The 63492-nt window shown below is 33.9% G+C and overlaps 7 protein-coding genes and 1 long non-coding RNA gene across 11 annotated transcripts; 3 read left to right on the forward strand and 5 right to left on the reverse strand.

Annotated features, from left to right (window-relative positions):
• The first annotated feature begins 1474 nt into the window (after window positions 1-1474).
• On the forward strand, window positions 1475-8243 carry LOC133669946 (sucrose nonfermenting 4-like protein). Its single transcript, XM_062090275.1, has 13 exons — window positions 1475-2422; window positions 2627-2714; window positions 3653-3823; window positions 4533-4640; window positions 4746-4805; window positions 5042-5131; window positions 5980-6114; window positions 6574-6718; window positions 6786-6959; window positions 7073-7136; window positions 7244-7313; window positions 7581-7698; window positions 7812-8243. The coding sequence occupies exons 1-13, from the start codon at window positions 2313-2315 to the stop codon at window positions 7907-7909; spliced, it is 1431 nt and encodes a 476-aa protein (XP_061946259.1). The 5' UTR covers window positions 1475-2312; the 3' UTR covers window positions 7910-8243.
• A 4661-nt stretch (window positions 8244-12904) lies between these two features.
• On the reverse strand, window positions 12905-24674 carry LOC133670128 (protein ALWAYS EARLY 2-like). The gene is made up of 18 exons (XM_062090600.1): window positions 24511-24674; window positions 23590-23709; window positions 23155-23253; window positions 22930-22992; window positions 22439-22516; window positions 21934-22102; window positions 20679-20938; window positions 20229-20589; window positions 18957-19016; window positions 17963-18240; window positions 17313-17621; window positions 17042-17220; window positions 16675-16957; window positions 15553-15735; window positions 15313-15471; window positions 14303-14515; window positions 13483-13770; window positions 12905-13378 (listed from the first exon to the last, which is right to left on the reverse strand). The coding sequence occupies exons 2-18, from the start codon at window positions 23692-23694 to the stop codon at window positions 13214-13216; spliced, it is 3252 nt and encodes a 1083-aa protein (XP_061946584.1). The 5' UTR covers window positions 23695-23709; window positions 24511-24674; the 3' UTR covers window positions 12905-13213.
• Window positions 24675-31458: 6784 nt separating this feature from the next.
• Window positions 31459-35990, reverse strand: LOC133669272 (kinesin-like protein KIN-14S). Its single transcript, XM_062089340.1, has 13 exons — window positions 35853-35990; window positions 35670-35759; window positions 35498-35530; window positions 35004-35122; window positions 34718-34814; window positions 34371-34634; window positions 34004-34283; window positions 33561-33722; window positions 33168-33383; window positions 33025-33062; window positions 32772-32935; window positions 32563-32676; window positions 31459-32400 (listed from the first exon to the last, which is right to left on the reverse strand). The coding sequence occupies exons 1-13, from the start codon at window positions 35857-35859 to the stop codon at window positions 31645-31647; spliced, it is 2340 nt and encodes a 779-aa protein (XP_061945324.1). The 5' UTR covers window positions 35860-35990; the 3' UTR covers window positions 31459-31644.
• Window positions 35991-37317: 1327 nt separating this feature from the next.
• LOC133669447 (uncharacterized) lies at window positions 37318-40662 on the forward strand. The gene is made up of 9 exons (XM_062089588.1): window positions 37318-37741; window positions 38353-38440; window positions 38985-39098; window positions 39303-39385; window positions 39621-39735; window positions 39844-39935; window positions 40015-40080; window positions 40233-40326; window positions 40433-40662. The coding sequence occupies exons 1-9, from the start codon at window positions 37482-37484 to the stop codon at window positions 40541-40543; spliced, it is 1023 nt and encodes a 340-aa protein (XP_061945572.1). The 5' UTR covers window positions 37318-37481; the 3' UTR covers window positions 40544-40662.
• Window positions 40663-40887: 225 nt separating this feature from the next.
• LOC133669446 (putative receptor-like protein kinase At3g47110) lies at window positions 40888-45120 on the reverse strand. The gene is made up of 3 exons (XM_062089587.1): window positions 44985-45120; window positions 41661-44724; window positions 40888-41490 (listed from the first exon to the last, which is right to left on the reverse strand). The coding sequence occupies exons 2-3, from the start codon at window positions 44389-44391 to the stop codon at window positions 41129-41131; spliced, it is 3093 nt and encodes a 1030-aa protein (XP_061945571.1). The 5' UTR covers window positions 44392-44724; window positions 44985-45120; the 3' UTR covers window positions 40888-41128.
• Window positions 44852-51450, reverse strand: LOC133669448 (pentatricopeptide repeat-containing protein At3g05340-like). The gene is made up of 8 exons (XM_062089590.1): window positions 49403-51450; window positions 46816-47026; window positions 46573-46653; window positions 46455-46492; window positions 46290-46369; window positions 46025-46108; window positions 45684-45792; window positions 44852-45529 (listed from the first exon to the last, which is right to left on the reverse strand). Exons 1-8 carry the CDS (start codon window positions 51355-51357, stop codon window positions 45388-45390), a joined length of 2700 nt encoding a protein of 899 aa, XP_061945574.1. The 5' UTR covers window positions 51358-51450; the 3' UTR covers window positions 44852-45387.
• Window positions 47724-49065, forward strand: LOC133669449 (uncharacterized). The gene is made up of 2 exons (XR_009833896.1): window positions 47724-48237; window positions 48639-49065. It is a non-coding gene; the product is annotated as an uncharacterized LOC133669449 (long non-coding RNA).
• A 456-nt stretch (window positions 51451-51906) lies between the features above and the next one.
• On the reverse strand, window positions 51907-58716 carry LOC133669615 (mannosylglycoprotein endo-beta-mannosidase). Of its 4 annotated transcripts, none has more exons than XM_062089818.1 (12): window positions 58339-58716; window positions 57487-57625; window positions 56926-57153; window positions 56678-56736; window positions 56317-56365; window positions 55935-56165; window positions 54901-55070; window positions 54604-54808; window positions 53647-54315; window positions 53223-53450; window positions 52254-53056; window positions 51907-52142 (listed from the first exon to the last, which is right to left on the reverse strand). In XM_062089818.1, exons 1-11 carry the CDS (start codon window positions 58482-58484, stop codon window positions 52259-52261), a joined length of 2922 nt encoding a protein of 973 aa, XP_061945802.1. In that variant the 5' UTR covers window positions 58485-58716; the 3' UTR covers window positions 51907-52142; window positions 52254-52258. The 4 variants fall into 4 exon arrangements, with proteins under 4 accessions (XP_061945802.1, XP_061945801.1, XP_061945800.1 ...); XM_062089817.1 differs by having other exon boundaries at window positions 51907-52147; XM_062089816.1 differs by having other exon boundaries at window positions 51907-53056; window positions 58339-58715.
• Window positions 58717-63492: the final 4776 nt, after the last annotated feature.

The following is a 63492-nucleotide window of genomic DNA, read 5'->3' on the forward strand; positions in this document are numbered from 1 at the left end:
AATTGCAAGTTTATAATTTAAATAAACTCAATAAACTTTTTATATATATAGAGTTAACAATCAATAAACTAAACCTTCCATTAATATACTATCTATTTTTTTAAATTATTTGGAAAGTTGTTGTAAATTTAACCATGATTTTGTGATTTGAATAAACAATTAATATACCTTCGATTTTTCTTTGAGTCTAAATTATCAATTTCCTCCTTAGTGATTAATTACCAACCAACATACTTTTTTAGGGAAAAAAAATTCAACTACCGCCTGTTAATACTATTGTTAATTATTGTAAAAAATATTAATATTATTGTTATATTTGAAAAGTCGTTATAAATGATTTGGCATGCAATCTACCTCTTAATTCTAAATCCATCACTCAAATAAATATTTAATAAACCTAAACTTATATTATTACACTGTTTAATGCTATTATCAATTACTTTATAGTTGTTATAAAATGACTAGGCGGGCCAAAATGTAGATTAACTACTAGTTTGAGTAATACTAATCTCATATAATATTATTATAGATTAATTTACCAAAAATACTTATAGTTTATAAGTGAAATCCACTTATTTAATAAATGGGATGTATGTCCAATCTTTCATATTTTTAATTGAGATACTAGAATATCATGTAAGTTTGGTTACACTCATGAATCATTTTTAAAACTTGTGAAAATATTTATTTTTATGAATTTTTTTCTTAGTATTTTTTATAGTTCTAATATGATAATATAAAAAATAAAAAATAATTTTAATATATTTTCAAGCGGAAAAATATTTTTAAAAAATATTTTGTACCAACCCACTAAATTAAAAATTAATAATATAATCTTAGCTTGGATTTAATTCTTTTCTTTTTAATCCTGAAATTAGTTTTTCTCTTAATTATTTTATATGTCTACCATGTCATCATTTAAATTTGAATTCAAAGAGTGAAGGCAAAAGAAAAAATCGTGACGAGGATGCTCCATCCAAAAGAAGAAGACCAAGAAAGTATTTAGATCCGAAGTGTTTTCCTGTACCTGAAAACATATCCGAGAACACGGTGAGAATTTTTTTCGTATTACTGTTAAACTTTTTATAATTTAAACATCATGATTAATGTTATTAATCAATGAAAATATTATTTAATATTAAATTTAAGTAACAACTAAAAATATATTAGTCAGTCATGGTTATTAATTTATTGATGTTATTATATATATATATATATACACACACACGCTTCTTCAAAGAACTTGAATTTTTTTCAAATTATTTTTTTTTTAAATTGTTTAGATAGTTGTTGAAAAGTAAATTTTAAAAGATAAAAAATATATTTTTAAATAAAAAATATTTTAAAAAACAGTAATTACCGATAGCGAACTCCACCGTAACATCACAAAAAGATGACGTGATTTTCTGACCATTCACTGGTCATAGATTTTACCACAATCATTAAATATTATTACAGCAACTCTAGGACTCACCGTTCTCTCTCTTTCCTCGTGTCTTGTTTTGTTTTTGTTTGTGTAAGAGCTTATGTCCTGTTCTTCAATCACCAGATAGATTCTCTCTTCATTTCCAAAATTTAACCACAAAAAAAAAAGGTTAAGAAAAGAAAAATCCATCTTTTTTATTTTAGATCCAACAATGCTAATTTTTCTTTATCAAAGTTAGGGTTTTTTTTTCACCATCTTTCTTTCTCTAACCCTTCAATCCAATCCTTAAATTAACCACAATAACCTTATTTTATCGTCCAATTCTCCAGCTGGGTTTTCTTGTTTTAGTCTCCTGAATCCGATTTAGCTAAAAAGTTCAAGTCCTTACACCAGATCAGAGGTTGAAACTGTGTGTGTGATTTTGCTGGTTTTGGTGGGGGGGATTTGTGGCCGTTTGATTTGTTGACTTTTTGGGTTTGAATTGATGATCGAAAGAGGATAAGATTGGTTGGTGGAATTTTGATTTGGTTAGCGTTCCATGCTTGCATGCAGAGAATTGTGGAGTTTTGGTGCTCAAAGTTTAATCATTTTTGTTGATTATCATTAAGGGCTTTTGGGGTTTTTAATTTACGGGGTTGGTTTTTTTTGTTTATTTGTAGAATTTTGCATGTATAAGCATTAAGGGGTCCTCTGCTAAATTGTAGAGGATCCCTATTCAACGGTGTTGGTTAGTTTTTATAGTTTTTGCTGTGAATTGGGGAGATGAAACATATAGATATTTGAATTGTGGTTTCTTTTGGAGGGATTATTCTAGAATTGGCATTTTATTGGTTGGTGGTGTGCTAAGTATTGAGTGTATTTATATAAATTTTTTTCTGGACGGAAGATGTTTGGTTCTGGTTCCAGTACTGGCCATGATAATAGTGGTGTAAGTCCAGTGCGCTTCGTGTGGCCTTATGGAGGTGGAGAAGTGTCCATCTTCGGTACCTTTACCAGGTGAGTTGCTAAATTGATCAGAATTTTTTAATTATCACCAACTATTATTATTATTATTATTATTATTATTATACGGCGGTGAATGTATTGATGGGTTTTTAGTTATGTTATTGAATATGCATTCTATTCTAGTAACTTTTAGGATTTTTTGGTTTGTGGATTAGGTGTCATGTGTGTATCTAATTGAGTTGTAATTTGGGGCAGGTGGACTGATCTTATACCCATGTCCCCGATGGAGGGGTGCCCTAATGTATATCAAGTTGTTGTTAGCTTAGTTCCTGGATTGCATCAGGTTTGTTAAACCAACTCAGCTTGTAAAGCATATTTAACAGCTGTGCATGTGATGATATGTTAACTGGTTCTTGTTCCATTATATAACTATTTAAGTGACTTTTTCAGGCTTGAAAGGAAAGTAACTCAAATTTATGTTAATCTTTAATCAATTTGGCTATGCTATACAAAGATAACCCACGACTTTGTTAGTTATCCATGAGAATTCATGGACCTTTTGCTGTCTAAAGTTGTCAAAATGGAGAGCACAGAAATGAAAGGCAATAGATTCTTTTTAATATGTAACAAAGGAACATGGTAATGAAAGCTATAGTGAAGCTGGTCTTATGCAATTACTAAAAAAGGAGGCCATCTTTGAAGAGCATCATCCCAATGGAACATAAATGATTCAGGATTATGGTGTTTTCAAAATGTTTCCCTTCACAAGGTTAAGCTTCTGGGACGTAATCCATTGCCTTTTCCATTGAGGTCAAGATTCCTGTCATATTAGTAAAATGAGTTTGTTTAAGTTTTTATGTTTGTTAACGTATGCATTCTGCATTAGCATGTGGTTTTCAACAGGTTATATCTGTTGCTTTCTCAGAATGTTTTTAGGTCTGATTTGATTAACATACAACATATTCAATTTTCTCTCAATTTTAGAAGTCAGTTGAATTAATAATGTTATTGTTTTAGTCTCTAAGAAATTGAATGTGTGGTAGGCCAAGCTATATGAGGAACCATAGGAACTGCTGGTTGCTGTAACACTTGCAGGGTCTTCATTTTTCTTTTTAACATGTTAATGGTTGTAGGGAAGGAATAGGATGTTAAAGTGTTCTTGGTCTGGTGTAACTATGTTTGCTATTTTCCTAATTAACATTCTCATCAACACCCATGTTAAGAGATTTGTATTTCTAACATCTCTGCTACCGTCAAAATTGTTGTCATTTTCGCATGCAGTTCAAGTTCTATGTAGATGGACAATGGAGGGTTGATGAGCAGCTATCCTTCGTTAGTGGGCCATATGGGCTGGTAAATACTGTTGTCTTAACTAAGGATCCTCCACAAATCATTGATTCTGAGACACCTGGGAGATCCAACATGGAGCTGGATGATGTTTCTGTTTGCCCGGTAAGATGCATTTCAGCTTTTACATAAATATTGACTTTCAGACCAGTTGTCAAGCCCTGATACTTAGCTGTATTTCATAGTATGTGTTATTATGTTCCAAGCACTGCTTTGTTTCTCATCCTTGCAGCAATGATTGGGAGAAGCCATTTCTTCTTGTACTTTTCTGCAGTTATTGCTCTTTCTCAATCTAGACCTCTGTTTATGTGCGTCCATGTTGTGTTTCATCTGTACTGTTGCATCTCTTGTTTGTTCTTTGTAGACAAGATTTGATTCAGAAGTGCCTGTGTGCCATATTTGGGTGTTGCCTTGGGGGAATGTAAACGTATCAGTAGGAAGGCCCAAAAGGAGAGAACAGATGAATCATCTTAAATAAAAAAAACTATTTCCCTCCCTGCCATTTTTTGCCTGAAAAGGCTCCTCTAAATTTCGTTTTCTGGGGTTATTACAAGAGAGAAATAGGGTTGGAGCTGGCAATGAGGTAGAAATGCAAATTAGTAATTGAGGATCTCTTCACCTGTGGAAAACAGCCAAAATGACTAATTTGGAAATGGATATGTTATTGAGCTGTTTAAGTTTCTTCAGCTCTTGAAACTATGAAACAGAAAAGGCAAGGAGTCTTGTTGAGATTTTAATTTTTTTACATTTGATACATCCCGAGTATTTTTTCAATGGGGCAGAATTGGTCACTCTGTTGGTTGGTACTTTTCAGGAAGTAATCCAAGGGTTGTCAGCAGCTGACTTGGAGGTTTCTCGTCATCGTATTTCTGCATTCTTGTCCACACATACTGCATATGAGTTGCTTCCAGAGTCAGGCAAGGTTTGAATGCTTTACCTTCTTCAGGAGCTAACTGAATGCTCATTTGCTATGTTTTCAACTACAACTGAGATGCTCAAATCTTGCTTGTTGTGTCTTCCTTTTCAGGTTATTGCCCTGGATGTTACTCTACCTGTGAAGCGAGCCTTTCATATTCTCTATGAACAGGTGAATCTCTACTATGCACGCAAACACGGACAAACATAAGTTGAAAACATTCAGCGAGTTAATGTTCTTGCCATCAAACATGAAACTAATCCAAAGTGCCTTGACATTTTGTATAATTTAGTTTCCATGTTTGGAACTATTGGTCTTATGGGCTTTTCTGTCTTTTTAAATGTCTCTGCTACATTTATAGTTGTTTATTAGCTCAGATTTCTCTTGCTGATTTAAGCTACTTTTAGGGCATCCCTACGGCTCCTCTCTGGGATTTTTGTAAGGGCCAGTTTGTTGGTGTGCTTGCTGCATTGGACTTCATCTTGATTCTGAGGGAGGTGTGTATTTTGGCACTCTTGGCGATGCTAATATGATTTATGATGATTTTAAGGGAAACTGTAATATACTATAAAGAGAAAAACATGCTGTATCTTGATAAAGTACTAGACTGGTAACTTTATTTAATCTGCATTCCTTCTAGGGGCTATAGTTATATAAATGCCAAAAGTAAATGCTTAGGATCGAGAAGATAAAATTCACAGCAAAAAACAACAATTAGTAATCCTATTTCCTTCTATAGTTACATTATGTGTTTTAGTGCTAATTAGATTTGTCATGAGTTTTGGCGAATCAAGTGCTGTACATTTTTTTTGGTCAACTACTAGAAAGTTAACTATTTTCATTTTGCCGAGGAGAATTAACTGGAGAATGAATTTTAAATCTTGGCCCATGACTGCAAAAACTACACAAAAGGTTGAGTCACTTGCATAACAACCCCACACTTCTAAGTGGCCATAACATAAGCTTAAAAGAAAGTGGTTGCATTTACATGCTTATTAGTTTTATGATGTCTTCATTTCATTCATGATTACTCAAGTTTGGCTTGTTTTTTCAATTGCATGTTTTCAAGGTATCAGAAAACATGTGCATTCGTGCGGTTGTGCACGCACACAAACACAAGCATTTTAAATTCAAGGCCATCTCATCATAAGCTTAAAAGAAAGTGGTTACATTTACATGCTTATTGGTTTTCAGATATCTTCATTTCATAAGCACCATTAATGTACTTGTTTTTTACATTTGTCATTGTAAGAAAGTTTCTAGAGTGTATGTAGCTGTTATGGTGTTGTACATGTTTGGCATTTGTCTCTTGATGGTTTAACATTTATGAAGGTCACTATTTCAGCTTGGAACTCATGGATCTAATCTGACGGAGGAAGAATTAGAGACACATACTATATCTGCTTGGAAGGAAGGGAAAATGCATCTCAGCAGACAAATTGATGGCAGTGGGAGAGCATATTCTAAACATCTGATCCATGTAATGCTTCTTCTGATGCCATGCTAAGATTCTTTAGCATGCAAAATAATCTCCCAGCTGTTATTTGTCGTTTATTTGAGCATCCTACATGTTGGGGTTTTCATGTTAATTGTATATCTTGCTCCTATGCATGCAATCATCTATAAACTTTGGATTCTATGAGTGGCAAATACACTTGGAGAAATGGTTGCAAGAAAAATAATCTTTCTATTCAATGTTGATTCTTTTAGCACCTTACGTGGTTTGGATATGGTTTGCAAGGGGCATATGGGTTGAAATGCTCTTTTAGATAGCGGAATACTGCTGGAAGTCAACTGTGTATAAGTTTGTGAATCAGATGGTGCGAATGAGCTACTTGAGATCTAGAAGCCTAGATTTCTCTAGTTTAGGGATTCCTTATTCTGATGTTGCAATCTGCTGTGTCACTAATTATTTATCCACCACTCCTTCAATATACAGGCAGGGCCATATGACTCACTGAAAGATGTTGCTTCAAAAATTTTGCAAAACAGCATATCAACAGTTCCCATCCTTCATTCTTCTGCTCAGGATGGTTCATTTCCCCAGCTACTACATCTTGCTTCCTTGTCTGGAATACTAAAATGTAAGCTTTCTTGGTTTGATACCTGGGGGTGTATAAATTGTTACTAACTCGTGCACCTAATTGTCAGGTATATGCAGGTATTTCAGACATTCTGCTGGCTCCTTACCCATTCTTCAACAGTCAATTTGTTCAATTCCTTTGGGTACATGGGTTCCAAAAATTGGGGAACCAAACAGACGACCATTTGCTATGTTGAAACCAAATGCTTCTCTCGGTGCTGCCCTCTCTTTGTTGGTTCAAGGTAATTCCCATTTCAAAGGAATACTCGCTCTGTTATCTGTTTCTGTTTGTGTATTGCTGATTGATCTTCTTCAACCTCCCCTAACCTTGTGCTACAATACCTTCCTGATACAGCCAATGTCAGTTCAATACCAATCGTAAATGATAATGATTCACTGCTGGATGTGTATTCTCGAAGGTAACTTGTGCATCTGTGAGTGCATGTGCATGCATGTTTTGGATCTGTGTTATTGTCGAGTTGCAGGTTAATTCAACTTTGACTTAAGTATGTTGTTTTCTTGACAGTGATATCACTGCCTTGGCAAAAGATAAAGCCTATGCACAAATTCATCTTGATGAAATAAGCATTCACCAGGTAAGTAGAGCTGATCACTTTGTAACTACCTTATAGAACTCTAGTACCATACAATTGTATGCACATTCTTGCTAATGGCCTGAACCAATCAACTGCCGCAGCATGCACACAAATCTCCATGTTTTAAACAATTAGAACACGCAGTTAATTAAATCAGGAAAAGATACATGACTGTGGAAGTGATAAAATAAATTGCCATTTTGGATAAAAATGCATGACATGAACCTTGCCATATTAATCTGCTTTTTTTTTTTAATGTTTGTGTAGGCACTGCAGTTGGGTCAGGATGCAAATTCTTCGTATGGATTCTTCAATGGACAGAGATGTCAGATGTGTTTACGGACTGATTCTCTACACAAAGTGATGGAGCGATTGGCAAATCCTGGTACTTCCATGTCAATATGATTTTTTTCATTATCAAAGCTTGAATATAGGTAGTTCTGAGATTGTGGTTTGAACTTATGCTTGCTAATTGCCTCACTTGCATGATCCCTTCAGGGGTTAGGAGACTTTTGATCGTGGAAGCTGGCAGCAAGCGTGTAGAAGGGGTTATCTCACTGAGTGATGTCTTCAGGTTTCTGTTGGGGGTAGCTTAGATGTTGGGGTTGCTGTGGTGACATTGGAGAGGACCGCAGTCATTACTCATTATTTTCTTTCCTAGGATAGAAAATTCAAAGAGCAAAAAAGAATTTGTAAATTGTGAGTCTTCAATTTTCCCCCATATAACCTAATGGTTATAAAGTCAAATCATGCTGCTGGAGAAACTGCCATGTTTAGTGCTAACAGAGAATGGGGTTCAAAGTGCATTAAGTTGCTCATGGCAAAGTTGGCAACCCCTGCTGTTGGCAGTATGTACTTACAAATATGGGTGGTTGATTCAATTTCAGTTTCTGATCTCAGCTTATTAATTCTAGCTTAGTATTGCTCTCATGCTTTGGCTTGTCTTGTTCTCTTGTTAGACGATAAAGTTCCTGTATTTTGTTTCCAGTTTTGCCAAACTTCATTCAAGCAAAATTGTCAACGTAAAAAATGAATCCCTAACTCGGCTTGATGGTTTTGGCCCAGGCGAGGTCAGTTGAAAAACTTGTTCTTGTTTTATTAAAATAATGTTGTTTTGGATTTATTTGTTTTATTAAAATAGTGTTGATTTGGGTTAATTTAAAATTAATTTTTTTGACTTGCAACCAAGATAAAGAGGATTTTGAGTTCTGAGTCCCTAGTAAAGTTATAACATCATATTAACCCTAAAACAAAGTATTAGGCTAATATGATTAGACTTGGCATAAAATAATAAATTGTTTTTTTATTTTTATTTTGCAGGAAGACAAGAAGGGTTTAAGAAAACCCTAAAAGATTGTTGATATTTTCACACAAGAAGATTAAATGTTTGAATAAGTTTTCTAGAAATAACATAATAAATAGGTATAAAGTTGAATTAATTTGAAAAGAAAAGAAAAATCCTAAAATAACAAGTAAAGTAAGAAAAGAATCTTAAAATATCAAGGAAAATAAAGAAAATTCTAAAATACTTTTTATATCTAATTTGGACATGTTCTTAACTTCGGCTAGTGTTAGTGGGTTTAACCCTTTCAGAAAACAGGACATTTAAAATATTTTGGTCAAATTTTAACCGAATCCAATAATTGGATAAAAAATCATGTATGCATTTGTCAAAAAGCTTGTTTAACGTATCCAAACTTTTTCTTAGATTTGGTCTTGTACACCCAATCCATATACATATCTGCTAGACATTTCATGTAGTCTAACACCATTAATTTTGTATCTAACAGCTCAGCTCCTCTAAAATCTCTTATATCACAATGTTTAAAATTAAAAATGTGTTTACACCAATAATTTACAATAAATTTCAGTCTGATCCAATGATCAGATAAAAAATTATGTATGTTTTTATAGAAAGCTCATTTAACATGTTCAAACTTCTTCTTGGATTTGATCTTATCCTCTTTTTTATAAGAGTAATTGTATTAAAAGGAAGAATACAGAGTATGAGGGGCATAACCCAAGAAATACAAAAGCTTGTTACCCTGATTTAACTCCTTATCTACCCAACAATAGATTATAAGGCCTTTAACAAAGCACAGTGAGTAATGACATTATGCTAGCACCGCCAGTGATAACAAAACCTTGGGTTTTGTGAATCCTTTTTAAAAATACCTTTTAAACCTTCTATAACCAGAATAAACAAATAAAAGGACAAATGATCACCTTGCCGAATACCCCTTGAAGATGAGAAGAAACCATGACTCTATCCATTCATAGCCACAGAGAAATGAATCGTATATATGCACATCTCAATCTATCTAACCATGATACTAGGTACTCCAATAGCTTTTAAACCTGTAAGGATAAAATCTCAACTAACCGTATGAAAAGCTTTCTTGCTGTGAATCTCAAAGCACATCTAGGCATAGAACTAACTAAGTGATAGTTATGCATTAACTCCTGAGTCAACAAGATATCATCATATATTTGCCTTCCCAGAACAAAAATAGTCCAAGCAGGTCTAATAACCTCTAAAAAAATCCCTTTCAGTTTGTTCACAATGACTTTAGATATACATTTGTACATCACATTACAACATGAGAGGTTTAAAGTCATTCATAGTGGTTAGAGTTTCAACCTTCGGAACAAGACAATCCTAGTAGCATTAACATATCCAGGCAAAATAGAGGAATAAAAGAATACCTCACAGCAGTAGTGAAGTCTTCACCAATAATGTTCGAAATTCTCTTAAAGAATAAGGAGGTATAACCATCTAGTCCAGGAGCTTTATCATTCGGTATGAAAAATAAAGATCAATTGATCTTATCATCAGTGATGCGTGACTCCAAAAGAGAAACACTATCATGAGCAATCCTGCTAGAGAAAGTATTTGAAGGCATCCTCTGTAGTGATTGTCGAGTGTGCAGAAAGTAACCTCTAGAAGTAGTGGACTGCCAATTAACCAAGACTCTGTTGATCCTGAACCCGAGATCCTATCTCATTAGTTAACCAATGGATCATATTCCTCACATATCTATGTAGAAAAGATTTAGTGTTCATGTCTCCTAAGTTTAGCCACCGAATTTGAGACCTATGCTTGTAAAATGCTTTCTGATCCTTACTCAACTGAAAAAACTCATTTGCAAGCTCTCTCTCTGCCCACTGATACTCATCAGTCTGAGGAGAACCATCAAGTATAGACTATGTTGTAGTCCATCTAGTCTTTGCCTCAATCACATAACTAGTTATATGGCTAATGTGTTGGTGGTGCAAAGACTATAACTTAGACTTTAGCAGACCAAGTCTCTTGGTAAACCTGTACATAGGGTTACCATCTATAGGAAGTTGTCGTGTATCCACAACTAAACCCAAGAAGTCATCCTTGTCATCCCATAGATTTGAGAACTTAAAAGATGTTTTAACCTTAGATAGAGGATTAATGAATTGAACAACCATATCATCGTGATCTGAGTAGTCTCTAAGAAGGAATTCAGAACAAGTAGCTAGTCAAAGTAGATAACCAGCATGTGTTATAAAAAATTCAATCAACCTTCTTAAGAATAGTACCTTTGTCATGTTAACTATTGTGCCAAATGTATTTCAAGCCTGAATAAGGAACTCCAACCAGTTCCGCAGCTCGGACGCAATTGCTAAAATCATCAAGATGGCTATGCCAAGTGAGATCACCCCTTCATTTATCAGAAGAGCTCATCATAGCATTAAAATATCTCAAAATTAGCCACTGTGTAGATTGAAAGTCAATAGCACGCAAACTTAAGTAATCCCATAGGTCCTGAAACCTCGAAGGTGAATTAAAGTCATAAACAAAGGTGACCACAAATGAGCACTGATTAACCAAACTTGTTACCTCACAGGTTAACCACTCATAAGTTGAATGCGAACAAATAACACTATATACTTTTGGATCTCATCCAACTAGAATACGAAAATTAGAAATAATTGAGACATTAGAAGAATGCTTGCTCAACTGAGATTATATGATTTAATCCAAGTCTTTACAACTTTATGTTTTGGTGGGCTATTAAGACCCTTAATATTCTAATTTCGTATATTAAAATGGGCATAGAAAAAGGAAATCGCAACAAAGAAAAAATATTAGAGGGTCTTAAGATATTTTTACACTTTTTCCTTATTTTGTCTAGTTTCAAGACTAGGAGGATCAGGCTTACTTGTTTCACTTGGCGGATGAGGTGTCGATGTAGAGACTGCAAAACCTTTTATTGGTGAAGTTAACAAGTGTTGGTCCCTCTCTAGAGGCAACATGTCATGATCCGAGTCAACTTTTAACCCCTTATCATCAGTAATCCTTGCTCTCTCAGCATCAAAAGGTTCGATTGTTTCTGTAGTAGCCTGTAGTTTTAACCGGGCGATCAATTCTTTTGGAATTTGTAGTGGTCGACTATTTTCAAAGACAATAACTCCCTAAACCTCTTTTGTGTTTAACCAGTTCTTTAATTAATGGGGTGGCTGAACCGATCAATTGGTTCCACCTAATCTATTTGTCTAGGTTACTGATTTTGCCATAACATTAGCAATAGTAGGAGATGTAGCCCCTTCAGTCATAATAACTAGTGAGCTACAAGCATGAATAACATCCTTTCCATTTTTTATCTTGAACATGTTTTCCACCGACACGATTAGGGCCTCAAACGATGCCTTGCATAAGTGGACAAAGACTTTACAAAATTTCACAGGCTGTTGTGATGGAGTCTATAGATAACGTACACCGAAGCTGAAAAACATGAATTATCTGCAGTGAAGCATCCAATTCCACACAAACTCTTGCATAATCAAGTTGAGTGCCACTAAGAGTGTGTTCATCACAAGCCAAAGATCTTCCTACTATACTCGTGGTCATGCCTAGACCGGTCTTATTCTAAAAGAGAAAAGATAATCCCTAAAGGCAAACTCATACCGGCATTTTTGTAATTTTATTTTTGTCAAGAACAAAGTGTAGATGCCACAGTTAAAAAATAATAGATTTCCCTCCAAACATCCATGGTGCTGTTCCATAACTAAATTAGCATCATCCTCGCTTTTAAAACAAAAGATCAAGAAACCTTGTTTTATCTTCATCATACTCTGAGAGCCATAATTCTTTCATACTCGAATGCAATAGAACTAAATGTATGATAGGACATCTTATAAGCTGGGACGAATATCTGGCATTCTTACTTCAATACGGTATGCAGTTTCAGGGATCAGAACCCTTTTAATAGGCTTGCCTGATGTTCAGCTAAATAACAAGGCTAATTATTTTGGACATTGTCTAGCTATTTCTACCTTGTAAAACCCAAGTCCAAAAACAATACTGCTACCCTTAAATTGTAAAGCTGGCCATGCATAGAACACTTTCTTGCTGCAAGCCCTTGGAGACTAAAGCTATGTTAGTCTATGCCTGTTTAGCTTGAAAAAACATTAAAAAATAATACTTTTACAAGCCAAACATTTTGAAACGAGACATTAACATGTAAACAAACGGGTGCAAACTGATGCTTGCCCTTGATCAGAGTCGGATGCGTTGTAAAAGTAGATAAAGAAAAGGGGGACAGCTCTCTAAAAAGCAATTCTCTAGAAACCATTTCTTCCCTTTATTCAAATGAAACAAAAACTACAAAAAAAAATATAGAAAAGGAGCAAAATTTTCTCGCTGAAGATAACAGCATTCTAGTTAGAGGGAGAATTAGATAGATAAATGAAGGGGAGAGAGAACTACTCTACCTTGTAGGGATATTATTAACTCTATGATTGATAATCCTCATTAGCAATTACCTAAAAGGGGGGGGGGGGTGTTTGGAGATGCTGGGAACTGAAGCTGAAACCAAGATTCCATATATACAAGGGTTGATGGCAGGGGACAACAGAAGACAGCAGATTCATGTTGGTATTAGAGCTAGTATTTGAGTCTTGATTCTTCCCATGCACATTTGTATCTCTCTATATATTGGCAGATTTTGCGGACAGCAAGGTTGCAAGCTAGTAACAGCAGAATCGATTATCTGAGCCACATCAGATGGAGGATACTGTCGTTCAGAGCATGTCTGCATATTATTAAAAATTATTAAGCATAATATGAGAGGAAATTGATGTGAATAAACATTTTCCATCCAAGAAAGAGCACGGCAGTACAAAATGTCCAAGTTACCTGTATCATGAGCAAAGCAGCCACACATGATGATATAAGCTCTGAAGGAATTACTGTCTCTGTTTTGTCAGAATCATTTGATTGGGGCCTAGATGCATTACTGTTAACCTGAGGCTCTGACGTGCTGGGAATCAACTGGTTTTGAAGACGTAAACCACCACTAGCCCCCTCTGGGGCCCTGATCATTTGTACCCTATATTCTGATCCCAAATGCCTTCTATCCATAGAATCTAAAGCCTCACCAATTCTCACAAAGGTATCTTCGCCTTCTTTCATGGATGAAATTGCCTGCAATAAATATTGCCTCACTAAGTAATTACTAGATAAATGGATATATGCTTCTGGTTATACTGTAATGAACACAACATCAAGCTAGACATATTACTCGAAACCAGCAGATATAGGACAATGAACCTCTAGAGAAGTATCTTAGAGGACTTGCGCATGAGTGAGTTTCAAAATATTTCAAAAAGAAAAAATAAATAAAAAAATCCCACAAGCCCAACTTAGGAATTGCTGAATTCCATCTAACAGGTTGTGTGACAGGCTCACTCTGCAGCACCAATCATCAATGTTGTACATTATGCATTGCCAGAAAAATGGCAGTGCCATCAATCATATATTCATATTAAAGTATGAGAAGAAGCACAAAAGAGATTGTTTTTCAAGGTTAAATGAATGGTCATGATCAAGGGCTTGTAGAACCACTTTCATCATTAATTGCTGAATTGAAAAATGATTTCAATTCAGAATTGCTGTCGAACACATTTAAAATCTGTCTGCAGGTACAGAAGAATGGGGAGAGCAAGACCGTGAATACCTGGACAGCAACATCTACCATATTATGTGCCTTTAATCTCGAGCCTCTGACAATCTCAAGTACAGCAGATCCTGATTCTTGAGAAACAAAAGAACTAGTATGAGGTCTTGGCATACCAGAGAAACAGGAATTGGCTGGGGGTTTCAGCCAACCAGGCAGGTTGTTTATGGGGTAAGTATTATGTTGCCTCAGATGGAGTAAAGCAGAAGATGCCTGTCAGACATACAAAGTGGATCAGAGGTTGAGGCAAGATCAAAACACACGAATCTGAAAGCAAACATGCAAATCAAATAAAGCATGTGCAAATTTAAGCACAGGCGCATCAACCACGCTTCCTATAATTAAGAAAGGGTAAAATATAGTCACAAACTTAATGCAAATCCTAGAGTGACTACATTTGTATACATGATAGTAAAAAAGTATGATTATGAATCAAGGCAAGGAGTAAGGGTAAGAATGCTAAAACTGCAAAAACCAGGAGACCAAAATGGTGAGTAAAAGTTATGATTTTATGTTGTGCTCTTCTACAGGAAATTCCTGACCAGTTGGATCAGTGGCATATAATTTCCAAAGCAAATCCCAAAAGACAATTAATCTGGATAATCTGAAAATGGAAGGAACATTGCACCAAAGCTGGAAGAGTTGTAGAATAAAATCATGGGCAAACCTCAAAAATACCACCCGACTATTTAATAGACTCAATGTTACCATCAAACAATTTTACAATTTTTGGTATCAATTTTACCCTTAAACTTTTAGAAATTTTTTTGTTAAGTATTCTAATAGAAGTCCTTAACTGAGAAATCACAAAAGTTTAGTGGTAAAATTGGTAATACCCCAATAGTTTGGTGGAATATTTGATGTTTGCCACAAAATCATATACCAAAGAAAAGCAAACCCTCCCTATACTATGGAAGATAGTGTCAAACATCTGTTCCATAATAGAGCATCACAAGTGTTACAGGTTATTCTACTGAGTATACGAGGTTGTGTATAGCTTCATCTTATACCTTTCTATCAAGAGCGCGATTCAGTTCAGATAGAGCTTGTATGTTAGATTCCTTTGGTTGGATCTGAGCTACCATAGAAGGTTGACTACAGACTCCTTGTACATTAACAATGTCAGTAGATACTCCCTTGGCAAGCGGGATGGCACAGTTTACCTCGACCTGAATAAATAGTGATATTGCTTGAAAATAAAAAATATTGTAATACCTTTATTCTGAAGTTCAATGGATAGCTATTCTTACCTGTGCCTGCTTTACCAAAGCATTCTTGGGACTCAGTGCATTCCTCAGATGTTCACTTGCAGTGAACACTCCCGCGTTTGACTTTCCATTCACTAGCAGTTCCCTGGGCAGAACAGAAATTCTCTGTCTCCTAAGAGCTTCTGGCATGTTATCCAGTGGATTTGAAGGCATGCAATCTATATCCTACATTAAAATATTTATTGTCATTGTTCCCGAAGGAGAGATGACTGCTAATTTTATATATAAAAAAAATAGATGAAGGATATGGCTATTCCTCAGATAAATATTGTAGTTTCTAGCTTTTGCAAATTTACTTTCTTCTCAAGATGGCTTATGAACAAAATGGACAAATCATCAGGGATTAAATCATGAGAAGAAATGTAGCAGAAACACAAAAGAGTAGGAAACAAACCAATTATGGTTGAAGTGTAAATTCAAATAAATTCATAAGAAGCAGTTTACTTATCTAAACAAGACTGTTTGAAGACTAATCATTAACAATTTGGACATGAAATTTGCTAAATTACTACTTCCAGGAAAATAAAAGAAAGCAATTCAATAGGCCAAACTACCTAACAATTACAAATAGCCTGTAGAGGCAGCGCAGCTCAAATATCAGGAGGATTAAAGACCAAAAAGATTTATTAATCCCAGCCGGTAAGCACTGACCAGAAATTGTGGTAACCAGAGGAACCAGTACAACCCATGTTATGGGCTGCAACCACTCATCTTTGTAGTCCACAAAATTTCAATTGGCATTACAACAAACTTCTACGGGAATTGATGATTGTTCACTTCATAAACTAGGATGTCATAAGGTTGCTGAACAATTCATAGAGGGCAACCAAATTGATGACTGCTTGTTATTTTACAAACCAATGAACCATTAGCAGAACATTTGAAGCCAATTTCTGTATCAGCGTAGAACAAGCAAATTCTACCAAAACTACATAGAATATCTGTCTCTCATGTCACTCCAACTTCCAAAAGATCTTTTCAAATGCAAACTACTTTGTGCCGCATAAAAAAAAAAAGCAAAACAGAAATAGCAAAATCAAAGTACTGTAAACACTATGAAAGTAAGAAAAATAAGAAGACATTTAAATTAGAAAACGCAACTACCTTAACAAATTCAACTCCTAACTCAGCACGATCAAACTGAACCCTGCACTGGTCATGATCCACAGTGAGTACACCTCCATCATGAAGTTCTCTTGTTTTGGGATGAATAGCAATTACTCGCTGTCCAACTGATAAGGGTCTTGCTAAATCTGTTGGAAGTCCTTCCCTTAAACCCATTCGGAGCTCCATATAATGTTTTCTCACAGATTCTCTATACTGCTGGAGTTTTTCTCTTTCTTCATGTATAAAACGTTCAGAAAACCTTCGAGGTCTGCCAAGAGAACTGTATAAAGAAGAAAGTTTCTTTAGTTTACACTCCATAAATGTAGCTATAATATGCTTAACAGGATTTGAAAACAAAACATACCTTCTTATGACTCCCCATTCTACACGAGTCAGCCTTGGAATGTGCCCAAGACCAACATGATTTAAATATTCCACAAACTCCCTTTTAGCAAACCAAGGGTAGTCAACTGCACTGTAAAACCATTCAAATGCACACCATCTGCGAACCATAGGAGATGATAGACCACAAGAAAGCTTGTCCTGTAATTCCAGAAAACAATAAGAACATTTGTAAATGAGCCCCTAAGAATCTGAAAACTAGGATAAAAAGAAATAAACATGGAGTATTTCACCTTTAGGTGGATTGCTCCATCTTGCCTATTAATTTGATTTGTCCGAATGTTTACAGAAGATTTCCCCACTTTTGGGATCATTGCTCTCTTTAAATCCATCTTGCGTCTGCTTCCCTTTCTGGTTGGTAAGATAACTTGGCTTGCAACAGGAACTTGTGCAGTTGCTAGATCATTTGGTACATTTTTCTGATCACCACTGAAAGAAGAACCCTCTGGCAATTCTAATGAATTTAATTGTTTTGAAGGAGAAGAAATTTGACCACTGTGTCTGCCTTTAACCACAGGTGTAATCTCCTCATCATCCAGAACCTGTACCAGGTTCATATGGAATGGAGACAAACACCAATTATGACCAAAGAGTGAAAGAAAGAGAAAAGAATAAAATGTGGTACCAGTACCTAACGAATTTCAAACATACTTATGCCTTGAAGGATTCACATGTATTAGCATTTACATAGAGGGAAAAAACAAAACTTAAATTCCATTCAAAGTGTACCATAAGTCTCGTCTCAGGCAAGCTACTAAGTGTATCAAAATTGCAGCAATCAATAACAATTGTGTATCCAATGGAAATCAACCAATTAATCAAATGGCATGCCATGAGGTATTAATGAATGAATGAAAAAGACAAATGAAAAAAATGTGTGTACCTTTGATACCAAAGCCTCGCGTTTTCTTTTCAGAGTACCATTGCTGATGGACTGAGGCTGTTTATTTGCTTCAGAGACAGGTTTAGTAGAAATTAGTGGGTATCTTCCAAGCTTAGATTTTCTTGAGGTTATACCGTCAACTCCACTTATTGCCTTTTCTTTCTGCCTGGAGAGTTTAGTTCTTCCTCTATGATGACTATTTGATGCAGATTCAGGTACACTGCACTTGTCGTCCTCAGTTTGGGCAGTTCTTTCTTCATCCAACTGGGCAGATGATTCTAAAACAAACATTCAAAGAGAAAAAAAGGACTTACATTTTGAGCACATTTGAAAAGGAATAGCACCACAGCTACCAACAAACCAAGACCCACATGCAGGAATAGGCCCAAGCATAAAGTATGTCAAAATAGATTTTATTCCTTTTACATGAATAAGAGAAAATAATCAGTTTGCCCATGTCTGCTTATAATCATTTAGAAAGAAAAGAATCAATCAAGAGAGCAGTTGACATCTACCAAATATGTAACAGAAAAATACCAGCTGCATGAAGTATACATCAGAGTTCGCTTGATAACAAAATCTGTTTTTTTATCTTCTCTTACTCACCCTCCTCATCCCTTTTACTCGTGTGTGTGTGTGTGTGTGTGGGGGGGGTAGGAAGTGAAAGAAGAAAGAAGGTAAATAAGCTATTGACTACACTTTCCATGAAGGGAAAATGGTATTCTGATGGAATAAAAATAGTGCTACGTTGTTTAAGCTGAAATTGAAGAATTTTCAACATTAGGATTTGAGCATAAAAGTCTTCTGGGAATGATTTCAGCACTGAGTGTTCTTGAAATTATCACCCCTAGCAAATCAATATTGTTCTGTCATTCAGCACACAATTGTTTGACAAGCCATGCAATGTTAATAAATTAATTACTCGTTGCCCTTCAATATATTTATGTCATTTCATGCAAGCATGTATAAAACTAGGCATGCATTTAATATTTACCAAATTCCATTGCAGAAACAAGAGCCAATGTTTGAAGACCGATGAAGTCATCATGTTTATCTGCAAATAAAAAAAGAAATATAATGTAAAAAGTCAGCAATGGGATAAGTTAAGCAACATTGACACATCATAAACATTCTAATAACCAAACAGGATTACAGATAGGAGAAGCAAGTTAATTCACAAGTTAAAAATGGTAACATGTATTTCTCTCTATTATTTTTTTCCAACAGTAGGCTTCCCAATGATAATCACACTACTTCACCATCCCATACATAACCCCATGCATTGGTGAAGTTGGTGTCGATCCTAAGTCTCTGGTAGAACTCCTAGAGGTTTACCAGCTAAGCTAGTTGGTATTATATGCTTGAATGGCTTGATCATTCAAACATGCCAAATGACATGATGTGAAAAGGAGGGGAGGGAAAAAAGTACATCCTAAGACAGCAGTTTACATCACACCCATCTGGTGATAGGAGATCAGTTCACATAACCAGGAACCCTCCCCAATATCTTGGGTACTCTGGGTCGGCAATAAAAAAGGTTATCCAGGTTCTCGATGTTCAGAATATAAACAAGTTGGCAATCAGGTCTGGTCACATCTTTCAAAAGGTTGCTTCTTCAAAGAAGAAATCCAAATAATAGGAAATTAGAAACCTAAACCCAAACCCGTTAGAAGTCTGTCTAGGAAATTCCTGCATGATAAACCTCCAATAGACTCCAAATACTCAAGACATGGTCCAAGCATTTACTATAAATAGAACCATGTTACAGGAAACAACTTTCCTGAATTTCCCACAAGACAGTTTTTATTATTTGTTCTTTTTTAGAAAGAAACTCCATAGTCTCCACTATAAGCATCATCCTCTTTGTGTATTAATTTGTCATCTGAGAATTGAATTCAAGAGCCATATGCTCGCATCATCTTAGGGTAGACTTCCCGTATCGAACCCTATATTCTAATAAAACTCCTAACTAGATAACTTCACATCCACAAATGTCAGCAGAGAAAGAAAAACAAATACAGGAGCCATTGCAAGATATACAATTCTCAGGAGATATGGAACAAAGTTTGCTCCAATATAAGGGCAAAATATTTCCAACTTCACAACTTAAGAAAAAAACAAAAGTGCAAGAGTCTTTTCAGCAAATAAATGGTGATCTAATGATGAAAACATGCACTTCACATAACTCTCCTCACCCATGAAAAGGAAAGATGATTTGATGATCTATGTGTAACACTCAGGATCAAGTATGAAAAAACAAAATTACCATCTGAGAAAAGTTTCTTGCTTCTCTTCCTTTGGCCCCGGCAAGAAGTCTCATCAATTTTTGCATTAGACATCTCAATTTTAACTTTTCCCTTCAAAGTTCTGACCTTTTGTTCTTCTTCAGTGCCACTACATGCTTCTCCACCACCATCAGACTGACTATTTCCGATCTTCTCAACTCTTACCTTCTTTCCATAAAACTTGCCTTTTCGGTGAACTGCTACAGTACCTATACCTTCCATTTCTCCCAAGGAGCTTGCATCCCTCACATAGGCAAGATCAGGCCCCCCACGTCCTGTGCCACTTTCAGACCAGTGTTCATATATGGAAGCATCACAAAGATTTTCTGGAGATGATTCTGGCTGAAGAAACCAATTGAGTAGAAAGAAAGTTGTAATATTGCATAACCAAAGTAACAGTAACAATGGAAAACGGGTCTGCAGTAAAATACCATCTTATCCCAGCTTTGAACAGGTGATGATTTCATATGTTCTGTTCTTCTATGGGGTGTTTGAGGCACTTGGGCAGAGTCTCCTCTCTGCAATGTCTCAGTTAATGTCAGTGCAGCAACATGTTCATCATCATTATCATCCGCATTGATCTCTGACTTTCTGCGCTTCTTCTTTGGTGAAACATAATTTTCATCTTTCTTGTGCTGATGAGAGACAGGGAAGCGAGGTGTCCTTTTCCCAACTGAATGAAGTGGACGGCCTAAATATGAATTTGAATCCATCAGAAAATAAAACCCACACTTCAAATGGTCATAACTGTTGTTAGAAAGAGTTATATCACACATTTGCTATTCTGTTGAGTTCAAATATTTATGAGAAAAATTAGAAGGATAAAGGAAAGGAGCACTGCAGATAAAAAATTGAGTTGCATGATCACTATCAAATCAATTTCTGTACTAAACCTTAATTAGAGAAAATCTCAAGAAAAAAACTTCCAAGTTATACAAATTAAACTTTTTTCTGTTGTAATTTCATTGTAAGAGTCAAATTAGATCCTATTCTATCCAATCCCTATACAATTCTATTTGGAGTTGTGGACATTATAACCACAGGATTTAGTATCAATTTCAATAATAGGATATGGATGAAACTTGCTTCATGTAGATGCCAACTGGAGGAAATTATAGCTCTGTGGATCAAAGCATGATTCATTCGCTGTGCTTCTCTTCCATGTATTAGATAACATTGTCTCCAAAAAGTGACATTTCATTCCGCTGCTAAAAAATCTAAAAACAAGTAAGCGAACTACTCTGTTTGCTTTGCAACAAAGTTTGGACCATACTGATATTTCATAATCATGGCTTTCTATCCATTTATATTAATAAAGAAAGAAAGGATCTGGAAATTGCTCCCGACCATAGTATCTTGCTAAACCATTTAGATGTCACTAGCATATACCCATTTAAGGTTACAGTTTATGCAGTAAAATCTTTGAAAGAATAAGGGTAAAAACAGTGAATGGATTGGATTCATCAAAAGTTTCGTTTAGAAAGACAATTCTGAAAAACAAGGGAATGTTTGGACAGCAAAAAATATGGATGTGAAAAGAGACAAATAGAATGCATGAGCCATCTAATGCATGCAAGTTGGAGTCGTAATAAAGGAAAAGGTGCTCCAAACATCATAACAAAGTGAGGTGAGAGGAAAAATTGGAAACATAGAAAAATAATGTTTTTCATAAGCAAAGTATTTTACCATATCCTATTTTTAAAAATGATAAGCATCCATCAGTTGATGCAACCATGTGAGACTGCTGGAGATCTTCTTTTGATGCACTAAGCTGCACTTTTGGCTGCTTACGTTTCTGAAGTTTCTTAAGCACTCCAGGTACCTCATTGCTTTCTCGTTCACTCTCACTTGCTTCCTGCAAGTTCACAATCCAGATCCATGCAATTAGCATTTGCTTTGTCAGCAGACAATAAGACAAAATCAGGATTTACAACAATTTTACTAGGTAAATCAAAATGCCAAGCATAGTTTGTCAAGCAGCTAACTATTTAACTTAATAATGATATTAACCAAATTTGTGATCAATTCTTACTGTGAACGCCCATAATGCATTAAATCATGGCTACCATAAATCTAAGAGTATCTGGATAATTAAATTGTAATTTTGCACTTCCCTGATCTCCCCATCCCCAGGGAAAAAAAAAGAAAACCAGAAATTCAGTTGAACTTCCAGATGTTTAATGCAGCATACCAGGACACTGTAGTGATCGGTCATCATAGCTATAAGCCCAACTACAGAAGCCGTTCCCTCTGGAAGAGACAAGTATGCCTGAAAAAAATATAGAACGTGGAAGAGTGAAATTGTTAACCAAGGACACTAAGACTGACAAAGAGACAATTCTGCTAGGCAAATCAAATCCAAAGTTAAAGAAACAGCTGACTTCGTGTCCTACTTTGGATACATAAAATTTCAAGAGTTAAGGTTCTTAACCATATTCTAAACCCACCAAATTTTAATTCTTCAATCAAGTAAAAATGTTCAACACCGCAAACCAATTAGATATAAATTATATTCAATTAAGGCCACTGGATAACAAAGGTTCAGCAGATACAGATATCCAGATTCCATTAAAACCGCATCAAACATTATCACTGTGTGACAATACTGTAAAGGCAGCAACAACAACTAGGATGTGTAAGCAGTGAGCCTAGTGACTGGTTAAGCTAGCTGAACACAAGTACCCGATTCATATAGTAAAGTGTCTCCACCATTTCCACAGATCTGTTGCGCACTTCAGCAGCAACCTAATCATCAACAAAAAAAAAATTCAAAAATTCAGATGATTGTTTTTCAGTGTATGATGCACTTAATTTACAGAAATTACATTTCATGGAACATTATAGTACTGAATAGAACCCGAGAATGTAGAATGATAGAAAGGAATCGCAATAACACATAAGGCATACTTTCTTCCAGTTCATTCCATGGTCCCGATATGCTTTGTAAAATCGTTGAAGTTCTGCTTTGCTCCACTGAGTTCCTAACTTATCGGACAATTTCTTCTTCTGGGCGACAGCACAATAGTCAATGCATTAATATATCATAATATAATTTCTGAAGAAGTAAGGAGCAAACACAAAAGATACATTACACATTTGCTAAACAAAGGAAGGAAAACTCTGTTAGCCTTTGCTTAAGAAAAATATAGAGAACTGTTTCAATTTCACTATTATAGCTAAATCAAGATCAATGTACCACAAAGCTATGACAATAAGGAAATCAAGTCTTAACATAACTCCACGAACAATATAACTCAGCCAACAACTGAAGCATAAAGAGTCAATCAAACCGTTAACAAAATGGTGTAAGTACACGAACGAACAAACAAAGCCAATTCTCACCCCATTCGCCTGCTGTTTATTTTTGCTTGAACTCTTGACTTCTTTTTCAGGCGATACCTCATTCAGAAACCGCTTATTCACACTTTTCTTCCTTGTTGGGGCCATGGATGATCTATCTATCTGCAGCAAATCAAGTGAAAAGATTAGCAAACCAATTTGCTTAAAGTTTTGACGTGGAAATCAATAACCATCAAAATTCACAACATCCAATATATTAATAATAAAAATATAAAACCCTTAACATAGCAAGAAGATCTTTTCTCCCATAATTTGACACACAACACACAATCCAGATATTAAAATTATTTCCTTTTTCTTTCTATTTTTCGGATACGCAGACTCAAGTTGGAGTTTACTAAGCTGCACTAATTGTATAAAATATTTTCCCACCCAAATTACATTTAAAACCTCGGTCTGGCAATAAACCAAAAAACCCACCACAAAAATTAAAATTTTAAGTAAAGTGTATAATTGTCAAAATCACATCATTTTTTAAAATATCAAAAGAAACAAATTATATGTATGAAAAAAAAATCAAATTTAGTAAAATAAAACAAAACGAATCACAGCAAAATAAGCAAGCCATTAAAGAAACACTTCAATAAAAGATTCCAGAAACCCCCAATTTCGAATTTCAGAAAAAGAGATTAAAAAATGCTTTCAAAAAAAAGAAAAAGAAAAATAAATGAAAACCCACCAAAATTATAAAAAAACGAAATTCAAATAAAATACACTACAAAACCCTCAAATTTTCAAATTCCACTAAAATCCAAAAACCGTTTCCAAAACCCCCTCGGAAATAACAAGAACACGAAAAAGTTGCATAAAAAATTGAAACCGAAAAAAAGAATTTCCTTATAAAACCCCTCAAAATCCCCCCCGGATAAACCCTAATTCACAGATCCAAGAGTATACACTTACTGATTCAGGGCAATTGCTATCTGGGTCTGAACCATGTGAAGGAAGAAGGGGTTGTAGAGAGAGAAAGGTACAAACTTTATGTGTTTTGGAGAGGGGTTTCTTAGAGAGAGATAAAAGAGAGTTTTAAAGATACGAGAGAGAGGCGCTCTTGGAGAGAGAAAGAGAGATATTGCCGCGAAACTTGAATATAAAGAAGGGCTGGCCAATCAGATGTTTTTGTCTATAATTTTTTTAATTTTATATAGTGGTTCCTTTTTATGTTAATCACCGTCCACATGACAAGTAGGGGAATTGTACGGTGAGATCTTCGGCCTTATTGGTTGGGATTTGAAGGGATTATTATACATTGGATTTGAAATTTTTTGTTGGTTTTTGCGGGAATGGTCCCTCAATTTATTATTATTTTTAGTTAGATCCCTGACGTTTTAGAAATAATGGGCCTCAAAGTTATTGTTTTGGAGAGATGGTCCCTCAATTTGTACAATGCTAGAGGTTCCTCTCAAATTCTATGAAACAGGGGATATTAGGAAGGAAAATACCCTTGTTGTGCAGTCCAAGTATGACAAACCCTTTTTATATAATAAAAAAAGAAATTATTTTAGATAAATGTCAATCAACATTTATGGAAAGCATTAAGAGAAATTTATGAATAATCTCCCTTTGCTGTAAATTTTTAGTAAGTGCTATGAGAGCATCCATTAAATGGACTTTTCATTTATATCGAACTTTTCAAACTATTTGTTTCCGTTAATAAACTTCTATGAAAAACAAATTTAATGCGTTAATCTTATCATAATTTGTATTTTATTTTCTATCATAATCGAGTTTACTTGTTCTAAAATTCTCTTTTAATATATATATATATATATTTGATTACATTTACAGGTTAAAAAAATTAAAATGACACACCCCACAATATAGCATGGCGACATCATCTAATTAAATAGCAATTACACGATCAAGGTACAAAATTTTATTAAGGTAAAATAATATATTCATTCATTTAATATATTAAGGTAAAATAATATACTTTATGGTGTTAGGGTAAAATAATATATTAAGGTAAAAACTATATTCATTCATTTTCGATGTAGCTTCTATTTTTTAAAATATATTTTAAATTATTTTTTATTTAAAAATATATCAAATTAATAATTTTTAAATATTTTTATAATTTTAATATATTATGTTAATAGTTAAAAAAATATATATTTTTAATTAAAAGATACTTTAAAAAACTAAAATATATCATGTTACCAATTAACAAAACATCACCGTATTTGATTATGCTACATATACAAGGATAGTAATAACAAGTCTGATAATTCAGAGTTTTTAAATATTAGTTGAGATGCGTATAAATTATTTCAGACACCTACAAATATATAAAAAAAAATATATCTGTGTGTGTAATTTATTTGATTACATTTACAGGTTAAAAAATATAAAATGACACACTCCACAATATAGGATGGCCACATCATCTAATTAATTAAATAGCAATTACATGATCAAGGTTAAGGTAAAAAATATATCCATTCATTATTTGATAGTGCGGTAGTTTTTATGTTTTAAAATATATTTAAAATTATTTTTTACTTAAAAGTATATTAAATTAATAATTTTTAAATATTTTTTATAATTTAAATATATTAATATTAATAATTAAAAAATTAAAATTAAAATTATGCCACGTATGCAAGGATAGCAAGAACAAGCCCGATAGCTAGTAATAGCTTTTACACCAAAGGCGTTTTATTTCTCAAGCCAAGAAGGAAAACGACAGCATAGTAATAACCCATATCTTTATTACAAGTTGACATTAAACTCCTAGCATTTATTTTTCTTAGAATATCATCGACAACTCACGACTCCCTGTCATCTTCAGCCCCGATCATCATCCACATTCAATGTCACTAGTAACCTGTTTTCAGACAAAAGCCATGCACATTGTTAATAAGTAGATGCTAATTCAATTTTTTTATTGAAAAAAACTGTGTGATTGCAGCAAAATTGATGAAAGGGGCCATAAAACCAACTTGATTGCAAGAATTACGTGTTTTTACCCTCTCGATTAGTAAACTGAAGTCACCACCAAGGCCATGGCAGCATGCCCAGCAAGCAATCTTGTCACCAGCTTCAAAACCACTCTCCTTAACAATGGCAGCCCAGTCATTTCTCAGTAATCTGAAGCTCTTGTCTCTGCTTTCATAGTAAACTGTCACCAGTCTTTGACTAGGAGGGTGCATCCTGACTTGCAATCCTTTTGCAGCCATTTCATCGCAGACTGGTGTTGGCAGGCTAGTTAAGTAAGCATACGAATCTCCAACAAGAGTTAAGTCCACCATATCATCTGGAACCAGAGTTTTTGTGAATAAATGTTTTAGTTCCTCGTCAACTGGAACTAGTGGTCGCAGTTCCATGTTCTTGGTTGTTTATGTCTCTTATCCTTTCATCGATAAATTTAACATTAAGGCCATGGGTAATTAATGAATCTTAAGAGGAAATTATGCGTGAAAGAGTTGGCCTAGCATAATGCATGATGCATGCATGCATGAAATGTTTGCTTCCCCGAAACCTAATCATGTGAATTCTATTCACAACTAGTTACTTTACTAGCACCACAGATTTTTCACTGATGAAAAAAGAAGAAGCACTGTTTACATCCATAGTGACAATATTTTCCTTTGGTTTATTATTAACTATTTGGCTCGTGTCCTACCGTGAATAGGATTTTTTTTTGTTTTAATAATAACAAAAATTGTACTTTGATGTTTTTTTGTATATAATTAAAAAAAATTATAAATATAAATTGAAAAGTTTATACCATTGTTTAATTAAATAAATCAAGAATTAATTATATGTGTTAATAAATAAATAAATAAATAATCATTAGCCGTATATTAAGATGAAAATAAAAAATAAAAGTAATTATTATTTTTAAAAAAATTTTTCAAAAAAATTAGTTTTAAATTTTTAAAAAAAACTAATTTTAATTATTATTTTTTATAAAAACCAAACCGAACATAAATTGGTATTAAACTGTCAAAAAGTAATAACATTTATTCAAATGGTTGGCATTCAATTTCTCTGACATTAGTTTTCATAATTAAAATCTTGTTTAGACAGATTATTTTATTTATTTATTTACAAAAAAAAAAAAAAAAGAGGAGGAGGGGGAGGACGGAGTGGAATTTAATTTGTGTTCTCTGACGACATGTCGTTTATAATTACGCAAAACTACAGGCACGGAGCTTGCTTTTTCAAAGCTACCACCATCATATTTATTTCAAATTTGCCATTCGAACATCTAAACTTGACTATAAGTGTAATTTGGTTTTTTTTTAATTCAATAAAAATTAATCAAATCAATTGGATCACGGTTAACTCATTGAATTATCTAAATCAACATAAACAATAATTTAAATTGAAATTAGATCCAAATTAATAAATTTATTGGATAAATTAGTTGAGTCAAATTATATTTAATAACTATGATTTTAAGTATATTCGAAAGGGTTATCGAATAAAAGTGAAAAATTGAATTGAAAATATATTTAAGCAAATTTTAGTTAGGATAGCCATTTCTATGTCCAAATAATGAATTTAGAAAGTTAATAAATAAACAAATTCTGCACCAAAAAAGTAATTAAGTTGGGCCTTTTATTGGGAAAAAAAAGTACAAAAAAGTACTCTTTATTGTAGCCTAAAGCTTTTTATTTATCAAAAAGTAACTTTCAGCATTGTAGCATTTATTCGAATATGTCAAGGAAAATTACTAACACCGTGACTAGCCCCACCCCCTTCACTTCCACCACCCTAACCCTTCCTCATTAAACAAGCACCATCCTTTTAAGTGGAAACCTATTTCAAAAACAAAATCCACAATTTAGTTATAATAATACTTTGACTGCAATCTCAATGTCTTAAAATTGATGAATATAATTTTCAAAATTAATTTGATTATAAAACAATATTGCTTACCTTTTCAATTAGCAGCCTTAAAATACTATTTAGATCTTTTTCAGCATTGTACAGCGCCCAACAATCAATTTTTTCACCAATCTTAATCTCACTCCCAGTAAGAAGATCAACCCAATTATTTGTTTTCTTGAATTTGAAGTTATTGCTTGCCTTTTCATTGTAAATTGTCCCCCAATGTGTCATATTTGATGTGTAAACTTCTATGTCAAGCCCTAGCCCTCTTGTGGTTATTTCATCTAGCAATGGTTTTGGTAGACCTTGTAAGTAGTTTTTTGAATCTCCAATTAGAGTTAAACCCAACACATCATCACTATCCAATGTTTTTGTGAACAAAAATCTTAGTTCCCCACCAAGTTTATGGTCTTGAATTTGGTTAGGTTGAGGATTTTTCGTGTTCTTAATCTTAAACTTGTCTAAAGAAGAACCACTTTTGATTGATAATGTATGAATTTGATTCCACATATATGATGAAGGTTAATGGTAGTTGTGCTTCAATGTCTTTTCCCAACATAATCTATGTGGTGCATACATAAGATGTGAAAGAAAATTTTTATATTGCTTCACTCATGAAATTAGTCATGCTATCTCATTAATAACTATATAGGGAATCTCAAGTGTTTGAAAATATGATTGCAATTATTTTTTTAAAGTGTTTTTTACTTAGAAATGTATCAAAATAATTTTTATTTATTTTTGAAAAATAATTTTTGATATCAGCACATCAAAATGATTCGAAAAACATAAAAAAATTTTAAAAAATTTATATCTAGCCCAACCCCTGTTTGGAACGCAATGCCAAACAGGGTTAAGTCTTCAAATATTTGTTTCTAATATCAATTAGATCCTTAAAGTCCCATAAAATTTTGAATTGAGTCTTCTCATTCATATATGCTAGTGCATTTGATTAAAAAGGCTTAGCAATAATGAAAAAAAAATGAAAAAGAAAAACAAAATGATGTACAATTACTACTCCTTGGCCTTCATAATAATTTAATTTTGTATTTAATTATGTGTTTTCTGGCCGAGTCTTATACTCTTATTTATTTATTGAGTAAAAAAATTGATCCAACTAGAGAGTTTTGCCAAACATACAGCAATCTAGGGTTAATGGGATGTTTGTTACGTTACTCTTTTGGTTTTCTTTATGCCATCCTTGATATCCCTTTTCTTTATGCGAACCTCCACTTTGCAACATAGATTAAAACCCGACTTGACACAATAGATCCTCTTTGTTTTTGTATTTTAAAAATATTTTTGAAAAAGTTTGAATTTTTTTTATTTTTTTATTTACTTCAAATTAATATTTTTTTATGTTTTCAGATTATTTTTAATATCCTGATATTAAAAATGATTTTAAAAAAATAAAAAAAATCATTTTGATACATTGCTAAGTGAAAAGCATAACCGCAACCACACTCTCAAACATGGCTTAGGATTTAGGTTATGAGTTGGGTTGATTAATTTGAGTCAATCAAAATGATCAAGTATGTTAACCGGGTTAATCAAAATAGCATCATTCTAATTTTTTCAAATTTAAAACAATGTTATTTTGATTTAAAAAATAATCAGACTATGCTTTAACTAAACTAATTTGTCACGAATTAACCTGCAGGGTTGATCAAATCAATTTTAAGTTGAGTTTTTTTTATACCCAACCTGAGTTGGGTTTAATAAATATGTATACAATACATATCATATAAATACATATTAAACTGATGAAACAAAACTACATCAAGAAAGATTTTAAAGAAAAAATAACACACTTAGAGTTGTTTTTCTTAAATTAGAAAACAAACAATGAAATAAATATGTTTATTATTTCATAATGAAAATTTTACCAACATTAATTGGAATATTAAAATAAATATTTCAATGGTTGTTTGGATAAGCCTCAATTTTAATGAAGCAATAAAAAATTTAATTTTAATATGTAATAAAATATTTTTATTTTCATTCATATTCTATAAAAACAACTTTTGTTCAATATTATTTTTAAAGGGTATTTATAAATATAATAAAGATTACTTTTTAAATTATTTTTTATTTTAAAAATATTTACAATCAAATACATTACATGAGTCATGCATATAAATATTTAGCAGCATATTTAATGAAACTTTTCATGTGATTTGTAGAAAGAAACAATTGGTCATAAAGCACCTCGCAAATACATCCAACAATTTAAAAAAAAATAATTATTTTTATAAAAATATCATTGAATACATGTGATATTTTGAATTTATAATTATTTTTTCTCTTAATAAACTTATTAATGATGACTGAACATGTTTGTGTTTGAAAAAAAATTAATCTCACCTGCATTTTTTTTACTCTTTTTTATTTCTTATCAGATTCAATAAAAAAATTAATTATAAAAATAAAATTATTAAATACAACTAGGCTTAATCTTCATGTTTCGAGATCTACAACTAGGTTTATTGTATATGCTATAAGATTATATATTTTCATAAGCACAACCAGATCTATTATCCATGTTTCGAGATTTACAGCCGATTTGTTTTGCATGTTCTAAGATTATATATTTTAATAAACACTCGTCTTTTAGTTTTTCAATTCTATTTTTAGTTATTGTTAATAATTTTTTTTTATGTGTTTATTATTATAAATATTTCTCGATTTATTTAATTAACATAAAGTTTTTAGTATTTGTGATTATAATTTGTTACTAGAGTAAAAAAAACTCAAAATACTTTTATATATACATGTTTTTTTGTGTTGAAAATAACTTTATCTATCCGCAGCACGGCCCATTGACTGTAAATTAGTATTAAGAAGAAGAAGAAAGGGTCTAAATAACAAGGATTTTATAGTTTTTAAAATTAATAAAAATTCAAATAAACCTTATAAACTCGCTCACGACAACGTGCAAGCACTATGCATATTTCATCTGATGAAGCATTCTCCATATCCTTGTAAAAACGACAATCTCTGATGTGGGAAAGATGGAGAAAAAAGTCACTGAACATTGCATTGAGTTTTGATGGCGTGCTTATAAAGTAAGCAAGAAGCATACAATTGCGAGTAAAATCCAGAGGAGAAGATAGAATCTATATAGGAAAAGATGGAGGATGACGACTAAGAAAAACAAGTATACTCCTACTATCTCTCACGACAATGAAGACTAAAGGTTCATTGCACCTCATTATTTGATGGTCGAGAAGGCAACAAAGATGGTCTCCGGGCATTTTGCATGTTCCTCAACTTGAGCGGACTCCACACCAAAGATTTTCGTTGCAGTGCAACTACTGTTGGGTGCTTCGGCCTCCATGAACCTGCCTGTGTTGGAGGACTGCCCATGAATCTACTACTACTGTTTCTCATAGGTGTAATCTCTGATGCAGTCCTGAACTCTGGCAATGGAGAAAACAACTTTGAATACCTTGGCTTTTTTGGGTCCCTGACAAATGATTGCCTGCCAACTACATTCCCGTTCTTATATCGAGAGGTTTGAAGAGGCGTGCTTATGTTTGAGGTTGACTCTGGACGGAAGGTAGCAATGGATACACGTCTCTTCGGCTGAAAAACCTGTGTTGACATTGGAGGAGGAGGTCTGATTGCAATGGACATTCGCCTGGGTTTCATAAGGCCTTTTGTATTTGTCCCTGACATTGTGGTTCTTGAATTGTTTTCTTTGTCATGCATTGAAGATACAGCAGAATTAGTAATGGTGGTTTTCTGTTTCTGTAGGGGAGATGGCGGAGGCATGAAATTGGTGATTCTTCGCAATGGCATCCTGAATTTTGAAGGACCCAGAGGTGGCTTTTTGTCTGTTTTACTCTTCTCTACTACTTGTTTCGTAGACTGAGAAGCAGCTGCAAAAGCTCTTGTTTCTTGTTTTATTCTGATTTTTCTTTCCTCCCCCAACTGATTTTCGAGGTCTCGAACCTGTTGCAAGAAAAGAGTTACTTGTATAGTCTAAAAATTATATAGAAGCCAAATTAGGGAACAATAAAAGCAAGAGAAAAAATGTTTCTAGTAATTTACCACTTGTTCCATAACAATAATAAATGAGAAGCAGCTGCAAAATGGAACCTCAGTCATCATTACCTTTTCTTGCAGAGTTCTGCAGATATGTTCTCTGGCAGCAAGCCTCAACTGCAATGATTGCAAGCTATCCTGTAACTTCTTTGTTTCCTTTTCATCATGCTTTAATTTTTCTACCTGCTTATATGTAGTTGAAAAGAAGAAAAATCTGAATCGAGACGAAGTAAACTGGAATAAAAGAAATTTCATCAAAGTACAAGAAGAATACATACCATTTGCTTGTATTTGGAAAGTTCAGAGAGATCAGCCTGTTTGCGAGCAGGACCGCTTTCAATTCCCCGCACTCGACTTGCAAAATTTAGTGAACAAATGGTCTCTCCAACGTCAGCAGAGCTCGGACTTATTTGGACAAACATCAAGGTCTTGCAATCTCCTCCTGCGTTTCACATTTAACTTGGCATCTTTCATTGACAAAAAGGTAAAAAAATGTTCAGTAACCATAAAAAATATGTCAAACTTGCTCACCTAGAGAGCTCTGTAGCATATGAGTCAGCTTTGAGTTCCTGATAAGCAAAGAGAATTAATCTTTTCATTAGAATGGTAATTGGATAGTAGGTTTACAGGAGTAATTGGATTGCTAGGTTTACAAGTGTGTGTATGAGATCCACCTGTAGGGAATGTGACCAGTTTTGGATGCAAGAGCTGCGATAACGTCACCAAGTGCTGAAAGAGATTTATTAATGAATTGTGATTCCTTCAATCTTTCACCTTCAACATCAATCTTTCCCACACGCTCACTACCAGCCAAATCAACCATCCAAAGGTGACTCCTTGTCTTCTGCCCATCTATTAAATTCTCTCCTCTTACTGTTACTCGCAGCAAACTGCAAAGCAACAATATTGTGGGCATTATTACCATAACCATTGACTTGATTCATGCATAGTTGGGATTTATCAATCCAAAAAACCATCTTCAACTTCGAGGATCAATGTCCACAAAACAATTGTTTTGACAAAGAAATAAACTAAAAAAGAAGAAGAAAGTGGGTGTATATTATTACCAATGAGAACGGCTGCTAAGTTCATTAGCGCTGGTTGATCCAACAGATCTAGCACGACTTCCAGACTTGAGTAACTCCCACACATCCTCCGTGGCATTCACCTGAGCTTCCACAAGTCCTGGGACCTCTTGTGTTCCTTCAGCTGTTTGCTTTATCTCCAACCTTCGTGAGTGCATAGACAAATAAAATTTCAACAAACTTGATTCGTCTAACACAATTTATTATCAGTTATCTTTTGCAACAAAAAAAAAAAAACAGAACTCGAATGAAAATCCTGCTGATGAATAATTAGCACGACATTTATAATTTCCCTCATCAAGAAGTAAAGTAAAATCATATATCAGTCTTGTAGCAAATTATCAGTATAAAATTTTTCCAGCCAGAGAATTTGACATAAATGAAAACATTTTGATTAACAGAGCAAAATAAAAAACTAAACTAACTTTTTAGTTGGTTGGTTGGAGTTTTCAACCAAGAGGTCCTTTATCTTCTCATTGTAAACCTCCAACATGCTAACAAACAGCTCATATCTCATAACACCGCTTCTTTCTTGGGAAAGTCGGAACAGCTCATCCAATGTTCTGTAGTTCACTCCCCTGTTTTCTGGATTGCCCTCCATGGTAAACGTCTTTCCAGTACCGGTTTGCCCATAGGCAAATATGCAGACATTGTAGCCATCCAACACTGAAGTGACTATTGGTTTAGTTTGGGCAAAAACAGCCTCTGCATATCATTAAGATAAGAGATTAGATGCTTCAATAATGCAAATAACATATAACAAGTTCTCTACAGTAGCAATATATAGATCACCTTGGCTATCCTCAGGCCTAAAAACATGGTCGAACTTAAATTGCTTCTTGGAAGAATCAGAGGAAATGATTTGCAGCTCATTATCAAGGGAGGAGTCGAATTCAACGACATGGTTAGAACCATTTGTAATTTCGACTTGATTTAGTGGTCTACATCTACAGAAGACTTTGATGTTCCCTTTAAGCTCGATCACCTCATTGTAAAGTCGTTTCCTCTCAGACAACTCTTGTAAATATTTCTTCTTTAAAAGTTCATATTCATTACCTGTCACCAATATTCCATCAAGTAAATATTTAAATTAAACAAGAAAAAAAGAAACCAAAGTCAATTCACTATTCAATACTCACTGAATTTCTGAAGACTGTCTAAAATGTCAGGACCAGGTACTGAATCTTTAGCAGTCTTTACTTGATCAGAAAGACTTGCATGTTCTTTCTTCAAATTCTACATTGAAAAAACCCCATCAGCATACTTGATGCAAAATCCTAATTTACTGGCAAAAACAATGTTTTTGTAGGTTCTGTTGAGCTCAAGACAAGAATTTTAAGACTTTACTAATTTCTACTAAAACCAAGTTCTTAATTCATCTTATCCTCCAACTATTATAGCATCAATACAGCTCAAAAGTTGTACCTGGATTTTATTGCTCAAATGGATAACTTTCTGCAAAATTGGCAGCGTGGGTCCTTGAGGTGGAGAAACTTCTCTGTTTCTGCTACTTTCGTTCTCTTCCTCCGAATTAATAGTTTCTCCTGAAAATTCATTTTTTTTTTAAAAAAAACCATTCAAATTAAAAGCTCTTGAATCAAAACATGTTCAAGAAAGAATATAAAATGTCTACTGTACTACTGCCGAATTTGACTCAATTTTAACTTCTTTTTTTGTAATTAAATTTTATGAAAAAGCAAAAAAATATTTGGGCATTTTAGAAACCCTAGAATTAGAAAGATATCAACAATTGAAGTCAGAAGTCACAATTGAATTCGAAAACAAATAAAGCAAACAATTTTAAATTACAATTTCTAGGTTTAAACAGAAGCAAGTCAAAGAAATGACTCAATTTAAAATTTCTTTAAAATTGAAGGGCTGAAATGAAATTAACAAAGAAAATCACAAAATTCACAAACCTTCTTCGATAGTTTTAGTCTCTGTGATTTCCTCTGAAGCAAAAATAAAAAATAAAAAAAATCATCAATTAAATATATAATCTCTAATAATTCAAAATAAAATAAAAAAACTTTAGTTTTATTTCAATTTCAATGAAATCATATTTACAGAAACTAAAACTATTATCTTGACCTGTGGTAGAAGAAAGAGAAGGGTAGGAATCAGAAATTTGAACAGTTTGGATACGATCACAGATCTCTTCGATCATGTCTACCGTCAGATCTGAGAGAAATTGAGCAATTTCGATCTATGTCAATCAAGAATCATAAAAAAATATCAAGAATTGATGCCAATCGACAGAGAAAGAGATAGTACCAGTCATTTTGTTGGCCTTGAAATTGAAATTGAGAAAGAAAAATTAGAGAAGTGAAAGAATTTTAGGGTTTAAAATTGGGAATTTGAAGTTTGAAATGAGAGGGTGAGATTGATAGCCGTTAGATTAAAGAGAGAGAGAGCTGTTTTTTGGCTTTCTAACGGCTATATAATGGAGCGCTTGATTTAATTTGAAAGAGAGATATTTTGGGCTCGAACAAAGAGAATTGGGCCTACTTATGTGGTGCTGGCTGATAAGGTAAAAGGTCAAGGCCTATTAGTTATATATATAATTCCTTTTAATTTGTAAATTACTCCCAATTCTCATGAATATACATTACTTTAGATCATGAAAATATTTATATTCCATGCGACATAATTTTAAAACCCTAGAGAGAGTTTGATCTCGAAGCAAGGTCTTGGGGGGTCAAAAGATTAATCTAAAAAAAAAAATTTAATGATCAAATCCAATATTTTCCTAGATAAAACTTTTTAAAATAATAAAAACAATGTAATTTTGATTTTTTTTAGAATCAATTAGAATTTTGTCTGAATCATACCAAATTTTTTCTTTTTATTCAATTCAGGCCGATTTAGATCTCAAGTTGATTAGATCTCAGGTTAATTTATCAATCTGATTTGAATTTTATAATTATAGCACGTGAATCTAGTAGATTTTTTTTTTTTATGTTTTACATTGAGAAAAGATAAATTTATTGTAAATATATGATTTTTATAAAACTTAATTGAATAGAGATTTAGTTTTATTATGAAAAAATGGTCTCAAAATATTTCATTAGTTGAATTAATGAAAAAAACACTAGTCATATATATATATATATATATATATATATATATATATTTCAATTTTGACAAGGGAGATTTGAGAATTTTTGTGTTATTTTAATAGTTTGTCAGGAGTGTATGTGAAATTAAACTTCAATTAAAAATCTTTGAAGTAGAAAATCAAGATAATTTCACTTGGCATTTCTAATTTATATTCTCTCATTGTCAACTGATCTCATAATTAATCATATCCCAATTACTGTAACAACATTAAAATAAAATGTTAAAGAAAAATGAGAAAATTTAGATTAACTAACAACATGAAAAAAAAGTGTATGTCCTCTAAAAATAAAAATAAAATACAGAAAATCCTATATCCATTAAAAAGTGAGAAATGACTAGCTAGAAAAAGAGAAATTTACAGTAGAGAAAAAAAAATTCAGGTCAACTTTAATTTATTTTTAGTGAGGTTGGTAGAATAACTTAAAGTCAACATGTCTCCATTACTGAAATTTGAAAAACTTTTTTATAGTTCCTTTAGACATGATTTACTTAAATAGAAGTACTTTACACTTAATTCAAGTAACAAAGGTGAATTTATCCTCTCTCTTTTTTAGACATGATTTACTTAAATAGAAGTACTTTACACTTAATTTCAGTAACAAAGGTGAATTTATCCTCCTCTCTTTTTTGGTGCATGTGTCTGCTTTGTCTCCAAATAATTCACATAAAGCTTGCTTCACTAGCAACAAAGAAAAGAAAAATAGCAGCTCCATTGTCCCCCAAAAATTCTGATAAAAATCCATGTCCTAAGCAGCTTGGCAGTTGGTAGTTAGCTTAGCTTCAATGGCTACTTCAATCCCAAGCTGTTCCTTCCACTCCTACATGGCACCATCAATAATACCAAACAACTCAATCTCCACCACTCACTTTACCTTATCTTTTTCACACGCAAACTTAAGTGGGATTTCACTTTGTACAAGAAACTCATCAAGAATCTTGGCAAAGTTTGAGAAATTCGAAGGTGATGATGCTTCTCAAGATAACCTTGAAGAGGCCATGGAGTTACAAGAACAAGCACAAACTGTTCAAGAAGAAGATGACAGGTAATTCAGTTTCTTTTGTGTACACAACTTTTCTTGTTTTGTGCTGCTTTTGCTTTTACCCCTAAGTTGATGTAGAGACACAAAATTATAACGATACCCTTTTGTTTCTTTACTTCACTCAGTTGATCCAGCAATTGACTTTGGTTATCAGCTTAAGCCTGCAGTTTAGCGTGGTTGAAATTGGTTGAATTTCCATGTCATAAGCTTGAAAATAGTACTTCAATGCATGTTCTATCCCATATTGAGTTTTAAATCTGTATCAGTCAGATTGGGTTATAGTTGATTTAGTGTTTTCCAAAGACTTGTCATTTCATAGAGTCATTCTTCCATCTGTGTATGTATCAATCTATAGAGAAAACTGCGATTTCTTGTAGCACTAGAAAATTTTTTTTCAGATTCATTGATATTGAGTAGGGAAGGAGAAGGTTTTCTGCATGAATAATATGCAATTACTTTGGATTTCTAGTCCATTATGTTATACTGTATTGGATAAGCAAAAGTAAAGTGGATCGGTGGTATTAAGATCTTTCGGCATTCATGTTTACTGACTTGTAATGCTTTATATACTAAATGAAAGCAAACTGAGTGATGTTATTTTCTTCATTTTTCAGCTGCCTGCCTTCTGACTTGGAGGGTGCAGTCCGGCAATCTAGCCAAGCTAGTGCTTTGTTTGTGTCTTCAGGAGGAATGAGAGCCATAGTATGTGACAAAGGGAAATGTAATCTTATATTTTGAAGTTGAGATCATCTCTGTTTGGAATCACTTTGTGATTTTTTGCAGTGTAGTTTTTTAATATTGCCATCCTTAAGGTCTAGTTAAGTGTAATCAAGAAACCGAAAACCTTGATTTGTTCTACGGAACACTTGGGTAGGGTTTATCTGTCCAAACCCAGGTCTAAGAAGAGTTAAGAGAGAATATGAAACATTATTGCATTGCTGGAACTAGGTACTTCAGTCTTAAACCTTTTTGCAAATCCTGAACTGCCTCCTATTACTGAGCTTCACATCATCAACCTTTTCAATCAAATCGAGAAATTTAGCTTTTAATCTGTCCAGGTTGAGCAAGTATAGGACATGGCTCAGTTCACTTTGCCCGCAAGTTCAAAGGGAAGATATCAGATTCTTGAACTTTTGTTGTGGTGGTGAAATTTTTTGCATGAATTGCAATTGAATCACTTGATTTTCTCCATTTTAATTGCTTTTTTTACCTTTCAAGTTTTTTCTAACCCTCTAACTCTTTCCAGGTCGAGCTCTTAATCCCTCAGCTGCAGTTTCTAGATGATGAAGGTGCACAGGCTGAGCTATGGGAACTGTCAAGGACTTTTTTGGATACACTTATTGAAGAAACAGGAAGCCAGGTATATTTTTACTTTAAAATACTAATAAAGCCACAGTATATGAACAAAATTCTTTATTTATACTAATCACGAAAACAATGCAATCTAAGGATGATTAATTGCTAGAGGGAAATTGATGACCAATGGTGCCTGACTTCTTCCACTTACATCTTTAGCCACCACGTTCTTGATTCTGAACTTTGCTTGTTAATATTCAATACTCAGAGAATCAAAGCCATTTTTCCAGATGCCGGTGCTGCTGCACTTCTAAAATACCTGTGGAAAGATGCAGCTTTTGGGTTTTCAAGGTAGTTTCCACCATGTTGATAAAATCCTCTTTAAGTATTTAGTTCCTAAAATCTACCTTGTCCAATTGAGTCTAGCATTTTATTGCATCGGACTTGCATATTAATTGCAGTGAAAGAGTTTCATAGCCGTTCCTTGTAAATATGAATCTGTACATTTTCAAAGGTTGTACACCTGTTTGAATTGATTCATATTCTTGCATATATGCCTGAAACTTTGTGCCTTGCTGTTTTACAGCTTAAGTGACCGGAAGCCTGTTCAGATCGAAGATGACATTGTTGTTATGGTTGTTCCTGATTATCAGATGTTGGAAAAAGTGCAGAAAATTGTATCTGATCTATCAGATGACCCGGTATGTTACTAACAGATACTTCTTCTTTCTTTCTTTTCTTCATCATGTTCATACACCTCAAGCTAGGAAGGATAGTTTATCTGATGGTACTTCCTCATATACTGCTAGCCAAGGCCTCTTATCATGTGGAACCCGCGTCTCATCAGTGAGGATGTAGGAGTTGGGATTAATGTACGGAATCTAAGGAGATACTTTCTGAGGTAATTTTTTTATTCACAAAATATTGCATTAGTCTGTGATTATGTGACAGTAATCCGCTGTATATCATCTATTTTGCAGCACATTCACAACAGTTTATTCAATGAGACCTCTGCCAGCCGGTGCTGTCTTTAGGTGTTATCCAGGGTAAGAGTCACTAGCCATTCAGAACATTTCCACCACCTTTAGGCACATTTGGTCTAAGCTCAATACAATATTCAGTCATATTTCCTGTGGTGTATTGATTCTCTCTGAGAGTTGCATGCACTCCTCATTCTCTCCACTCTAATCATTTCCAGGATGTGGAAGGTCTTTTATGATGATAAAGATAGGCCAAACAGATATCTTCTCGCACAAGAATTCGTAAGACGTCCGGATGCGGAAGAAATCGAGGTTAGTTACCACCAGAAAGTTTTGAAGTCCCCGCATTGAATTAGCAGGGAAAAATAAGATTCTAATGAAAAGTTATGTATATTGATTACTTATTTATCGTCTACAGATAATATTTGGAAATGCAGAAGAGAAATCTGAGCAGGGACCTTCTTTATTCAGCAAGGCAGCAGGCATTTTCTCTTCACTTAACCGATTCATGAGAGTAATTTCCAAGTAGTTTCCTGTCACCAGGGCATTAATTTGGAGGCTTGGATGCAGAAACCAAGTTTTGTGCCCTTGCTAATATTTGTAGCATGGATTTATACATTGTTTAATATAAAATTCTTCACCCTTCAACCTGAGTTTAGCCTTTTTTTTATAACCAGTATTAAGAAATATTGGCAATGTCAACCATTACTTGTCACTTGAAAATTTCATGATAACCTTCTTTGGTCTCACACTTTGCAGGAGCATCAAGTTCATGCGTTTAAACACTGGTTTTCAGCCGCGTTGAACATAAAAAACATAATCTCAAATCCAAAGACTGAATTCTGAAGAAATAATCTTATAGAGAGGAAGTCATAGTAAAAAAGGTGTACTGTGTATATATTGCTGCAAGAATCAATCCGTCAAGCCACTATGAACACCCTTCTACTTTATGCTTTCCTTATTATTTTCTCATTGCAGCATTTGAATGCGATCCATAATGAAGAATACATATTCTTTGTAATGAAATGATAACTAAACAAAAGCTTTAACACCTTAAATTTCATTGACATCATCAAACACTGTCATAATCATATGATACTTTTCCAGCCATGCTCTATCTGTCAAATCCCATTTCTTTCCAAGTATGCTGAAGCTCTCCTGTGACCAAAGAGATCGGTGGACGCCTCAGTGGGTTCTCTTCTGTGCACATCATCCCTGCATTTAGCACTTGAAGACAGCATTGCTCCAGCTTTTGTAAATCACCACTTGCATCTCCTGAAAGTGACTCCTGCTTTAATGACACGTCTACAATTTCCAAAATATGGTGAGGAAATGCAGCGTCCACCCACTTCCTTAGATCAAGTCCATCTGCAAACATTTCGCTTGTTGGTTTCTTCCGCGTTATCAATTCAAGCAGCATGACACCGAAGCTATATATGTCTCCTCTAGATGATACTTCAGTACTCTGTCCATATTCTGTTTGCAAACAGCAAGTACCCTCAGCAAAATGAAAGAAAGAAAGAAAGAAAGAAAGAAAAATATACATCTCAGTTGGATAAATCTTAATGCACTGCCAGGTGAATAGAGTATGTAGACTAGTTTACACAAGTCAATGAATCATTACCACAAGCCAATCAAAGGCATACCTGGAGGAATATAACCAACAGATCCTCGCACAACACTTGTTGTGGTAGAATATTCAGTTGGTTTATCAGCAAAAATGAGCTTTCCTATTCCAAAATCAGCAACATGGGCCACCATATCATCGTCAAGAAGAACATTTTGTGGTTTCAGATCACAGTGCACGACTTGAGTTGAGCATCCCACATGAAGATACTCCAAGGCATTTGCAATATCTATTGCTATTCCTAATCTTTCCTTCAATGTCAATCGACAATTTTCTCCTTCAGACTCACTTGGATAAAGATGCTGTTCCAAGTTTCCATTACCTACAAACTCAAGGATAAGAGCCTTGAACTGTGAACTCCAGATTGATCCAATCATTTTAACCAGATTCCGATGCTTAATTCCTGACAGTATTTGGCACTCCCTTTTTAGGCTTTTGTAACTCTGCCTATTGTCTTTATTTAGAACCTTAACCGCAACACAAGATATGCTATCGTCAATCCATGCCTTATAAACAGATCCAAAGCTTCCTCTCCCCAAGAGATTGGCATCATTGAAACCAGTGGTTGCAATTTCAAGCTCTCTTTGAGTCAAATTTCGGCCTCCATTAAAGGATGGGGAAGCCATTAGAATTGGTCCTTCAGATTCTGCCTCGGCTTTCTTATTAAATAATTTTCGAACGCAGACCCAGACAAATATCAAGAGCAATAAAGAACAACTAATCGTAATTGCAAGCAAATAATATGCCCATTTCCTTACCTTTCTCCTTTTCTTCTGAACCACACATGGCTGGAGTCTCATTAGTGCAGAACCACCACACAAGCCTGCATTTCCTATCAATGAGCTTCCATTAAGATTTTTAAACCTTCCCGTACTTGGAACCTCTCCTGTTAATCTATTATAGGAAAAATTAAAATTCTGCATCACTGAGGCATTGGCAAGCCAGATCGGAACTCTGCCTGTTAATTGATTAAAAGACAAGTCCAGGACTTTCAAATATGTAATTTGTTTCAAGGATTCTGGAATAGTACCTTCAATCATGTTCTTGGATAGGTTCAAGTACTCCAAGGATGCACAACTTCCAATCGAACTTGATATCATGCCAGAAAATTTATTCACTGACAAGTCAATAGCTTGTACAGATACCAGCTTTCCAATACTTGCAGGTATTTCCCCATCTAGATTGTTATTTGAAATGTTGAAGAAGAGATCCAAGTTAGCCAAAAGGGTGATTTCTGGTGGAAGAGGCCCCTGAAGATTGTTAAAAGATAGATCCAGCTGCATCATGAGATTGCACTGGCTGAGTTTGATGGGAATATTTCCTGATAAGCTATTCTGAGATAGGTCCAGGTATCTCAACTGTGAGAGGTTACCAAGTGAAGATGGGATTGACCCAGTTATGGAGTTATTACCAAGATCAAGTAAACCAAGGTTTTCCATCTGCCCCATTTCACCTGGAATAGAACCTTGAAGCTTGTTTCTCCCCAAATATAGTCTTTGCAACAGCTTCAGCTTTCCAAAAGTTGCTGGAATTGTTCCATCCAATCGGTTGTCCCACAGATGGAGGGTCACGAGGCCACTCAAGTTGCCAATACTATCTGGAATCTCTCCCCTTATACGGTTATTCAAAAGATTGAAATAATAGAGGTCTTTTGACAGATTCCCAATGGAAGCTGGTAAACTCCCAGCAAATAAGCACGAGCCTAAGTGCAGTTTCTGCAGAAATGAACAGTTTGTAAGAGCAGTAAGAAAACTGAGAGAAGAATTGCTAACCAGGTTGTTGCTATGAAGATAAAGGATCTCAAGGTTCTTCAACTTCCCCAGTTCCTCAGGAACCTCACCCTCTAAGTAATTGATACTCAAATCAAGCAGTGTTATTTGTGAAAGATTTGAGAATGTCACTGGAATCCTGCCAGAAATGTTGTTGTTTATAAAATACAACTTCTGCAAGTTTTGGAGCTTGTTCCCCATTTCGGCAGGGAGTTCTCCTGATATCCGATTCTCAATCAATGAAATTTCACGTAATGCAGTGCAATTACCTAGTGATGCAGGTATTGCTCCCTCAAGAAAGTTCAGGTGCAAATACAAAATCTCTAGCCTGGTCAAAGCTCCTAGTTCCCATGGAATTTTACCAGTAAAGTAATTCACAGCTAATTCTAGTCGGGTCAATTCTGTCAGGTTTGATAAAAAGGCTGGAATGACCCCAGTGAGGTTGTTTTGAGAGATAGCTAAAAATGTCAGGTTCTTCATCCAGCCAAGTTCTTCAGGAATGACCCCAGACAGGCTGTTGGTAGTCAAGTCTAGAAATTTCAAGCTTTGGCAACCATGTAGTGAAGCTGGAAAGGCACCGGTGAGCTTATTTTCACTCATATTCAGATATTCTAGCTGTGAGAGTACTCCCAAGGTAGTTGGGATTTCTCCATGGAAACTATTACTCTGCAAAGAAAGCTTGGTGAGAAGAGAAAGATTGGATAGAAATGGTGATATACTTCCTTGTAAGTCCATGTTTGTGAGCTCAAGATCTATAACCCGGTTTTGGATAGATTGGTGGCATGTAATTCCAGTCCAGTTACAGAAGGGATTGGCTTCCTTCCAATCTTGGAGTTGACCTTCTGGATCAATTATTATGCCTGCCTTGAATTTGAAAAGGGCTTGACAATCAGTAAAATTGCAAACAAATGCTGATTTTGCTGGCATGAGATAACAGATGAGACAGAAGACCGTCACAGTGAAGTTTTGGTGGTATGACATCCTCTCTTTTGCTCTTTCTTAGCAGAGATATTGGAACAAAATGCTTCTTGATGAGCAGACACAATAGTGATTTTGTTTGTACTATTTCTTCATTTTTTTCTAAGACTTTTAAGGTAAATATTAAATTAATATGTGAAGAAAGCCAAGAAGAATTAGTCAAACCACCTGCCCGGGCAGAACCCACTTGCAAATTGCTGCAAGTTGATCCATTTTCCCTACCTGCTCGGTGATAAGATATTAGGTGAATCTATCATATTTTGTTGGCAACACATCAATTCTCTGGCAGCAATCGAGATAAGTATTTTATGGTCCTCGCTCATACATGTCAGAAACCTGAGTTGAGGACCCCAATGAGTAATTAATAACATGAGCATCGGTCATAGCAAGCAATAACCAAGTTCAACACACTACTATTATTCAATCCTCTTTTCCTACCAGTTGTTCAGTGGTCTATATAAGATGCCCACAGTAAACTCTAGCCAGTTCAAATTAAAAATGTCGAAGGGAGGAGTGCTTATCATACAAGACACTGGATCCCAAAAGGAACAAAACATGAAACTTAATTTCTGCCTGATACCTAAAACTTAGCATACCTGAACTGAAGATATACCATACAAATCCCCTACTCAAGGAAGTAGGGGACACATTAATCAGGGAACTTAAGGGATGCATTGCTCAAGGAGTGGAGATGTACAATGCAATGAACTGTAGCAAACAGGGCGTGGAAGGGTTGTACAACTTGTGTCTAGCAAGCATTTCTGTTGTTTGAGAAATGGATTGGGACCAGGTACTGGAGGCACAGGGTTTGAAGAAGAGATCCCCCATGGATCCTTTGCTTTTTTCTTCCAATAATATATTGATATCAGAAAGTCTCACATATTAACCGATTGCAGACTTGGTAACTTTTTTGAACTTCAGTATTGCATTTGGAGTCCTAAGAAGCACACAAAATCTGAAAGTATAGATGTTGATACTGCTTCACTGAGAGTTTCAAAATCAAAACCAATCTACATGTTTGGTTGAGGTCTTTGGTTGCTTCTTTGGCTTCCTGAACCGATTGTTCTCAAACCTAGCTTTAACGATAAGTGAATAAAGCAAGTCTGCCTCAGCTGAACAATCATAAGGCACCTCCAAGATACTGCATTATCAATCCATGCACCAATTAATGATAAGACATAGGAAGTAAACCATAATGGATTACTGGTGAAGTGGCTGTATTTTCTTTGTTGCATCACTTCAAAGAGCCTATAGTTCATCAGCAAAATTTTCCGGGGACTGTGAAAAATAGTAACCTGTCAAGTAATTCCTCAAGTATAATTCTCTGTGAAGGTGTAACATAATGAATACAGCTTCTGGGGCATTGACCAACTGCAAGCTGAACTTGGTAGTCTTCGCCATGCCCTGATTAAACCGAATTTAAAACCGAAAATGTTAGTAAGAATTCATGTCCTTAATTGGCACTCAATCACACACCAACATTTCTTTGCCATTTTTAACTCCAATCTATAGGATTATTACACTTTTGAACTGCAATTTTTTCATGTCTCATCCTTTTGCGTAGCTGCTTTTTCATAGAGGCAAGCTCAGAAAGACGCAGACACCAAAAAATCTGATCACTAGATAGTAGACCAACCTTGAGATGTCGCCCGTGCAGTTCCAGTTGAAGAAGCATAAGTGAAGGCATAAGGGGCTCTTTGTACGCATGAATATGGACACCCTGCAAATAACTTGAACGGTATAGGTGAAAAACTCAAAAGGGCTCTGACCCAGTTATGGTCCTAACTAGGAATTGAAGTGACAGAGAATTCCTCAACATGTAAGCTCGTGAAGATTTGAAACCCTAAACTCTCATTTCAGACAAGGTTGGAACATGGCATATCTAGAATTAACATTAATACCTTTGCCGACACAAAGAACTTCATTAACAAAGATATCAAATGCTTCACACTCTGGCTCTTCAAATGGATCCAAACATTCCCTACAAATGCATCTCCAAGCATTTAGCAAGTCAAATAAAATAAAAAATTCAAAGAAGTTAATGACCAAAATCCATCAAATTTCACCTTTCAATGATCTCTGGTCGGCTGAAATTAGATAACATCTACAAAAATCATTAGCACAAACAAATCACAATCATCTTCAAACTCTCACTAATCATCACAAATTCAAGATTTTGAGTACCTCATACGCTTGAATTACGCGGCGAATCATTAAATCAGAGACCTTGCCATCCTTATTAAGATCAGGATGAAATTGCTTCACCTTTACACACCAACAAAACAAAATAATCAATGACATTAGATTTTCATTAAATGAATGATAAACTATAAACATATATTATTATTATTATTATTAAACAACTACCACTAATCTTAGCACTATCTTTATATTACATTAACTAAATCAAAGTGAATGTCTTAATACTTTAGCCCTGAAAGCTGCTTTGATCGCGGCAGCAGAGCAACCAGGCTTGATGCCAAGTACTGTGTAAGCTGAAGAAGTGGAGAGAGGGGAATCCTCTTCAGCTCTCCCTAAGCAATGAGGCTTGAACTTAGAAGAAGTTGAAAGAGAAGGGAATAAACGAAGTGGGATTGTTTTGGAGGGAAAGTTGCGACAGTTATTGGGGTTTGTAACGGTTTTTTGAAATGGAGGGATTGGAGGGAGAGAACTGTAGAAACACAAGGACTCCATTTTTCTGCTCTGTGGTTGTGATGGTGTTTCTACTTGCTTTTTAACTAACTAGTGGCTTCGGAGAGATGGCAGATGGGATTTTTTGTGGAGAGAGCAAAACGGTGCGTTTTCAATGTTCTTCCTCTGGCATTAGTGAATTCTGACTTGGAAATTGATTAAAAAAGAGAAACCTCAATTTAGTCCCAAAAATAAATATATTCATTCTCAGATGCATCTCAAACTTATAAATTTATCAATTAAATCCCAGACTTTTTCTTTACAGTTCTCAATTATCTCCTTTTGTCTATTCATTTTAATAATTTAAGTTTAATGTGCATATTTTTTGCACCAAAATATAATCATTTTGAAGAAATTTTGAGGAAAAAAAGTTAATAAATGTTAAAATTCTCGGTCTAATGTGCATGTTTATGCACTAAAGCAGCATCAATTTGAAGAAAAATTGACAACTATGTCAATGAACATTAATAGAAAGATGCTATTGAGAAGTTTTTGAAATATTTTGGATCGAAACGATAAACTTTATAGGTTTGGGACTCAATTGAGAATGAGTTTTTAGTTTGGGACTAAATTGTAGTTTCCCCAAAAAAATCTGACTTGGATATTAACTTTTGAGGAACAATTATCCAGGCTATAGCTTTTTTTTCCTTTTATTTTGATAATTGTTTTACTAATTATAACACCTTTTCATAGCAAAATGGATTAAATTGACAAATTATTTAGTTTTACAAGATATCTCAAGTGTGAGAGTTTTCCAAGCCAAGACGGAATTGAACCAGCTATGAAGTTCTTGCTAACATCAAGAATACCAAGTTCTTCCATCTGCAACATTTCATCTGGGAGAAAGCCATGAAGTCTGTTGCTCCCCAAATTCAGTCTCTGCAACTGCCTCAGCTCTCCACAAGCTGCTGGAATTGTTCCATCCAGGTAATTTTCCTGCAGATTTAGGGTCACGAGACCACTCAAGTTGCCAATACCATCCGGAATCTCTCCTCTTATACTGCTATTCAAAAGATTGAAATAATAGAGGTCTTTTGAAAGATCTCCAATGGAAGCTGGTAAACTCCCATCAAATAAACAAGTGCGTAAGTTCAGTTTTTGCAGAAACGAACAGTTTGCAAGGGTAGGTAGGAAACTGAGGCAGGAATCGCTTACTAGGTAATCAGTTAGATTCTTTTTTTCAATTTAATACTTTAATATTAAATATGAGTAACAATAACTTTAATATTCTTTTTTTCAAATAACCATTATTTCAGTTTTTTTTAGTTGCAATTCACTTAATTTATTTGTCATAATAAATATGAGTAACAATAACTTGAAATCACTATAGCAAGCAGAATCGCTCTTCATTAAACCCGATCTTAATAATTATAGTTGTTAAATTTAATTTAGGTTGATTACTCAAATCATGAATTGGGTGAATTAATCTAAATTGAACTAGTTAATTAGAAAAAAAATAAAAAAAATCAAAATAATATTATTTTTAAAAAAATAAAAAAAAAATATCAAGAGTAGCATACTAGGTTAATTGAGTAAATTCCAATTTAACTTTTTGCCAGGACAAAGGGCAAGTCAGACAGCTCCGGATGGACCACCTATAACAGTGATGGTTATGGTTTATTGAGAAATATCTTGAAATTAATGCATCTAACAGCTCAAATACAGGAAAAGAAAGAATGATTGAGTTCTGGGGCCAGAAGAAGCCGTCTGGACGGTACTTTGTAGTCTTGCATTTGATGCCACAAACTTACCCCACTTGCAAGAACGATCGCTGAGGACCTCCATTGATGCAGATTATGAACTATGGTCATAGCTTGCAAAAGCTGACTAATTTCCTTAGTTCAAGTCAGGTTGTGTATGATCATTAATGTATACCCCATGCCTGCAAGAGCAATGAGCTGGATGCCATATACGCTCTAGCTGTCTTCTAGTTTGAACATTATGATACTGGGCATAAGCCAGTTCAGCTATCATTAACAGATTCAATTCGGGGTCGACTCAGTTTGTAGATTAGGTAGATCAACTTAAATTATGATTTAAAAAAAAAAAAAAACTTGAAAAGCTCGTTTTAGAGAATTTTTTCAAAAAAAAAATCTGAAACCACGTTGTTTTTGGTAGAAAAAAAGTTGTTTATCACATCAAAACAAGGCTCATCATTTATTCAATAGTTGAAAAAATTATAATTGGAGGACTCGACTTACAAAATTCATGCAGAGATTCAGCCTTTCTTTCCAAATTGTAATGAACGATGGCATATCAGTCCCCTTAATTTTCTTCACAGCTTAGTTTACTAGCTAGTAATCGATCATCATTCATCAGCAATCCCTTTTCATCTTGATTCACGTATGCGAGAATGTATCTCTTATCTGGCACATAACCTTCATCTATCATGTGCCCAAACAACTCTGCCAAAACTCCATATATGATCTCAGCTTGTGGGTGCTTTTTATCTTCGACAACAAAGCTGTGCAAGTTATTTTCAATCTCAATCCAACTTATTCCAGTTTCTTTGGCAACACACATTTCTTTCATTCTCTTGATAGTCTTTGCTCTTTCTTTCCATCTTCCTTTAGAAGAATATATATTCGCCAACAAAATGTAAGGAGAAGGCTTCTCAGGTGCTGATAAAATTAACTGCTCAGCTGCATATTTCCCCATTTCAGGATCTCCATGAATGCCACAAGCTCCTAGCAATGCTTGCCAAACAAGCACGTCAGGCTTCATAGGTAATCCCTCAATAAAAGTCTTGGCTTCATTAAGAAGCCCTGCTCGACCTAACATGTCAACAACACAAGCATAGTGCTCCATTCTAGGAGTAAGCTTATGAACTTCAGTCATGGATTTTAAGAACTCCATGCCCTTTTCAACTAAGCCTACATGGCTACACGCATGAAGCAATGAGAGAAATGTAACATCTGTTGGCTCTACACCTTTCAATCTCATCTCTTTATATAACTGCAGTGCTCTAGAGCCATCCCCGTGACGAGCAAAAGCAGCTATCATAGAGTTCCAAGAGACTGAGTTCAAGCAAGGCATTCGACTGAAGACTTTGGTCGAATCCTCCAAATCTCCACACTTTGAGTACATATTAATAAGCCCATTGCCAACAAAGGGATTAGAACCAAATCTCCGTTTGATAACTAATGAGTGAATTTGCTGGCCAAGACCCAAGGACGTATCTGCACCAAAAACCCCAAGGACAGCTGAAACCATGTTCGGGTCAATCTCAGTTCCTGCCTCTAACATTTTCACAAAAAATTGCATAGCTTCTTCCTCAAACCCATTTTGTGCAAAACCTGCAAGAATTATAGTCATGGAAACCTCATCAAGTTGTCCTGCAGACTCAAAAATCTGCAAAGCATCTCCCATGCTTCCACATTTCGAATACATGTCCATTAGCGCACTTTCAACACGGAACTCTGATTGAAGACCCAATTTCCATAAACGTCCATGAATTTGACACCCTTCTCTCAATGCCTGAAGACCTGAACATGCCATCAATGAACTCAAATACGTCAAAGAATTCGGTTCTACCAATCCATTAGTCATTTTCACAAACAATCTCAAACTATCCCTGTATAATTCACTTTGTACTAGCCCTGATATTATTGCAGTCCAGGTAATAACATTCCTTTCAAGCATCTCATCAAAAACCTGCATTCCTGAACTATAAAAACCACATTTAAAATAAGATGTTATCAACGCATTCCCTACACTTATTTCCCTCTGAAAACCATTTAAAACCGCCAAACAATGCACCATCTTGTTAACAAAACCAAGCTCAGGCCTATCGCAAGCTGATAAAATCGTGGTAAAAGTTGCTTGATCTAGCCTATAAAAACCCAAACTTTGCATCTGTTTAAAGAACCCAAAGCCCACATCAAAACTCCCATCTTTTAAAAACCCAGAAATCATTATATTCCAAGACACAGTATCTCTCATGGGCATTTCATCAAACAACTTAGCAGCATCAGTTAAGACCCCATTTTTTACGTACATAGAAAGGAGAGAATTCCAAATGACAAAGGCATTTTGTTCCAGGGGATTAAATAATTCGTGGGTTTTGATTATAGAGGCATGGAGAGAAGAACCTAAATGAAGGTAACCTTCTCTTCCACAAATGGACAAGAGGTGGCCAATATCTACATGGTTGAGAAGAAAAGATGAAGTCTTTGAAGATGGGGTGTGATAGGTTTTTGCTTTGAGTGGAGATGTCAAGGAGGTCGCCCATGAGGGAATATGGGAATTCAATTTGTGGATTACCCATTTGGATTTCATCCATGAAAACTGGAAGCTTGTAGACTACCAAGTGTGCTTTTGACTAGAGGGAAGCAGGGGTGTTTAAATTTTGACAAACCTCATTTTTCCCAATCTATCAATTCCAAATTATGCTGAACTAAATATGTTTTCAATCAAGTCCCTTAAGGATAAGAAATTTCTTAATTGAGTCCTTCTATCCATGTATGTTAACATTTTACGCCATTTTATGCAATAAAATTAAATGGAATATTTTTAAGAGGATTTGACATTTTATATCAGGAAGCATGATGAATTTAGACATTGTTTCTGAATTTTAGTTCTCATCCAATAAACATTGTTTCTTTTGTTTTCAAATGAGAAATGAAGAGTTCATCGCCTTGGCTTTTAAGCTTAATCTATTTTCAGGTTCCAACTTCTTAATTGCCAGAAGGGCCTGTCCCTGGGGTCAGACTAGTCGATGATGACATGCAGACATGACAAAGGTCAGCTCAGCCTAGCATTCCTGCTACAAGTGCAAGCTGATGCTTGTAAATGTCTGTTTAACCAAAAACATAATAAGGCAAAGGCTTCGTTGTCTGACTTCTTTCCTCTCCATATCAAGAAATGAATCGAAAGTATATGAAAAGGCACAGAAAACCACATCAAATGCTGAATGCAGTTCAATGAAACAGTCATTTACAATTGGAAATCAAAATACATACTACTATTACGATATATAACCTCAAACAATAGGAAGTACAGAAAATGAATCTGAAAGCTCTCTGGCACCCCTGCTTTATCTTCAATGTCAACTTGTACAAGCTCTGTGCTGTGCAGGAAATGAGACAACTTTGAGTCCAGAAGTTGAATCTTTTTTTTTTATTTGATTGATCTGAAAGACCACTAACAATCAAATGGAGAGGAAGTAATCTTACTGAGCTCAATAAACTTTGTGTCCACTGTGGTAATTCCAGCCATGGAGTCTTATCCGCGGGGTAACACCTGGAGGAACTTCAAAAGATATCTTGATGGGCATCACCTCTCCGGGTACAAGTGAAAAGTAGTTGTCTGAGTAATGGACTGGGAGAATTCTTGTATCTTCTCCTTCCTTGTGGCCTGGTTCCGAAGCATGAACAGAGAAATATAGGAAAAAAGCAACTCCTTCATCAGAGCCGTTAATTTCAGAAACCTGCAAATCATCAGTTTCCCCTGAAAAACGTCTGTAGATCCTCTGGAATAAACTAGCCTCCTGTTTTTCCTCAGCTGCACTATTTACCGGCTCCACTGAGGCCATGTCAAAATCACCATCACCAATTCTGGTAACAAAATTATTCTTGTAGGTTAAACTTTTTGAGTCTGGCCTTTTGGACTTGTTTTCGACATGCATTTCCATTTCATAAGTGGACCCTTTGATAAAAGTGGTCGATCTAATCTTAAGGGGAACTCTCTTCTTCCTGTATGGCTCCAACAGTTTGTAGTCTCCACCAGGCAGATGCAACCAGTAAAAATTCCTAGATATAACCCCATAATCTGACATCTTGTAGAGTTTGAGAAGAAGAAAGTAGACTGGCTTTGGGTTTTTTGATTTTGGATATTTCATCTCAAGTATGGGTACTGTTTTCTTTGAAGGAACAGAGAGCTTTTCATGCACTACATAATATGGGCATGTTCCTTCGAGATCCCATACCGATGCTTCTATGGCAACATCAGATAGTTGCTCTGACAGAGTATTAACAACCTGTTTATGACAAGAGAAACTAGAGAAGTCAGGGTAAGTATTCCGGAAGCATGGAATGGATTATGCCATGTGTAGCACTGTAAGAGATAACTATGCAGTTGGAAATTTCAATTAGATATGTGCCACAAAGACGTGGAAACAATACAGTTCTAGTGTGGTCATTTACCTCAATAAAATACGTAGCCAAATTTAGCTGGACATGGACTGGCTCTGCAGCACTGCGACAGCCATAAAAACCTGCTGTTTGGTCGTGTAGATGGTCATAAAACTGACCTCTAAGACCTGTCCAAGGATTCTGAGTCTTCCAAATCAAAACACCAGTGTATTTGCTCCACATACGGGACGTCCAGCCTTCCAATAGAGCTCTATACTGAATGTAGTTTACAAGCTGAGCCTGAGATGATGGTTTAAACAGGACAGTACAACAACAACAATGTCTTAATCATACACCGAATTTGTCTCAATAAAAAGTTTAAATCCTTTGGAGCCGCTTCCATTCAGGGTAGTTTAAGTCCTTTGTTTAAACAAGTGGATAGAGGCTTGAAAAAGATTTAAGCAATTGTAAGTAAATAGATGAAGATTTTATATACCTTCAAGCAAAAATCATTAAGATCTGTTGGAGTCTCATATAGTAGAATCTGATTGTGAACCTTGCCTGGTTTTGAATAAGGAATGTATTTGTGGTATTCCCATATGGGGTTTGGCACTTCTTCTACATACCCATCTGGAAGCTTCTTAAACAATGGAATTTTCCATCCTTCTGGAGGCATTGTAGCTTTGATGGTAGCAGCAACTGGCACTCCAACAGAACCAACCTCAGGATTGAATCCATAGTTGTAAAAATCATCCTTGAAGAAACTTTCTGGGTATTGTATTTCATAAGGACCATCAGTGAAGTCCCCCTTTCCATTTGCAAAGCCATCCCACATTGATCCTTGGATATAAATGCGTGTACCATCAAGATAATTACTAGGATCTTTCACACTTGCAGACAGTTCTTGCACAGACTTGCCAGTGTTATGGAGACTCTCAAAATAAGGATGGAGCTTCAGCTCATCCTTTAAAGCATTGTTGATGTCAGGTGGCGGAACTTGTTCATTTCCACCCACCCAAAGAGCAAGACTAGGATGATTTCGTAGAAGCTTGACAGTGTCTCTTGCACATAGCATAAAAAGGTCATGGTCAAGTGGACCATTTGGATTTGAAACAGGGACACCTCTTCCATCAACATCTCCAGTTATCCAAAATTCTTGCCACACCTACAAGAATTAATCCAGTATATGATTCATAGTTTAAAGACTGGGCCTACATATCCCATTAACTTTTAATAGAAAAACACCAATCTAAGGTTGCACATTGGAATTTGAAGCAGGATAATAGGATTAGCAAAATTATCGTCCAGCTTTTAACTGAAAGTATACCCCCATGCAAGCTACAAAAATTAATGATTTAAAGCCCAGCATAATTTGATAAATTCCAAGTCAAAATTCACTCTTGCAGAGACATTTTCAAAACTTGATTACATTAAATCAGATAGAGAGAATTACCAGCAAACCATAGATGTCACAGTAATGATAGAACTCTGGCCTCTCAGCTAATCCACCACCCCAACAACGGATCATGTTAAAATTCATATCTGCATGAAACTTGATGTCTGTTTTGTAGCGTTTTTTAGAAAGCCTTAGCAACCCATCCGACAATATCCAATTACCACCGCGGATAAAAATAGGCTGCCCATTGACCTTGAACAACCTGTTCAGCCCATAAGATAAAAACATAGTTGTGGAACCTGAGGCCAGAACTTTTATAATCAATTTGTTACATAAAATTTACACATTAAATACCTTCCACCAGTTGCACTATCAATATAGCTCTCAATTTTACGGAATCCATACATATGGCTCCATGAGTCAGACTCTCCATGTCCCTTTACATCAACAGTAATAGTGACATTGTATAATGCTTGCTTTCCCATTCCATTTGGCCACCATAAGTTGGGCTTGTAGAAAAAAAGCTGCAACGTCACACAGTTTAGCACTCAAAAAGAAGTAATGGAAACCAAAATTATATGCATGCAATTAGTTGAAAGTTGAGAACAATGGACAGTCCCAAAGCATAGGTATTCGACATTGTACACATCTGATTTTTATTAATTTTTTCATGGGTAAACATAAAAGGGCACTCATTATGTTTCCGCATACTGGCCTCAGTAGTAAAGAACAAAAGGCTGCTAACTCTTCATGTTTGTATATTCATTGCAAATGTAAATGGAATTAAAAAAAGGTGGTTACTTTCCTCCACTTCATCCCTAATCGAGAATAAAATGCATCTTAGGAAGCCAGGAACTCCCACATTCTTACAGCAATATTCATTGTTCATCTTATTAAAAGCAGAACTCTGCTTGTTATGAACATGAAATTTGGGTCTCGAACAATCACATGATTTTAGCAGTAAAAGATGTTCAAATGGGAGGATGTATTATCCAAGGCAGACATAAAAATAAAAGAACAAAGAAGGGGAAAATAGAGTGGGCACAAAAGTAATCCTATAGCTAAAAGGACAGCAACAATGAACACAAAGAAATGCATTAAGGAACCTCACAAGAAAATCAAGAGGATTATTCTAGTAAAAACATATTTGCACTAGGTTAGGATAATCAACAGGCTATGAGGATTGAATTGAACAAGTTTAGGCAAGAACAAGTCAAAAATAATTTTCTTGCCACAAGCTACTCAAAAAAGATCAAATAGATGAGTTCCTTTCAATAATCCCCAACTAGCCATGAAAACCATTATTATCCTTCAAAGTATTTCTATAACTTAGAAATGCAATGAAAGGGCAGTCTGCTCAGAACAACAAAAACAAATTATGTAATCACCTGAGGAAATGTATGTTGAACACGTTTTCCAGAGGGGATAGACAGATGTTGAGTCTGAAGATGTTCTACTATGCAAACACCTCCTTCAAGTTCTGATGTCACTTGGATGTTCAGATCACATTCAACAACCGAGGAACTTTTGTTTTCCAACTCTGTTGTAGTGTGCAGATATACCCTCTTGTAACCATCAAAAAAGGTTGAAACCAAGTGGGGATCTATTATTTTCACTGGCTGCACCAAATTGGAATGTATGAATATATAAGAATCCAAGCCTTCACGCCTTATACTGATAAGCTTCTCAAACGATATGAATCTTCCAATGTTACGAGGACATAAATGAGCAGGTCATGAAAGGAAATGCAACATGGTATATTAGACTCACCCCAGTGATGGAAATCGATACCTCATCCCATATGCCAGTGTTCCTATCCCTGAAGTAACAGAAAGGCAGCATTAGTTTTCTCATTCACTGCTATAGTATAGGTCTGTGATGTTTGCAGGAAAAAACTATAGGATGTGAAGAAAGAATCTGAGGCAAACCACAGTTTTGAAGAAAAAACAGCATAAGCAGCACAAGTGCAGCAGTAAATTTATTTTGCTATTCATCGTGAGGTTTTAAAATAGAGCACCTTCTCTTTTCCCGATGCATAAGCTACTCTTTATCCATATAATAACCCAGAATCAAGAAAAAGGATTTGTATGTGCAATTAAAAAGAATTACACTCTTCAATTCAAAAAATAACCTTATAGGAGCTATCCAATCCCATCCCTCAACATATTGCGTGGCAACATCTTTTCCAATCTGAAATGAAAATAATAATAATAATAAAAGGATGTTAGCTTGAAATTTCTGCTCTCATTAACTTGTCAATTTACTTTCAGCTATTAACCACCCCAGGAAAACCAAAATATCTTTCTTTGGAAGTAGAAAACAGTTAGGAACAGGAAGAAGATAGAATTCATTAATGAGGACTAAGAAATGGTAGTGCACCTCATGATCACCACCCTGCCCCCCTTCTGGGGGAATTGTACCAGGATGATCTGGAGGGTGAACCAGAACAGCAAGCAAGTTCTGACCATCAGGATGTAGAATATCAGTAACATCAAGAGAATGTCTTCGAAACATCCCCTTTGGCAAGATCTTCTTGTTTCCATTTAAATATAGTTCTGCCGAGTAATTGATTCCACGAAAATTCAGATCCAGATGCTGGTTTGCTGACTGTGAAATGTCAAAAATTAGAGACAATCCAAAATAAGATTTTAAAAATCAATAATTAGATAAGGAAAAAATAATAATAATGACAAGTCATCATACATTAAAATGTTTGAAAGAAACTCAAATTTTCAGCAATGTTTAAATAAGCAGGTTATGCCTCTTCTGAGGTTTCATACAATGCCGCAATCCAGTACCCATATTGATCAATTACAAGATGTAGAATATAGAAGGAAATACTTTGGGAGAAAATCTGAAATCAAGATAGATTCCAGTATACAAACCAAACTGCAGTTTTAATTCATAATTAACCCGAACAGGCAGCGAAGTATTGCATACCAGCTTACACTGAAAAGTTGTGAAGAACCAGAATGTATAATACTCCCTTCCAGAATCAGCTATATCAATAATCGCTTCGTTTTCTAACCCATAAAAAGGATCAGGAACAACTTTGTTCTTCACCAGGGTTCCCAAAACACTATAAAAAAAAGAAGGAAAAAAATAAACAGTAGCGCACATATGTTAATAGCGTTGCTATTGATATTATTAGCAGATATTACATAAAGATAAATCCTGCACTAACTAAAATGCAAGATCATTAAACATGATTGCCTTCATATTAACTATTTACGATTCAAAAATTTCAGCTACTAAGTTTACTAGCAAATGTTAAAGAAGGAAAAAAATCTATATTAAATTAAGCTTATGCATTATAATTTTAACACCCATGTTAATTAATTACAATTCAGATAGTATTTACACACAATACAGTCACTTACCAAAAATAAAAGAAAATATAAAAAGAATCAGATATTTACAGGAACTGGACACTGGATTCAAAGAAGTTTAAATACTCCTTAATTGATTACTGATATAATTCAGTGATTTGGGCCATTAAATAAGCTTTAAAAAGGTAAAACTAAGATGAGACATTACAGAATAATTAAGGATAATTGACCAATTAAGTCAACTGGGTCAACTAATAGAGCATTTTTTATCAAACAGAAAACCGATTCAACCAAGCAGGGACATCAAAATCCAAAAAAACAAAAAACACAGAGGGACTATAAAAACATGATCAAATTCAAAGAAAAACAGATGGGTTTCTCAAAAAGTAGCCAAATTCAAAGAAAGACAACGAATTTAACAAAATGAAAAGCAAAAATTGAAAATTTGGTATTAATGCATTACGTTCCAGGAACAGCAGCTTCCATCCATGGTTTATCAAGACCAGAAGGAGAATGAGTGGTAGTGAGTTGGGTCCCACTGAGATGAACCTCAGTTGATCTAGCAGCTAACCATCCTGAATCAAGCACTGTCTTCCCTATCTCTGCCATTCACTTTTTCAAAAAATATCTGAAGGAAAAATCCACTCCAGACCCTACAAAAAGTGAAGGGAACTCAACACTTCTCAAATAAAATGTAAGAGAAGGTAAGACAAACGAGAGAGTAAAGACTTTCTCTCTCTCTGTTTATAGACAAAGTGCAGACATTAAATAAAAGACGTGACTTGTGAGCTGTGTCTTTTTGTGTTCTTCTTTTTCTTTAAGACGGAGATTTCCATAGATTCTGTAGTTTAATCGATTATTACCCAGCCAAGCCTGACAGGTTGTCTTTTTTATCGTGACTGGAAGCAGGTCATCGAATGATTGAAAAATTAGCTTGAAGCTTTGATTAATCATAGGGCTTGAAGATTTTGAGTTTTTTTTAATTTTAAATTAATTTTTTATTATTTTAATATACTACGTTAAAAATAAATTTAAAAAAATATTATTATAATATATTTTCAAAAAATAATATACTTTAAAAAATAATTTTTACCACATTATTAAATATTTTTTACTACTACTTTGTTTTTTAATTAGAATAATTATTTTTTATAATTTTTTATTTTTAATATTTATATAATAAAATTCTTAAAAAACATCAATTGAAATCAATTTTTTTATACAAAAAATAATTTAGAAAATTAAAGTTACCGCCATGACACGGGATAATTCTCTTGTGTTAAGTTTTATTAACAATGCGTGAATAAATAAAATAATAAAATAATAAAATATTATTGGAATGACAATTTTTCACTCTAATCATCCGTCCTTTGAAAACTGTTGGGACTTGGGATGCTAATTTTGTGTTTAATTTTGATGTGTAAAGAGGATAGAGGGATTTAGCTTGGGTTATTTAAAATAATGTGTTTTTTAAAACAAAATTATCAATTTAAATTTTATAAACTTTTTAATCTTTAGAGATTTATATAATTATTAATTTTAAAAATTATAGAATTAGTTAAAATGATACAAACTAATACGAACATTTATATTAATTTATAAAAAATACAAAAAAAAACAAAATCAAAATTATATTTGTACTCTAAAAATATTTGTTTGCATAAGGAAAGTGCCACGGGCCACTTTGTCCGTCCCAACTCAAATCAAATAACTAGCAATGAAATTTGGATGCTAAATTAGTAAAATTAAATGACATTAAATCAAAGCAATTAGAGTACACAAACCAAATTTTAACATTAGCGAATATCAACAGCTGAATTACATGAAAAAATAAGAGATTCAACATCTTCTTTTTTGTCATTGAATTTTATTTCAATCTCATTATTTTTTATTTAATTTATTTGAAATTAAACTTTATAATTTTTTATATATATTATGTTTCATGTTTTCATTGCTTGGGTCGCATATTTAAAATATCAGCATAGGTTGACATTAAGTTTTTTCTTAGTTGTTTTTTTAACATTGATTTCTTTTTTCAATTTTAGCATTCAATAGTACTTTAATGCAAGTTAAGCTTCATAACTATCTTCACTTTTCTTTTTATAGATTTACTCTAATATCATTACCTAGATAACAGATTTAGTATGTTAGTTTAAGTTGATTTAAGTTTTTTTTAATTAAATATTTTTATATTTTTTTAGCTTTTGAATGCTGGGTTAGGTCAAGTATCAAACTTTATGTTTTTTTTTTATTATTATTATGTTATTTCATTCATACAATCCAACCTGAAGGGGTTTAGTGGACTTTGTTGGTATTTTTTTTTGTTTTACGATTATTTGTTTTTATATTTATATTTTTTTAATTTTATCTTTTAAATTTTAATCTGTTAAGAATTGGATATCATAATTTTTTTATTTGCTTTATACGAGATTATCCTGAGTTGACACGTGTTCAACATGTTAATTCAAGTTGATTCAAGTTATTTTTTTATTTTTTTCATTCAACACTTGGCTAGTTATAAATCCATGTTATTAGTTCTTTCATTTTTATAAAGTTTTTTTATACATAGATCACCATAATCACCTTTTCTATTCACTTACTATTATTTTTATTATTATATAATTAAATAAAATCAATTTATTAAATCAACGGGTCTATCACCCATGTCACAATATTTTTTTTTTTAAAAAAACAAGCTACCAATACTTGAATATTTTTTTTATATATAAAAAAATCAGTTTAGTTTGGATGTATTATGAAACACCAATCTAGCATGTATCATAATTGGTACATCTACGAGCTAGTTTGAATTATTCTCCAACCAAGTATTAACAAATTATTCACAATTGAACCCGCGCGCGTGCTTGTAAATATTTTTACCACACGAGTAAATAGCTTACCTGTATTTAGAATATATCTATGAATATGATGTAAATTATATTTTTAAAAAATTTAATTTATTTTAAAAAAGTTTAATATATTTTATATGTTTTAAATCATTTTGATGTGCTGATGTTAAAAATAATTTTTTAAAAATAAAAAAAAATTATTAATATACATTTTAACACAAAAAATTATTTAAAAAACAACCATAATTATACTGCCAAATACACTTTTAATCGATTATAATAGATATCATGAAATTTGAGATTGCTTTCAGTTGTCGAGTCCGTAGTCATTAGTCCTAACTGGCTCAGCGTGTTGATCGGGGGAGTTTGAAAGCAAGAGCTTGATTTTATTTGGTTTTCTAGTCTTTTCAAACATTTTATTAATTTGGTCAAACTTTTTAAATTATTTGATTTTTTAATAGTTTGGTTTACTTTTCAAATCTAAATCTAACTAAATCAATATTAATAAAACAAATAAAATATTATAGTTTTAATAAAAATAACTAACTCAAAATGACCTATTACCTAAACTAATTTTAAAATTAATCCAATCAGATTTTACAAATATAATGATAAAAATATTTGGAAGTATGGTAGTAATTAGAGGTGATTATTTTCGATTCGGTTCAATTTTTTCAAAAAAAATAATCAAGCTGATTTTTTTATAAAAAAACCGAAACCGGATCAAACCGACCGGTTCGGTTCGGTTCTTTTTTAGGGTAAAAACCGGTTCAAACAGGTTTGACTCAGTTTTTTCCGGTTTCGGCTTGGTTTTTTTTTCCGGTTTTTTTAGTTTTGGTTCGGTTTGATTCGGTTTTTTGCTTATAAAACCGAAACTGAACTGAACCGGCCGGTTTTTAAAAAAATTTAATCGGTTTAGTTTTTTCGGTTATTTTTTTTTTGTTTTCTCGGTTTAATCGGTTTGTCGATTTTTTTGCTCACCCCTAGTAGTAATTGCTTTTTAAAGTTTTGCTCGGAAATATATTAAAATAATATTTTATATTTTTAAAAAATTATTTTTTATACTAGCACATTGATATAAAAACACACACAAAAAAAAGATTTTAAAGGAAAAAAATAAAAAAAAAATCATTTTTAAAAGTATTTTTAAAATATAAAAACAATTGGTGTGCCAATTAATGGAAGTTAATGTAATATTTTTGCTATGCTTGAGGCAATTGTTTACTGTGGAGTTATTTTTATAATAATTTTATTTTAATTCTTACATCCCTTATGCAATTGAATTCATGTTATTGTTTACATCATAAAACTAATATTGACATTTTATTTTTAATATCTAAGATATCGTGAAGGCAATTTTTACAAATTGAGATTAAATATTTTTTTAATCTATTTTAAGATAAATTATATCCATGCCCAAGCTAATACAGGAAAAATTACTTTACATGATTTTCACCTGGATTGGAATCCGAAAGGATAGCATAAGGAATAAAAATCCATCAATTACCCGGTTGAGATTAAATAGATTATAGTCAATGAATATGAGGAATGTTGAATGTGTTTCTATACATTAAAAAAATAAATGGAATATTTTAACCACGTGGCGCTATTTCTTTACAAAAGTCACGACACGTGGACAAATCTTGATCAATGATTATGGTGAATTTTATAAGTTCGAGGATCGTAATAAAATATAAGTTTGAGACATGCAATTGGCTGGGACTTGACAGCCAATAAACAATTTATTAAAAAATATCGTTTAGCCCTGTACTATAGTTTTATTCCAAGGAATTTTTATTTTTAATTATTACCATATGTACAAAGAATCATGACATGGTCTTGGATATTATATTTTAGATTGTACCTACCCTGAATCAGATCTGATCAAATAATTAAACCCGAGCATTAATTGATGATGGGCGACTTTTCTTCGAAGAATGTGTGTCTCGTGTTGTAGTTGTTATTTATCAAATAATATTTTATACTAAAATATATATTAATATTTTTTTATTTTTTAAAAATTATTTTTAATATTAACATATTAAAACAATTCAAAAGTACAGATTATATTAAATTTTAATAAAATTTTTTTTTAATTTTTTAAAAATATAATTTATACGGCATTTCCAAATACATTTGTAGTCTTTGACCGGAGTCCAAATAGTTTTAATTTCAACACAGTCAAGCCTATGCTTAGCCCTAAGCCCTAAGCTTTCGATTTTTTTTTTATAAAAAATTAACATTATTTTTTTATAAAAAAATTATATCAAAATAACACATCAAAATAAATATAATATTATCATTTAAAATATTATCTAAAATTTAAAAATTATAAAAATAGCTATCAGTTAAAATCAAAAGCTCTCAATATTACTAGATATAATTGTATTTTTTATTTAGAATATATATTAAAATGATATATATTATTTTTTAAAAATTATTATTAACACCAGCACATCAAAATAATATTAAAATATAATTTTTTTTAAATAAAATTTTTAAAAAATAAAATTGCAATAACGATTAAAAAAAAACTATAAATATATTTATGTATAGTCTCGTTTTTTTCCCCATCCTTTCTTCATATTTTAAACAAGGAGATCACAGAGGGTGGGTCCTAAACAGACAACTTGCTTTTTCAGACATGCCAAAATAATATTATTTAGACGGCGTCTGGGCCACGCTCAAAATCGCAAACGGGAGTCTCAAGTCACAACAACTCGATAAGCCATCAACACAAGCAAAATAAAGCAATGATTGAATCACTC

Source organism: Populus nigra, chromosome 12 (genome assembly GCF_951802175.1).
Source record: "Populus nigra chromosome 12, ddPopNigr1.1, whole genome shotgun sequence".
Taxonomy (NCBI): domain Eukaryota; kingdom Viridiplantae; phylum Streptophyta; class Magnoliopsida; order Malpighiales; family Salicaceae; genus Populus; species Populus nigra.

Coding starts and splice junctions, on each gene's coding strand:
- LOC133669946 (XM_062090275.1), top strand. CDS start 2,313: ATGTTTGGTTCTGGTTCCAGTACTGGCCATGATAATAGTGGTGTAAGT. Junction 5,132..5,979: donor TCATCTTGATTCTGAGGGAG/GTGTGTATTTTG, acceptor TCACTATTTCAG/CTTGGAACTCATGGATCTAA. Junction 6,960..7,072: donor CCTCTCTTTGTTGGTTCAAG/GTAATTCCCATT, acceptor TTCCTGATACAG/CCAATGTCAGTTCAATACCA.
- LOC133670128 (XM_062090600.1), bottom strand. CDS start 23,694: ATGGCCCCAACAAGGAAGAAAAGTGTGAATAAGCGGTTTCTGAATGAG. Junction 23,254..23,589: donor ATAAACAGCAGGCGAATGGG/GTGAGAATTGGC, acceptor GCTGTCGCCCAG/AAGAAGAAATTGTCCGATAA. Junction 18,241..18,956: donor TGTTTCTGCAATGGAATTTG/GTAAATATTAAA, acceptor TGTTTGTTTTAG/AATCATCTGCCCAGTTGGAT.
- LOC133669272 (XM_062089340.1), bottom strand. Junction 34,815..35,003: donor ATTTGAGCAATAAAATCCAG/GTACAACTTTTG, acceptor TTTTCAATGTAG/AATTTGAAGAAAGAACATGC. Junction 33,063..33,167: donor ACTGGTCACATTCCCTACAG/GTGGATCTCATA, acceptor TTTGCTTATCAG/GAACTCAAAGCTGACTCATA.
- LOC133669447 (XM_062089588.1), top strand. CDS start 37,482: ATGGCTACTTCAATCCCAAGCTGTTCCTTCCACTCCTACATGGCACCA. Junction 39,936..40,014: donor CTAAGGAGATACTTTCTGAG/GTAATTTTTTTA, acceptor TCTATTTTGCAG/CACATTCACAACAGTTTATT. Junction 40,081..40,232: donor GTCTTTAGGTGTTATCCAGG/GTAAGAGTCACT, acceptor AATCATTTCCAG/GATGTGGAAGGTCTTTTATG.
- LOC133669446 (XM_062089587.1), bottom strand. CDS start 44,391: ATGTCATACCACCAAAACTTCACTGTGACGGTCTTCTGTCTCATCTGT. Junction 41,491..41,660: donor TGTTGGTTATATTCCTCCAG/GTATGCCTTTGA, acceptor GTTTGCAAACAG/AATATGGACAGAGTACTGAA.
- LOC133669448 (XM_062089590.1), bottom strand. CDS start 51,357: ATGAAATCCAAATGGGTAATCCACAAATTGAATTCCCATATTCCCTCA. Junction 47,027..49,402: donor GTGAATCAAGATGAAAAGGG/ATTGCTGATGAA, acceptor ATTTCAAAAAAC/CGTTACAAACCCCAATAACT. Junction 45,530..45,683: donor CTTGAGGAATTACTTGACAG/GTTACTATTTTT, acceptor TTGATAATGCAG/TATCTTGGAGGTGCCTTATG.
- LOC133669615 (XM_062089818.1), bottom strand. CDS start 58,484: ATGGCAGAGATAGGGAAGACAGTGCTTGATTCAGGATGGTTAGCTGCT. Junction 57,626..58,338: donor GAAGCTGCTGTTCCTGGAAC/GTAATGCATTAA, acceptor TTTTTTTTATAG/TGTTTTGGGAACCCTGGTGA. Junction 55,071..55,934: donor TTCAACATACATTTCCTCAG/GTGATTACATAA, acceptor GTGACGTTGCAG/CTTTTTTTCTACAAGCCCAA.